Source organism: Pleurodeles waltl, chromosome 3_1 (assembly GCF_031143425.1).
Source record: "Pleurodeles waltl isolate 20211129_DDA chromosome 3_1, aPleWal1.hap1.20221129, whole genome shotgun sequence".
NCBI lineage: Eukaryota > Metazoa > Chordata > Amphibia > Caudata > Salamandridae > Pleurodeles > Pleurodeles waltl.
Window position 1 is genome coordinate 1,793,814,690 of NC_090440.1, and position 72,089 is coordinate 1,793,886,778.

Consider the following 72,089-nt stretch of genomic DNA (forward strand, 5'->3'; position numbering starts at 1 on the left):
CATGGGTGATTCTGACACCTCATACCGCCATCCTGTTCCTGGCGGTTCGCCCACCAGGAACAGGATGGCGGTATGGGGTGTCGTGGGGCCCCTGGGGGCCCCTGCAGTGCCCATGCCAATGGCATGGGCACTGCAGGGGCCCCCGTAAGAGGGCCCCACTTTGTATTTCAGTGTCTGCCTTGCAGACACTGAAATACGCGACGGGTGCCACTGCACCCGTCGCACCTTCCCACTCCGCCGGCTCAATTCTGAGCCGGCGTCCACGTGGGAAGGATGATTTGCACTGGGCTGGCGGGCGGCCTTTTGGCGGTCGCCCGCCAGCCCAGTGCAAATCCCAAAATACCGTCAGCGGTCTTTCGACCGCGGAGCTGTATTTTGGAGGGGGGAACTCTGGCGGGCGGCCTCCGCCGCCCGCCAGGGTGAGAATCACCCCCATAGTTTCCCATTAAATATTTTAATTAGTGAATTAGTAGTATTGACAGTTGTCAGAGTTATTTCTACTAAAGGGTGAGTTTAAGACTTGGCAAAGCATGTATTGAGACCAACTTGACAGGGCAGTAAGAGTTATTAAAGCAGTATTTGTCTGCATACATGACAAGATTATGGCCCTCATTAGAACCCTGGCGGTCAGTGATAAAGCGGCGGTAATACCATCAACAGGCCGGGGGTAAAAAAAATGGAATTATGACCACATCGGAAACTGCCCACACAGACAGCCACTTTAACACACCGACCGCCACGGCGGTAGCAACAAGCACCGCAGCGGTAACCGCCAACAGCCAGACGGAAGACAATATTCCGCCCACAGTAATATGACACACCTCTATGCCACCTTTTCTGGGGCGGTACCAACGACATCAAAAGTACAGCGGAAACAGTACACAGAAGGCAAAGGACTCACCTCTGGAGACTCAAGGAAGAACCACGACGCCATGGAGCCAGAGTTGCACATCTTCCCCATACTGCTATACCTCTTCATGCATTACAAACATGAACACCGGCAAAGCCGACTGCTGTGAGTACTACCGCCTAACACACAAGGGAGGGGGGAGGAAAAAAGAGAGTGACACACACACACAACACGCAACACCCCCAGCCCCAACACCATACACACAACCAGATGCAGTAACATTACATATTCCCCCTGTACCCCTCAGGAATAATGCAAGGACAAAAGGAATTGATTAAAGTGAGTGTAATAAGATAACTAAGTAGAAATATGTGCTTCAAAATCAAAACAGTATATACATGTATACAAATGGAGGGACACTGCCCAGTCCCCAATGTCCATGGGCCACAGGGCCACATCACATAGGCCAAGGGCCCACCTCACTCCTGCAACAACATGGAGAGAACACTGCAGGGGCATCAGGTTGAAAATACACAGGTACCTCAAGGGGATGGGGAACGGGGGGGCACCTCAGCCGGAAGATGGCACAACACCACTGGTCCTGAAGGGGGCTACATGTCCTGTGCTTGATCCTAGGGAGTGCAAGGCCACAGTCTCCCTAGTGGGTGGTTTGTCAACTGGTTCTGGAAGGGGCCTTGTCCCCAGTGTGCTTCATCCTGGCAAGGAGGGGGTGAATGGATGGCTTCTTCCACTGGTTCTGGAGGGGGCCTTGTGTCCAGTGTGCTTCATCTCGGCAAGAAGGGGGTGAGTGGATGACTTCTTCCACTGGTTCTGGAGGGGGCCTTGTGCAAGTGTGCTTCATCCTAGAAAGGAGGGGGTAAGTGGATGGCTTCTTCCACTGGTTCTGGTGGGGGCCTTGTGCCCAGTGTGCTTCATCCTGGCAAGGGGGGGGGTGAGTGGATGGATTTTTCACTGGTTCTGGAGAGGGCCTTATGCCCAGTGTGCTTCATCCTGACAAGGAGGGGGTGAGTGGATGGCTTCTTCTACTGGTTCTGCAGGGGGCCTTGTGCCCAGTGGCCTTCATCCTGGCAAGGAGGGGTGAGTGGATGGCTTCTTCCACTGGTTCTGGAGGGGGCCTTGTGCCCTGTGATACAGCACTTGGGGAGTGCAAGGTCACAGTCTCTCACCTGGGTATCACACCTATAGGATTTTCAGGGTCCAGTATGCACTACAGCCCAGGGAGGCAGGACTACACACTGCCCGCCAGCAGACATGGCTGCTTAGTAGTGGCAGTGGCGGTGCTGGTGTCGGGGATGCCAGTGGTGGGTGTAGGCTCCATCCCTTTCCCTGCAGCCTTGGACGGCTGCCCACTGGGGCTGCTGCTGCTGGTGGTGGTGCTGGTTGCGGAGTAGGCAGTGGTGGGGGGAGGCTTCAGCCCTTCCACTGCAGCCCCGGATGGCTGCCCACTGGGGCTGCTGCTGCTGGTGGCGGTGCAGGCAGTGGTGGGGGAAGGCTCCAGCCCTTCCCCTGCAGCCTTGGACGGCTGCCCACTGGGGCTGCTGCTGCTGGTGGCGGTGCTGGTGGCGGGGCAGGCAGTGGTGGGGGGAGGCTTCAGCCCTTCCACTTCAGCTGCGGATGGCTGCCCACTGGGGCTGCTGCTGCTGGTGGCAGTGCTGGTGGCAGTGCAGGCAGTGGTGGGGAGAGGCTCCAGCCCTTCCCCTGCAGCCTCGGACAGCTGAACCGCCATGGATGGTGGTGGGGGCTCAGAATCAGTGCCAGCACCAGGCCTCCTGTCCTTCCTGCCTGCAGGTGCAGGCCCCTTGCCCTTCCCTTTCACAGCTGGTGGTGCCTCCTTGCCCTTCCCCTTGGCAGCTGGTCGTGCTTCCTTGCCCTTCCCCTTGGCAGCTGGTGGTGCTTCCTTGTCCTTCCCCTTGGAGGCTGGTAGTACCTCCTTGTCCTTCCACTTGGCAGCTGGTGGTGCTTCCTTGCCCTTCCCTTTGGCAGCTGGTGCAGGCACACCTTCAGTGCTAATGGACGGTTCCCTAGAGCCTCTCCCACCTGCAGTAGCTGCCGACACTACTGTGGCCGTGGACTGGGTGGCTGTGGTGCTCGCCTGGGTTCTGTCTACCCTGGGCCGACATGAAGGAGGGGGATGGGAGGGATAGTGAAGAGGTCAACAATGGAGAGGAAAAGCTTCTTAGGAACACTGGGGCATGAAGAGGGAGAAGGTTTGGGAGTGGAGGAAGAGGAAGTGGTTGTAGGAGGTGCCTGTCTGCTGTGCTTGGGTGCAGGTGCATGGGCTAGATGCTGTTGTGAGGTGGATGGCTGTTGGGTGTCTGAGTGCTTGCGTTTGTGTACTTTGGGAGGAGGGGGCACAGACACAGTGGGAGAGGACACAGGGAATGTGTGCATGGATGTGGGGGTGGTGACTGCCAGTGAGGGGTCTGTAGTGATGGTGATGGATGTAGTGGATGAGGATGTAGTGCATGCAGGTGTGAGTGGAGACGCTACTGGGAGGGTGGTGGATGACGTGGAGGAGGGGCACACAGTGGAGGCAGTGGATGTTGGTTTGTCTGCATCTGGATGGTGTTTGTGTGAGTGCCTGTAGGATGATGTGTGATGCTTGTGTTTGCCTGAGCCACTCCTGTGTGTTGTCTTGGGTGCATGCTGATCTGAATGTGTGCTTGGGATAGGTTGCAATTGAGGGGAATGGGACAGGGTAAAGCAAGTTGGAGGGGGGAGGCTAGAAACAGGGACAATAGCTGCCATCAGGAAGGAGGCCAGAGTCAGGATTGATCTCTGTTGGGCCGTCATGCCAGAGTAAATGCCCTCCAGGAAAGCATTTGTTTTTTGCAAATGGCCTGCCAGCCCTTGATGGCATTCACTATGTTTGACTGCCCAACAGAGATGGATCGCAGGAGGTCAATAGCCTCCTCACTCAGGGCAGCCTGAGGTGCCTGGGGTGAAGGAGATGCCCACCCTCCTCTGTGAGTGGGGATGGGAAACACGCTGAGGGGCTGCTGGGAGGGTAGTGCTGGTACAGGGGGTGGTGGCTGTACCTGTAGTTGGAGTGGTCACAGAGGTGTCTGAACCACCAGGGAGCTTCCATCGGAGGAGGTATCACTGTCAGAACTGTCCCCTTCAGTCTCTGCCGTGGTGCTCCCTTCGCCCTCCGTCCCACTGGTGCCCTCACCTTCGGTGGATTCAGCCTCCTGGGCCTTGTGGGATGCAGCTCTGTAGGAGGCTGGACTGGCTTATAGTGGGTACCTTGTGGTATTAACACCTTTTGCCAGGTCCAGTTATCCCTTATTAGTAGATTAGAGGTGTTCTAGCAGCTTTGGCTGATAGAGGTAGCTATAGCAGAGCAGCTTAGGCTGAACTAGGAGACATGCAAAGATTCTACTATACCACTTATATCATATAGCACTGTATCATAAGAAACACAATACTCAGAGTTACTAAAAATAAAGGTACTTTATTTTAGTGACGATACGCCAAAAGTATCTCAGAGGATATACTCCCTTGGGAGTTAAGTAAAATATACAAAATATACACACAAACCAAAATTAGGTAAGTAAACAGTTAGAAAAGAATAGGCCTATGGGCAACACAAACCATATACTTCAAAAGTGGAATGCGAACCACGAATGGACCCCAGGCCTAGTGTAGTGTGTAGAGGGTCGCTGGGAGTGTAAGAAAACACTAAGGGTGCCCAAGATACCCCACCCCAAGACCCTGAAAAGTAGGAGTAAAGTTACCCTACTACCCCAGAAAGACAGTAAAGTAGAGATAGGGGATTCTGCAAGGACAACAACTGACTGCAAAGCACTGAAGACGGATTCTTGGACCTGAGGGCCTGTAAAGGAAGGGGACCAAGTCCAAGAGTCACGCAAGTGTCCGGGGGGCAGGAGCCCACTAAACCCCAGATGAAGGTACAAAAAGGCTGCCTCTGGGTGGAACAAGCTGAAGATTCTGCATCAACGGAAGGTGCCAGGAACTTCTCCTTTGGTCAGAAGATGTCCCATGGAGTGCTGGAGGATGCAGAGTTGTTTTCATTATGAAAGACCGCAAACAAGCCTTGCTAGCTGCAAGAGTCGTGGTTGAGGATTTTGGGTGCTGCCAGGGCCCAGGAATGACCAGGAGGTCGCCCCTTGGAGGAGGAGACAGAGGGGGCATTCAGCAACAAGGAGAGCCCACACAGAAGCAGGCAGCACCCAAAGAAGTACCTCAACAAGCATTCAGATGATCTGAGCATGACGGTCAACTCAGCACAACAAAAGAGGGTCCCACGAAGTCGGAGTCCAACTCAGTGAGTTGGGCAATGCAGGACAGAGTGCTGCGGACCTAAGCTAGGCTGTGCACAAAAGAAGTCTTGCAGAATTGCACAGAAGCCCGAGCAGCTGCAGTTCATTCAGTGCACAGGATTACTGTCTGGCGTGGGGAGGCAAGGACTTACCTCCACCAAATTTGGACAGAATGGCCACTGGACTATTGGGGACACTTGGACCCAGCTCCTGTGTTCCAGGGACCATGCTCGTCAGGATGAGAGGGGACCCAGAGGACCGGTGATGCAGACGTTTGGTGCCTGCGTTGGCAGGGAGAAGATTCCGTCAACCCACAGGATATTTCTTCTTGGCTTCCAGTGCAAGGTGAAGGCAGACAGCCCTCAGAGCATGCGCTGCCAGGAAACAGTTGAGAAAGCCGGCAGGATGAGGTACTACAATGTTGCTGGTAGTCTTCTTGCTACTTTGTTGCAGTTTTGCAGGTATCCTAGAGCAGTCAGCGGTCGATCCTTGGCAGAAGTTGAAGAGGGAAGTACAGAGGAACTCTGGTGAGCTCTTGCATTCGTTATCTGGTGAGATACCCACAGGAGAGATTGTAAATTGCCCTCAGAGGAGGGTTGGCTACAGGGAAAGGTAAGCACCTATCAGGAGGGGTCTCTGACGTCACCTGCTGGCACTAGCCACTCAGAGCTGTCCATTGTGCCCTCACACCTCTGCATCCAAGATGGCAGAGGTCTTGGACACACTGGAGGAGCTCTGGGCACCTGCCCTGGGAGGTACTGGTCAGGGGAGTGGTCACGCCCCTTTCCTTTGTCCAGTTTCGTGCCAGAGCAGGGCTGGGGGGATCCCTGAACCGGTGTAGACTGGCTTATGCAAAGAGGGCACCATCTGTGCCCTTCAAAGCATTTCCAGAGGCCAGGAGAGGCTACTCCTCCCAGGCCCTTCACACCTATTTCCAAAGGGAGAGGGTGTAACAGCCTCTTTCAGAATTCTTTGTTCTGCCTTCCTGTGACCAGGCTGCCCAGGCCCCAGGGGGGCAGAAACCTGTCTGAGGGTTGCAGCAGCGGTAGCTGCAGAGAAAACCCCAGAACGTTAGTTTGGCAGTACTCGGGCTCTATGCTGGAGACCCAGGGATGCATGGAATTGTCCCCCCAATACAAGAATGGTATTGGGGTGACAATTCCATGATCCTAGACATGTTACATGGCCATGTTCGGAGTTACCATGGTGACGCTACATATAGGTATTGACCTATATGTAGTGCACGCATGTAATGGTGTCCCCACACTCACAAAGTCCGGGGAAATTGCCCTGAACAATGTGGGGGCACCTTGGCTAGTGCCAAGGTGCTCTCACACTAAGTAACTTTGCACCTAACCTTCACTAAGGGAGGGTTAGACAGATAGGTGACTTAGAAGTTCCTTAAATGCAGTGTAAAATGGCTGTGAAATAACGTGGACGTTATTTCACTTAGGCTGCAGTGGCAGTCCTGTGTAAGAATTGTCTGAGCTCCCTATGGGTGGCAAAAGAAATGCTGTAGCCCATAGGGATCTCCTGGAACCCAATACCCTGGGTACCTAGGTACCATATACTAAGGAATTATAAGGGTGTTCCAGTGTGCCAATCAGAATTGGTAAAATTAGTCACTACCTGGAGTGACAATTTTAAAAGCTAAACGCGTGCAGTGGATGACATATCGCAGCAACTAGGTTTGAACACTTCATCATGCAAACCATTCGATCTTCTCATTAAGTCTACATTCACACCAACTTTACCAGCGGGTAATTCAATAGATCTTTTCTTCACAGCAATTCTGCAAGACTCAGATAAAGAATATGGTACATATATAAAGAAGCAACACTATTTATCTAGAAATATCAACTCTCAACATAAAAAGGCTATTGATAAACTCAAAAAGGTTCAAACAATTGTTATTAAGGAAGCTGATAAGGGAGGAAATATTGTTATCCATAACAAAGCTGATTATCTTTATGAAATACAGAGACAAATTGATAATGAAACACACTACAAAAAACTTCAAATGAATCCCACACGTGGGATTCAAAGGAAACTCAAAGACTTACTTGATGTTTGGCATTCTAAACATATACTTTCAACTGAAGAACTGAATTTTCTCTTCATACAAAACCCAACTATTCCGACCTTATACATCTTGCCCAAGATACATAAGGGAGACAATCCCCCCAAAGGTAGACCGATCATTTCTGGAATTAATTCTGTTTGTTATAATTTGGGTAAACTAATAGACTCTGAGCTACAACCTTTTATGCAAAATGTACCATCATTTATAAGAAATACTAAGAATGTTTTACAAAAATTGCAAAATATAGATTGGCAATCCGACAATATCTTGGCAACAATAGATGTAGTTAGCCTTTATACCTCCATCAAACATCAAGATGGCTTAGAAGCAGTACAAAGTTGTCTCTCCACTAGACCGGCTAACCACACTGAGCAGAACAAAATGATAATTGATTTACTTCTGTTTTGTCTTCAGAATAATTTATTTCATTTTGATGGTCACTACTACCTACAACTCCAAGGGACAACGATGGGAGCTAAATTTGCTCCACCATATGCCTGCATCTTTATGGGAGCCGTATAGAGATTTTGGCTCTGGAATGAGAAGTTTGAAACCTTTTCTCAGCACATAAGGGGTCATTACAACCCTGGCGGACGGTGTTAAAGCAGCAGTAAGACCGCCAACAGGCTGGCGGTCTTATTTTTGGAATTATGACCATGGCGGTTACCGCCATGGTCATCCGCGGCTTCTCCATTACGCCCGCCAGGGCGGAGACGACCACTGGGCTGGAGACCTGAGTCTCCAGCCCGGCGGCGTGACAATACCGCCGCCGGTATTTTGACCCGGCTTACCACCGTGGATTTCCAGCGGTAGAAACCCCCATGAAATCCATGGCGGTAAGCACTGTTAGGGGTCTCCTCCACCCCCACCATCACTCCGACTCCCTCCCCTACACCCCTAACCACCGCTGCCACCCCCCAAAGGTGGCAGGACCCCCCTCCCCACCCCGACCCCCGACATTACCTTACACACACACCCGACACGCACGCAGGCACCACCAACACACATACACGCACACACCCCGACACACATGCCAACATCCACACACACAGTCAGACATGCACACCCACATTCAAACATACACGCGCACATCCACACAGACATACCTACAGACATACACGCACTCATTCCCAAAACACACAACACCCCCGCAAGCATACACACACTCAAACACCCCCTCTACATACACCCACGCACACCCCCATGCACCCACACAACACACAACACCCCCCAACCCCCCTCCCCTGACGGAAAATCAACTTACCTGTTCCATCGATCCTCCGGGAGGGGACGGGAGCCATGGGGGCAGCTCCGCCGACACCACACCGCCAACAGAACACCGCCGCGCAGAATCACAGGACGTGATTCGCTGGGCGGTGTTCTGTTGGCGTGGCGGTGGAGGTGGAGCAACCTCCACTTCCCCGCCGCCTGTCACTGTGGCTGTTGGCGGCTCTCCGTCGGAAAAACAACGTAGAGCTCCCAACAGTCATAATACGCCGAGCGGAAAACCGCCACCAATGGCGGTCTTCAGCACAGCGGTCCCTCTGCGGTCTTGTGAAAAGACCGCCGAGGTTGTAATGAACCCCATAATCTTTTGGGGCCGCTACATTGATGATATCCTGCTAATATGGCAAGGGCAAGAATTGGTACTTCAACAATTTTTGGAATCGTTAACACCAAACAAATGGAATATAGATATAACCTATCGATATTCTAGAACAACGATTGAATTTTTGGATATAATCTTATACATCAAGAAAGATCAACTACAGACTCGTCTCCACAGGAAAAAAACAACGGCCAATTCTATCTTACATGCTTCCAGCTGTCATCCACCAACTATCATACGTAATATCCCGGCAGGAGAATTTAGAAGGGCAAGACTAAATTGTAGTGAACTTACAGACTATGATGTGTGTCTACAGAAATGATGCAACGCCTCTCCACCAGAGGGTACGACATTCGCAATCTAAATAAGACCAAGAAACACTATGCCAAATTAGACCATAATATGATGCTCTACAAGCCTAAGACTGATCATAAGAACCCTGTGATCCGGTTTATCATGAACTATATTAATGGCCATCATTTGATTCGAAAAATACTTCACAAACATTGGTTTCTCAATCAACACCTCTCACCATATCCCCAAATGGGCTTCAGAAGGGCCTCTAACCTCAAAGATAAAATCTGCTCCTCATTCTATCTGGACTTACCTCCAACACAAAATGTAATACCAAAACCCACGGGTTTTTATTGCTGCACGAAATGTTCCATCTGTAAATTTGGTCTTTCAAAATCCAAAACTGTTCTGTTTGATGATCAAACTTTCAAGATTAGAGACTTCATCAATTGTGAAAGTAATAACACTGTCTATATCATTATTTGTCCCTGTAAAAAAGCATATATTGGGAGCACGATCAGAGCACTAAAGATCAGGATTCAGGAACATTTACGTAATATACAGAAAAATGACACTAAACAACTGTTGGTGGAACACTATTTGAAACATCATCCAAATGACCGTACTTTTTAATTTAGTGGTCTTAAACAGTTGAAACCCCATTGCAGAGGGTGTAATTTACAACTCCAATTACTTCAGTACGAAAGTCGCATCTTAATCCGTTATGACACCATACGGAGAGGCCTCAACAAGGATCCAGAATGGCATTATTGGCTATAACCATTATCAAAGTATTTAGATATTTCTTCTGTACAAAGAAACATAACTGTTTTGACCTGAACCTTTCCATTGTGTTATTACAGAATCATTCTTCATTTCATCTATTTGTCTACTCTTCTCTACCTTTTCCTTTTTTCCTTTTTTTCCTTCTTTATCATCTTTCCATTTTTCCTTCTCCCTAACAGTATATGATACTAGATTTCTTGTCTTATTTTCTTCCTTTTCTCTCCTCTTTCACATTTTATTACGAGCATGGCTACTTGTATTTGTATTTTTATTTTTATTAATCCTATTGTGTCACAGGATTACTGTAAGTGCACGAGAAATTGCTGATTTATGATTTATTATTTAAATATGTTCGATCAGTTTGCATAGGCATACTATTATGTAGAAATACGGACTTGGACCCCATTTAAAAATGGCTGCCGTTTTTTCCTTTCCTTTCTTTCTCTACTGTCATCGATTTAAACATCAAAAACAGACTACACTAGCCCAGGCAGGTACCCAATGTAAACGCGCATGCGTGGGTGCAACACTGTTTTAAGATGGTGCCTAAATAAGACGCACTTGCGCGGGTGCATCACTGTTTCAAGATGGTGCCTAAATAAGATGCGCTCTCAGCAATTTTGTACAACTCAACATGTAAATTCGCTCCCCCTGGAATTCGGGAAAGCTTTCCTGACTCAGACTGGAAATACTTTTCATTTGGTAATAGATTTGCTCGTAATCTAATTAATGAACATTTCATTGGTAAGCGTCACTTGTAATTTTAAGGACCAGGACGCCTATACAGTTGGAGTTTTCATGCTTGCAATCTTTTTGTAACTAAATATGTAATTAACTTATAAAATTGAGTACTGAGATATTCACCATTTCTATGCTGAATTGGGTAAAAGGATACACTGTAATTCAATAACCACTTATTATACATCTCTCTACATTATGGGGGTCATTACAACATTGGCGGTAAAAGCCGCATACCACCGTGCAGAAGACCGCCAACACACCGCCGCGGAATTCCGCCACAGCTATTATGACCCACATCTCGAAATCCAACAAAATTCAGACACCCACACAAGTCCGCCATACCAAAGGTCAGTGATAAACTGCAGGACCACTACCCAACGTCACCAGACAGGAGGGTCCAGACATCTCCACCCCACCCACAGAAGAGACCCACAGTGATGACAGCAGCTCTGTCCAACTGGATCTAGATGACCAGCCCGGACCATCGTGGGCCTCGGGACAGTCGGTTCCCCTCACACAGGCACAGGCCACCACAGATCGAACCCTCTCTGGTAACACCAGCACAGCACCCACCCAGCGGGCCCATACCTCCGACCCCAGGACACGTCAACCAGCTGTGTGTCCACCACTACAGGGAACCCAGGATAACCCACCACCCCAACAACAACAGGGACCTGGGGGCAGTGGCAGTGGGCACACGGTCCAGGGGACGGAGGCCCAGGAACACAGGGGAACTGGGAGGGCTGCTGTGCGACAGGGGGCGGACAGGCCAAGGGAACCCACTCTCCACGAGGCCCTCTCCTCCATCGTGGGAGCATACCACCACTCCCAGAAGACGATGGCAACGTTCCTGGCCAAGTTTCAGGAGACCCAGCGCATGCAGGAGGAACAGTATTTGGGGTTCAGGGAGGAACTCAGAACCTTCAGCTCCACCCTGGGCAACATCATAGGGTTGCTGAAGGAAATACTCAACACCAGGAGGGACACTGTGGCACTACAAGGGGCCCTGACACTAGCATGGATGATGAAATGCCCACCACCTCCGCCGGCGCTAGTGGACAGGAGGCACCGCCACAGGACCACCACACCAGCACCCCACCCCCTGCAGATGGAGAACCACTGCGCAAGCGGTCCCTGAGATCCAGGAACAAGACAGAGCACGATGCCAAGACCCCCGCCAAGAAATGAGACCACCCCGATTGTCAACCTACTGTCCCACTTTGTCACCCTGTCCATATTGGAACTGCCCCAGCTCCACTTCCTATGCACATATGGGCAATGCACCTATGAGACAAATAGACTGGACTCTGCCATGGACACTCCTCCGCCATCAACCCTCACCATTTAACTGCCCCCTCCAATATTTTGTTTGTAAATAAACACACCTAAAGCACCAAAAGATCTGGAGTCTGTCTGTGATTTTGAAATAGTGTATTTGCAATGACAGTGACAAAATTTCCAGAAATTAGTAATGTCAACATACCTATGTCACACAGCTCTAGTCCATGAGGAATCTAAGCAGATGACACACGTTGGGACCCACACCTGTGAAACCATAAGGGAAAGTGACAACTCATTGACCATACACTGGGTGAAATCGACAGACAGGATAGAGGTAGAAGTGTAAAAGTACTTGTAGTAGGCAGGGATGTATTCTCACCTGTGTTTCACTGGAAATATTGCTGGATGACTGAGTTCCTGTTGTCGATGTCCTCTTCTTCTGCTTCCTCCTCATCACTGTCCACAGGCTCCACAGCTGTCACAACACCGCCATCTGGACCATCCTCCTGCAGAAAAGGCACCTGTCGTCGCAAAGCCAAGTTATGAAGCATACAGCAGGCCACGATGATCTGGCACACCTTCTTTAGTGAGTAGAATAGGGATCCACCTGTCATATGGAGGCACCTAAACCTGGCCTTCAGGAGGCCGAAGGTGCATTCGATCACCCTCCTAGTCCGCCCATGGGCCTCATTGTAGCGTTCCTCTGCCCTGGTCCTGGGATTCCTCACTGGGGTCAGTAGCCATGACAGGTTGTGGTAACCAGAGTCACCTAATAACCACACCCGGTGCTTCTGTAGTTGACCCATCATATAAGGGATGCTGCTATTCCGCATGATGTAGGCGTCATGCACTGAGCCAGGGAACATGGCATTCACATGGGAGATGTACTGGTCGGCCAAACATACCATCTTACATTTATCGAATGATAACTCTTCCGGTTCCTGTACACCTGTTCACTCCTGTGGGGGGATACCAAAGCCACATGGGTACCATCAATGGCACCTATGATGTTGGGGATATGTCCAAGGGCATAGAAGTCACCTTTCTCTGTAGGCAAGTCCTCCACCTGAGGGAACACGATTTAGCTGCACATGTGTTTCAGCAGGGCAGAAAACACTCTGGACAATATGTTGGAAAACATAGGCTGGGACATCCCTGATGCCATGGCCACAGTTCTTTGAAAAGACCCACTTGCAAGGAAATGGAGCACTGATAGCACCTGCACTTGAGGGGGGATTCCTGTGGGATGGCGGATTGCTGACATCAAGTCTGGGTCCAACTGGGTACACAGTTCCTGGATTGTGGCACGGTCAAACCTGTAGGTGATGATCACATTTCTTTCCTCCATTGTCGACAGGTCCACCAGCGGTCGGTACACCGGAGGATTCCGCCATCTCCTCACATGTCCCAGCGGACGGTGCCTATAAAGGACAACAGCGAGCACAGAGTCAAACAACTCAGAGGTATGTACCCACAGTCTACACAGAACACGATTCATACAGAAAATCTGGCCTGTATGTGTGTTGAGAGTAGGCCTAAGCATGAGTTACGCAGTTGGTAATTAGGCCATGTGGGCCCATGAAATGGCGGCTGCCTGACCTCTAAAGCGGGACAATGGGATGTGAGGTAACTGGGCTGGCGTTGTACACCGTCGCGGTAGGCGGTCGAAGACCGCGGCGCAATGCTTCATTGGTTAACATTGGACCCTATGGGTCCCAGGAGCCAATGACGATGTACGCCGGCGGTGATGGTACGCACCTCCGTGGACGTGACAGCTGCGGTCGTGACCGCCATTTTCTATCTGTTGAATCACTTGATACCTGATCTTCGACAGGAGAGGACCGACACTGCAAGTGCTGCTGTGACCTCGGTCTGGAAGAGACAATGGCTCGTGCGTCTGGGGAAAGGGCCCCTGCCTTCACATTGGAGGAGCTGGAGAAGCTAGTCGACGGGGTCCTCCCCCAGTACACACTACTCTACAATCCTCCAGACCAACAGGTACGTACACAGGGAGCATGTTGTATGGGCTATGCCTGTGTGGAGAGGGCTGGTTGTAAGAAGGAAGGGGGCAGAGTCCTGTGTGCACGAAAGACGGTGGGTGCATGTGCCACATGGCAAGGGTAGGGATGGGGGCGACTCACTTTGACGGTGCAGTTGGTAATGACTTCTCTTCTTCCCCTGTCCATTTCATGTAGGTCAGCGCCCACCAGAAGAAGGATATTTGGCGTGCCATCGCCAAGGACGTCCGGACCCTGGGGGTCCACCACAGATGGAGCACCCACTGCCGGAAGAGATGGGAGGACATTTGCCGCTGGAGCAAGAAGACGGCGGAGGCTCAGCTGGGGATGGCCTCCCAATGTGGAAGGGGTGCCTGTCGAACCATGACCCCCCTGATGTTCCGGATCCTGGCGGTGGCCCACCCTGAGTTGGATGAGCACTTTAGGGCATCACAGCAGACACAAGGGGGTGAGTACACTCTCATTTAGCTGACTTTGCGCGCAGTGGAGGTGTCTGGGTGGGGATGGAGGGCTGTGGGTTTCCCTAGGCCAGGGCGAGTTCCGTAGGCTAGGCCCCTACGTAAGGCATGGCCCTGTGGCCCCCCACCTCTGTAGAGTGTCAAGTACAGCTATTCATGCCCCTGTGTCATCTATGTGTGCGAATGTCATCCATAGCCTTGTAGGACATTTCCCAGGAATTGCACTGTAGAGCCCAGCAGCGCGACGTAGTGCAGGGGGCTGCTGTGTCTCTCTTGTCCGCCAACGGTAGTGGTAAGCTATGCACTCAACCTGTCTTTCTTCTGTTCCCCCCCCTTTTTTTTGCAGTCTCCCTGTTCTTGTGTGCATTAGCATCATCAGGCGGAGGAGCAGTGGCACTGGAGCACGAGGGAGCTGCATCCCACATGGGCATGGAGGCCCACACTACGGACTCGGAATACACCAGTGGGACGGAGGGCGAGGGGAGCACCACGGCTGTCACAGGATCTGCAACCAGCGACACGGACTCGTCCTCCGATGGGAGCTCCCTTGTGGTGGCGGCAACATCTGTGCCCCCCACTTCAACAGATACAGCCGCCAGCACCGCCCTCCCAGCAGCCCCTCAGCCTTCACCCCGTGCCCGCTTGCCCAGGAGGGTGGGCATTTCCTTCGCCCCAGGCACCTCAGGCCCTGCCCCTGTCACCTCTGCTGCCCTCAGTGAGGAGGCCATTGACCTCCTCAGGTCCCTCACTGTTGGGCAGTCTACCATTTTGAATGCCATCCAGGGTGTAGAAAGGGAGTTGCAACACACAAATGCATTCCTGGAGGGCATTCATTCTGGTCAGGCTGCCCTTCATCGAACCGTTCAAACTCTGGCCTCAGCACTGATGGCAGCCATTGTCCCTGTGTCTAGCCTCCCCCATCCAACTTCCTCCACCCAGACCCAATCCCCTGTACCTCTGCCTATCCCAAGCACACCATCAGACCAGCCTGCACACACCTCACCACACAAGGGAAGCTCAGGCAAACATAAGCACCACACATACGACAGACACTCACGCAAGCATCACACACATACAGACACACCAACATCCACCGCCTCCACTGTGTCCCCCTCCTCGTCGTCTCCCTCCTCCCTCCCAGTCTCGTCTACACTCACACCTGCATGCACTACCACTACAGCCATTACGTCCCGCACCAGCACACCCACCACCACACCCCACTCACGTGCACTCAGCACCCCCACTACCATTCACATGTCCCCTGTGTCCTCTCCCAGTGTGTCTGTGATTCCCCCTCCGAAGAACACAAACGCAGCAACACACCCACCCAACAGCCATCCACCTCACGACAGCCTCTAGCGCATGCACCTGCCCCCAAATCCACAAAACTTACACCTCCTACAACCACCACCTCTTCCTCCACTCCCAAACCCCCTCCAGCTACCCGTCCCAGTGTCTCCAAACAACTTTTCATGTCCACCCTTAACCTATTTACCACCTCCCCCCCCCCGGCCAACTCATAGGTCCCGTACTAGCACCTCAGCCACAAAATCACCGGGACCAGTGGTGCCTGTTGTGACAGGTATGTGGAGTGCACCGGCCACCAGGCCAGCCAGTGTATCACGGAGCCACAGCACAGCCAGCCCCCCTCCCACCCCCCCTGTGAAGCACCAGAAGTTGGCCAGTGCCCGGCAGGAGAGGGGGAAGACTCCAGCCACCCAAGCCACTCACGGGGGTCCCGGGAGGAGTGTGGACTCAGCTGTGACTCCTCCCAAGGTGGGGAAGGGGCAGAAGAAAGCTACAAAGTCTGGGAGGAGCAGCACGGCGGAGAAGCCCCCCATCATCCCCGCTGGCCAGGATGCCACCGCCAGCCCCATCATTGCTGCCCAGGAGGACCCCGCCAGCCACAGCCCAGCTGCCCAGGAGGGCCCCGCCAGCCACAGCCCAGCTGCCCAGGAGGACCCCGCCAGCCACAGCCCAGCTGCCCAGGAGGGCCCCGCCAGCCACAGCCCAGCTGCCCAGGAGGGCCCGCCAGCCACAGCCCAGCTGTCCAGGAGGATCCTGCCAGCCACAGCCCAGCTGCCCAGGAGGACCTTGCCAGCCACAGCCCAGCTGCCCAGGAGGGCCCCGCCAGCCACAGCCCAGCTGTCCAGGAGGACCCCGCCAGCCACAGCCCAGCTGGGCAATGAAGGACCGACAGCCCCAGCCCAGCTGCGCAATGAATGACCGCCAAGTCAAGCACCGCTGAACAGGGCAAGCACCGCTGAACAGGGCAAGCACCACTGAACAGGGCAAGCACCGCTGAACAGGGCAAGGACCGCCAACTCAAGCACCGCTGAACAGGGCAAGCACCGCTGAACAGGGCAAGTATCGCTGAACAGGGCAAGGACCGCCAACTCAAGCACCGCTAGCCCATGAGCGGCAGGGTCAGTGACGCAACAGGGACCCTCACGGGGTGAGTGATGGACACTCTGGGCACCAGTCCCCCTCCAGAACCAGTGGAGATATGCATCCACTCCGTCTGTCCTGCACAGGATGAAGCACTCTGGGCACAAAGCCCCCTCCAGAACCAGTGGAGACATGCATCCACTCTGTCTGTCCTGCACAGGATGAAGCACTCTGGGCACCAGTCCCCCTCCAGAACCAGTGGAGACTGTTATCCACTTGAGAGACTGTGGCTTTGCACTCCCCAGGATGGCACAGTGGGCAAACCACCCACTGGAGAGACTTGAGAGACTGTGGCTTTGCACTCCCCAGGATGGTACAGTGGGCAAACCACCCACTGGAGAGACTTGAGAGACTGTGGCTTTGCACTACCCAGGATGGTACAGTGGGCAAACCACCCACTGGAGAGACTTGAGAGACTGTGGCTTTGCACTCCCCAAGATAAAGCAGTGGGCAAACCACCCACTGGAGAGACTTGAGAGACTATGGCTTTGCACTCCCCAGGATACATCAATGGGCATGGAGCCCCCTTGTGGCTCTGGCGTCGTGCACTCATCCGGCTGAGGTGCCCCCCCTTCCCTTCCCCCTGAGGTGCCTGTTGTATTTCTATCTGATGCCCCTGCAGTGTTCCCTCCGTCATGTTCGGGTATCTTGTGTGGGCCTCAGCCATGCATTCTGGGCGCAGTGGTCAACGGACTATGAATGGTGTATTACCTGGACCACTATTTGTGGTGTATATTTTGTTAAAAGTGTATATATGTATATTTTTGCTTACTCTATTTTGATATTATACAATGGTTACACTCATTTCCTTTTGTCTTTGCATTCTTCCGGGGGGGTTGGGGGATGTTACTGTAATGTTTGGATATGCATTGGTGTGTGTGTTGTAGTGGGTGAAGGTGGGGGTGAGGGTATTGCGTGTGTGTGTCCTTGTTTTTTGCCTCCCCCCTCCCCTATGTCGTAGGTGCAGTACTCACCGTGGTCTTCGCCGCCGGCGTTGGTGCTCCTGGTACAGGAGCAGGAAGACTATTGCAGGAAGAATATGGAGTTCCGGCTCCATGGTGCCCTCCTTCCTCGTGGAGTGTGTAGAGGTGAGCGTTTTCCCTTCGAAATGCCTGTTTCTGCCGTGTTTTTATCCACGGTGAATCCGCCCCGGAAAAGGTGGCGGATTGGCCTGTCATAATAGTGTGGGCGGTACATTGTCTCCCGCCTGCCTGTTGGCGGTGACCACCAAGCTGTTTGTCTGTACCACTGTGGCGGTCGTAGTGTTAAAGTCGCTGTCTTTGTTGGCGGCTTCCGCCACGGTCGGAATTCCAAATTGTTTACCGCCGGCCTGTTGGCGGTCTTACCGCCGCTTTAACACCGTCCACCAGGGTTGTAATGACCACCTACATGTCTCTCTATATATCTATATGTCTTTGGCAAAAATGACTAGGACTATCTTGACTTATAGCTTTCTCATCAACCCTTTTAACATATTTCTGCCACTCTCTGCGATGCTTGTCAGGAATTCGCAAAAAAAACTATCTTTATCTCTAAACTAGGGGAATATTTCTTTTAACTTCCCTAATTAGTCAAATGTTCTCTATTCAAATTTAGACCAATGATTAATGATGAAGTGATGAATGACCATGAACACTATATTGGTATGATTAATCTTTGTCTTCCTCTTGGTGGTCTTTAAGAAATGCTCACCAACTTTCTGTTTTGTCTATAACTCACCACATACACTCATTATGGAATTTTCCAGCACCTGCATCTTGCTAATAATTAATTGAACTGTATTTCTCTCACGGGTGTTCTTATTGAAATAATCGCTTTAACAGAGGGACCAAATAGTTATAACCATTATGGACTGGTATGATTTCACAATATCTTTCTTTACTCTTTCGTATTCTTCAGAAATTATCTCCTCTTCTCTTTTTGGATCTTGGGGTAATGAGACCCTTTGCAATCTCTAAATCCCTTTCCCTAAATCTTTTTTCTTTCTTTTCCCTGGATTAAAGTCCACTGGAAATTCTGGAATGGTCACAGACTTGCATGACTTTTTTGCATGCTCAGACGTTAACTATCTGAAATAAATTAGAGTTTATAGGTCTGTTAGTGACCTTACTGTACCTCTTTTGAATTTGTTTTCAGCCTTGAAAAAGCCCCAGGTGAAACTACCATAGGGGACTAAACACGTGTCGGCTGTTGCAATCTACCCTATGTTCTTTGGAATTTATTGTATCTGCCTTATCACATTTCTCGTCATTCAACGTACTTTTTTGTTCTTTGCCTTCAATTTGAAGTTCTAATTAAAGACGACTCTGATTCAATTGATGTATGTGGGTTCTCATCTTTCTACTTGTGTTGGACAATTTTAAAAGCAGAGAGAGCATAAACACTGAGGTTCTGGTTAGCAGAGCCTCAGTGATACAGTTAGGCACCACACAGGGAACACATATAGGCCACAAACTTATGAGCACTGGGGTCCTGGCTAGCAGGATCCCAGTGACACATAACAAACATACTGACAACATAGGGTTTTCACTATGAGCACTGGTCCCTGGCTAGCAGGATCCCAGTGAGACAATAAAAACACCCTGACATATACTCACAAACAAGCCAAAAGTGGGGGTAATAAGGCTAGAAAAAAGTTACCTTCCTACAAGCTCCCTCCGTCGCCGGTGCCTCTGCTCCTCCATCAGATGATGCAAATACACATAAGGACAGGGTGACAAAACAGAAAGGGGGGATAGACAAAGGATACACTAGGTCAATGGCAGCAACACCACCACCGTTGGCATACACAATACACACACACACAGGGAACAGACCTATGCACTAGGCAAAGCACTACCAGTCACAATGCTAGTCACCAGGCCATGGACAGGAATACCCTGCCCAACATGGGACCTACCCTGCAATGTCCGGCCTGGCTTAGGGGAACATCCCCCACCCAGAGACCACCCTTACCAGGTGCAAGTAGTATATTTGGAAACTGTACTCACCCTCTTGTGGCTGATGTGATGCCCTCAAGCGCCCATCTAGCTCCGGATTGGCCACTGCCAGTATGCGGGCCATCAGGGGGGTCAGGGTTCGACGGGCACCCCTTCCTCATTGGGAAGCAATCCACAGATGGGCCTCCACCGTCTTCCTTGCCCAGCATCTCAGGTCCTCCCACCATTTGCGACAGTGGGTGTTCTATCTGCCATAGACCAACAGGGTCCGCACATCCTTGGTGATGGCATGCCATATACCCATTTCTGATGGGCGCTGATCTGCAGGAAAAGAAACAAAGAAAAAGGTATCAGTCATACAATCCGGCCTGTTACACTCATGGCCCTCCATAGCCCTCCCATCGCCTAATGCACAGACAGTGCTCTCCATAGATGGCGCACACTGTCCAGAACCCTTCCACCAAACGCCCCACACGAGGCCCTCACACACAGCACTCCATGCATTCATGCCCCTTGCATTGTGCTCACAGTATACTCACCTGTTGGTCTGGAGGCCCATACAGCATTCGGTACTTGGATAGGACCCCATCCATCAGTCTCTCCAACTCCGCAGTGGTGAAGGCAGGGGCCCTTTCTCCAGTGACACGAGCCACTGTTGGTTCCAGACACAGGTCACAGCAGCACTTGCATTGTAGGTCCTCTTCTGTTGAAGTCAGGTAGCAAGTGAGTGAACAGATAGAAAATGGTGGTCACGTCCATGGCAGTGCATACCGTCACCGCTGGCGTACATCATCATTGGCCACTGTAACCCATAGGACCCAATGACAACTGATGAGGAGTTGCACGGCAGTATTCAACTGCCTCCCGCAAAGGTGCACAATGTCAGAGGCATTACTGCATTTCCACATGTCCATCCACACAGGACAGGCGGACATCATTTCGGAGGGGCAGGCCATGGCACCTAACTGCGTCACAGTACACCTAGGTACCATTTGGGCCTATCCAACAATATACTGTTACAGTCACAACATATAATGCAGTGTAGTTTTTGGAAATGTGGAATTCTGACCTGTTGTTCACCGTTTTGCCCCCTAGATTACAACCACTGCGAATGAATAGGTGATGGAGACATCTCCCCGTGTACAGACCCCTGGTGGACTTGGCAACAATGGAGGACAGGCACATCATCCTCACCTATGGACTGGACAGGGCCACAATCACAGAGCTGTGTGCCCAATCAGAGCCAGACCTGATCTCTGCTATCCGTCACCCCACTGGGATCCCCTCTCTTGTGCAAGTCCTATCTGTGCTCCATTTATTGGCAACTGGCTCCTTCCAAGTGACAGCGGGCTTGGCAGCAGGAATGTCTCAGCCTATGTTCTCAATAGTGCTGACCACAGTGTTGGCTGCCCTGATTAAATACATGCACAGCTACATTGTTTTCCCCCAGGTGGAGAATTTGGCCACAGTGAAAGCTGACTTCTATGTAATGGGACGTATCCCCGACATTATTGGGGCAATTGATGGTATACATATTGCATTTGTCCCCCCCCCGAGAAATGAACAGGTGTTCAGAAATCAAAAGAGCTTTCACTCGATGAATGTGCAGATAGTGTGCCTGGCGGACCAGTATCTCTCTCTATCTGGGTCTGTGCATGATGCTTATATCCTAAGGAATAGCAGCATCCCATATATGATGGCTCAACTCCAGAGGCAACAGGTGTGGCTAATAGGTGGGCCCATGGTTCCCACCCAGTTGGTGTTGGTGTATGGGTATGGTGTTGGCCATAAGGGTTAGTGTTTGGCTAACAGGTATCCCTCAATATTTGTAGGTGACTCTGGTTACCCCAACCTCTCATGGCTACTGACCCCTGTGAGGAATCCCAGGACAAGGGTATAGGAACGTTACAATGAGGCACATGGGCGAACAAGAAGAATCATATAAAGGACATTCAGCCTCCTGAAGGCCAGGTTTCGTTGCCTCCATCTAACTGGTGGATCACTGTACTACTCACCCAAGAAAGTCTGCCAGATAATTTTGGAATGCTGCATGTTGCATAACCTTACCTTGAGACGCCAAGTTCCTTTTCTGAAGGAGGATGAGGCTGGAGATGGGCATGTGGCAGCAGTGGACCCTGTGGACAGTGAAGATGAGGAGGCAGAGGATGAGGACAACAGAGCAGCTATTATATGACAGTACTTCCAGTGACACACAGGTAAGACTCTGTAACTTCACTTTGCATTGACAGTTTTGTATTTGACATTGTACATGGCAGGCAGATTCTCCCAATTCTATGGACACTTACTGTACCCTTTGGCATCTCTAATTTTCAGATATCTGTGCCCCACTCTGGCACCTTGTGTGTTGACTGCAGCCAACTACAGGTCATTCCTATGTATATGTCACTGTACAGTTGTATTGCAGTGTTTAAACCTTATTAAACAAATACATAGTTAAATCATTTGACATACTCCATACTTGTATTTTTTCAAAGGGTGTTTATTTAAATGCTAATAGGTATAGGGGTATGTGCAATGGGCTGGGGTGATGGTGGAGGAAAGTCCAGGATAGAGTCTTGGCAGGGGTCTTGGCAATAGTCTCTGGCTTCTGTCTGGATCGCAAGGAACGTTTGCATGGTGCTTCTCCTTCAGGGGTAGGGGCCTGTTGTTCCTGTGCGGTGCCTCCTGTCCACTAGCGGCAGCAGAGATGGAGGGCTGTTCATCGTTTGGCTAATGTCAGGGGCCCGCTTGTGTGCCACTGCCTCCCTCATGGTGTTGGTCATGTCTGCCAGCACCCCTGCAATGGTGTCCAGGGTGGTGTTGATGTCCTTCAAGCCCTCCTTGATCCCCAGATACTGTCCCTCCTGCAGCTGCTGTGTCTCCTGCAACTTGTCCAGTATCCAGCCCATCGTCTCCTGGGAATGGTGGTATGCTCCCAGGATGATGGTGAGTGCTTCCTAGAGAGTTGGTTCCCTGGGCCTGTCCTCCCCCTGTCGCACAGCAGTCCTCTCAGCTTTCCTGTTGTCCTGTGCCTCTGTCCCCTGCACCGTGTGCCCACTGCCACTGCCCCAGGTCCCTGATCATCCTGTGTTTGTGGGGTTGCCTGGGGTCCTTGTAGTGGTGGACACACTGCTGATTGACGTGTCCTGGGGACAGAGGTATGGGCCTGCTGGGTGGATGCTATACTGGTATTTCCTGAGGGGGAAGGCTCTGTGGTGGTATGGGACTGTGCCTGGGTAACCGACTGTCCAGAGATCCCTGATGGACCAGGCTGGTCATCCAGATCCAGGTGTCCAGAGCAGCTGTCATCACAGTGGGCCTCTTCTGTGGGGGGACTGGATGTTTCTGGCACCTCCTCTCTGGTGACGTTTGGTGGGGTACCTGTGGGGATGTAAATGTAGAGTTATTGTTTCTGCGTGTGACATCTTGTGCATGGGTGTGTTGCCCTGTATGGCTGTGATTGCCCTGTCAGCTTTGCCTTGTGCGAGCAGTGATTTTGTGGGCTATGTGATTCTCTTTAATGTGCATGCTCTAGGGATGGGTGTCCATGAAGGGCTGTGAGTGATGTCCATACATTGGTGGTGCATGCAGGGCTTGGTATTGGGATGGGTGGGTTGTGATGGTAGGGTGTATGTGATGTGGTAGGGTGATGGGGTTAGGGTAGGGTCGGGTATTTGATGGTATGCAGGTGGGGGGTGAAAGTAGTAAAGAGTTGACTTACCAGAGTCCAGTCCTCCTGCTACTCGTGCCAGGCCCTCAGGTTGCAGTATTGCAAAAACTTGTTCCTCTCATGTTGTTAGTTGTGGGGGAGGAGGTGGGGGTCCACCGCCAGTCCTCTGTACAGCTATCTGGTGTCTTGCTGAAACAGAATGTACCTTCCCTCATATGTCGTTCCACCTCTTCCTAATGTTATCCCTTGGTCTGGGGTGCTGGGCCACGGGGTTGACCCTGTCCACGGTTCTCCGCCATAGCTCCATCTTACCAGCAATGGATGTCTGCTGTACCTGTGATCTGAATAGTTGTGGCTCTACCCGGATGATTTCCTCCCTCATGACCCTTAGCTCCTCCTCAGAGAGCCTGGGGTGTCTTTGTGGTGCCATGGGTGTAGTGTGTGTGTGGTGTGTGTGAGGGTGTGTGGGGTGATATGTTGGGGTGTGTGCTGTAAGGTGCATGGATGGTGTATGGGTGATGGTGTTCCGTGGTTCTGAATCTGTGGGTGCTCTTGGTGTCTCTCTCTCTCTGTTGTCAATTTTTGTGAGTCCTAAAGAGTTGTGGGTAGTGTGTGTGTGTTTTATAGTGGTGTGGGGGTGTGGGTGTGGTGTGTGTATGTATGTCAGGTGAGTGTAGTTTGAATTGTCCAATGTAGTGTTGTTTTGTATGTGTGTGTGTATTTTGAGCATGGCAGTATGTACCGCCAATGGTTTACCGCCATCGAATGTCCGCCGCTGTGATTTGTGGGTCATAATGCTGTGGGTGTAGTTCTGTTGGTGTAACAGTGTGGGTTTTGCTACCGCCAGTTAATCACTGACCTTTGGGCTGGCGGACTTGTGTGTGTCGCTGTATAGTGACGGATTGCTATGTGTGGGTCATAATATGGGTAGCGGTAAACCGCTGCATCGGTGTTATGTTGGTGGCAGTCGGCATGGCAGTAAGCGGAACTTACCGCCAATGTTATAATGAGGGCCTATGTCACTACTTGCTTATATTTCAACTTAATGTAGGAGTCCACTTATACAAGTGCCATGAGATGTTTTGGTATATGTGCTTGTATGTGACTCTCTGTTTTAGTACCTCTGCGGCTTTCTAAGTGGGTATGTAAGCAGCTAAACGAATACCCCACTGCCTGTGTTAAAGAGTAGAGGGGTATGTGGCTGTGTCTCCAAATGCATTTGATACTGCTGCATGCAGAAGTACTTTCTGAGTATGAGAGTGAATGTAGACGTATTTGTGTCACTGGGTGAGACAGAGGATCTATGCTTTGGAAACATGTATGCCTGTTCCTTTATGAGTGGTATATTCTATATAATGCTTGTTTTAGGGGTCTGCAAGTGAATGAGTAAGATTCTAAAACTGAAAAGATCATCTCTCAATTACTTAAGCACAAAGCACCATGCGTGATGGCATACCTACAGCATATTTTAGAGGTGACTTATTTCTTCTAAAATGTGGGTTTTAGACTGTGACAAAGGCCCTTTAGAGACCAATGTGAATGAGCAATTAGAGTGCACACACAGACTCTGCAGTAGTAGGCCTCACCCATGAGGAAAGCAGGCTTTATCTGCATATACAACAAGATTATGTCACAACTTCCCCATATTTCTCATTGACTGTAGAAAAGCACCTTCTGAAGTGCTATAAGATGTTACAGCAAATATGCCGATATGTGACTCTGTTTGAGTACCTGTATAGCTTTCTAAATGGGTATGTAAGTAGCCGAACAAATACCTTAGTCCCTGTGTTAGGGAATAGATGTGTATGTGGATGTGTCTTGAGTTGCCTTTGATACTGCTGCAAACATATGTAGTTTCTGAGTATGTGCCTGCATGTATAAGTCCTTCTGTAGCTGTTCCACTGGGTTTAATAGAGGCTCTATGCTTTTGTGAATATGTATGTCACTTGCTTTATGGATAGTATACTGTATGTAGTAGTTGGTGTAGGGGCCTGTGAGTGCACAACTTACTTATTCTTTCATGGGCACTACACTCTATGTAACACATGGCATAGGAGCTTGCAAGTGCAAAAGTAACTTTTTCATCTAAAAAATAAATTGCTCTTCTTTTAAACACAAAGAACCATAGTTTACAACAAACCATCAGCATACTTCTGAAGTGAATAAAGGTCACTAAAACATGGGTTTCACAGAGAACAAACACCTTGTACATGCCATGAGAAGCTGCCAATATGACACCATAGACAGTCTCTGCACTACTAGGGCTTACTCATATTTAAACTCTGCATATTTAGGTACGGTTAGCAGTCTTGTACCACACATGTAACTCAGTGTTAGTTTAAAGAACAAATCTTACCATATAAGCACATGCAAACCTGCCAATACCTAGCCCAAAAAGCATCTAATAAATTGGTCTCCACTTTCACAAGTTCATGCTTCATATACACCTACAGTCATGTTTTTCCCTTTCAATTTTGAGTCTTGTAATCCTCTTCTAAAATGGAATAAATAGCACTACAATTCCCAGGCTTCAAAGAAAAGCAATCTTTCTGAACATCACATCATCTACAGTCTTGTAAAACTTTCACATCTACTAATACATTGTTCAGTATAAGTTTAACCCTTAGTGTACAGTTTCTATTAATTAGACCATGAAGTAAAGCAGCATATGTACAATATGCAGTTCCAAGACAAGCAATTTGTAAACCAACCTTTAATCCACCTAGTTTGCACCTCAGAGAAATTGCATCTTAGTAACCTTTTAATATATATATAAAAGCACTCATACTCCCACTCATAGATTATCTCAAGTACTTCCAATAATTTCCTATGCATTTTGTACTCCTTTAACAATCTCACATGTACATATACATTTGTAATTGATTTTGTGTTATAAGAATTAAATGTAATTTACTTATCTGAAGATAGAGTTCGTTGGTGAAATCATTTTTTTGCTCGTATTAAACAGATTCAATAGTCTTAGTAATTGTCAAAATTAAGCATAAGAATGACACACAACTCTTGTGCAAAGCAACCATGAATGGCAACTGATACTGTAGATGTCATCAAATAAAAACATACCTTTCATATTTTAGTTTTGTAAATCCAGTTCTGAATGCTTGGTAAGAGTTAACCCACTTATGCACTTCTCTAAAGAAGCCCAATACGGTGGACTTTTTGTATATATTTGTGTCTTAATCGTGATTGTCGCGGCAAATAAAAAAAAAAAAACGGGTGTCCAAAAAACATATGTAGCTTGATATTTTCATGACTTTAGCACTACAGTACATTTATTTTGCAATCCCGCAATAGGAAGTTAAACCCTTGTTAAACCAAACTTGTAAAAAATTGCAAAAGCTTTTTCCAAAACCGCCAGTCATTTCTTACAGCAGAGCTCCCAATTTCTGATTGCTTATTGTGAGAGCTGGACTTATGCAAGCTGTGACAAATGCAGGAATTCATTGCTTTGATTCTAAAAGGTGCATCACATGGGAATACCTTTTACAAACATCATCAGTAACTAGCTTTGTTACAAGAAGGACCTATGGAATAAGACAGCATCTTACATCACGCTCAACATGCATTATTTATGTGATTCATTGTCAACGCCAAAGCTGTAAAAAAACAAATGTAGGCCAAAGAGTGAATGACCTCTGTACACGATTCAGGAAACACAAATCAGCAATAATTAACAAGAAACTTGACCAGCCTGTAGCCAGTCATTTTAACGTTGTGGACCATTTACTATTAGATTTGAATATTTTCCCTGTGGAACATGCCTTAAAGGAAGAACTACTGTAAATCTGAGAAAACTTCTGGATGTACCTTTTAAAATCACCGCATCCAGATAGACTGAACATCACTGACAATACCACTTGATTTCTGCATATCTGAAGAGTTCTCAGGACTGCATTGATTCCACATACCAATTGGAATCTTCATTCATTATGCTTTTTGAAAACCCAGCAGTGTCCGCTGGAAAGCCACTGAGCAAACCATCTTGTACTACTTGAGGAAGGCAGAAGCCGGAACGTTGTAGTGGAAATATATTTTTTTTCTTTGCTGAGACCATCTGTTTGAGTAACTTCTTTCTTGGATATTACATTTTCTTGTGATCCATTGTATTCATTGGGATTAAGATTTTTGCCGTGGCATATATGACATTTTCTACATCACACTATGGACATCACTTTATAAATAACTCTCTAAACACATCTATGACTCTCTGAGTATGTCTGTGACTGAGTATATGAGTGAGAGTGTGTCTATAAGTGAGAGTGTCACTATATGATTGGGAGTGTGAATGGGGGCTTGAGCCTGAGTGGGTCTGTGAGTGGGTGTGGGGGGGTCTGGTAGGCCTGTGTATGGGTGCATGTGTCTTTAGGTGGATCTGTGAGCTGGTGTATCACTGTCTCATTGGCTCTGTGAGTGGGTGTATCAATGTTTGAGTTGTCTCTGAGTGGTTGCATGAGGGTCTCAGTGGGTCTATGAGTGGGTGGGGAGTGTCTGATTGGGTCTTTGAGCGGGTGTGTGATGGTCTGAGTGGGTCTGTGAGTGAGTGCATCAGTGTTTGAGTGGGTGCATGAGGTCTGAGTGAGTCTGTTAGTGGGTGAGTGAAGGTCTGAGTGGTTCTGTGAGTGGGGGCATGAGGGTCTGAGTCAGTCTGTGAGTGTGTGCATGAGGGTCTGAGTGAGTCTATGAGTGGGTGTGTGAGGGTCTGAGTGGGTCTGTTAGTGGATGTATGAGGCTCTGAGTGAGTCTGAGTGTAGATGCATGAGTGTCTGAGTGGGTCTGTGAGTGGGTGTGTCAGTGTCTCAGTGGCTATGTGAGTGTGTGCATCATTGATTGAGTAGGTCTGTGAGAGGGTGTGTGAAAGACTGAGTGCGTTTGTGAGTGGTTGTGTGAGTGACTGAGTGGGTCTGTGAGTGGGCGCATGAGAGTCTGAGTAGGTGCATGAGTGCCTGAGTGGGTCTGTAAGTGGGTGCATGAGTGTCTGAGTGCTTCAATGAATTAATGATTTAGTGTGTGAATGAATCTGTAATTTTCACTGTAATTTTTTTCACCGATATTCCCAAATGCGTCATGACATTACACAGGGAGCAGTGCTAAGCATCATGAAGTATTCATGAATATTGTGCAGTGTGAGAAATTATTTTTGAGGACATAATTTCACCCTCAAAGACCCCTATATCAGAGCCCTAGGGTCAGAGTACCTCCACCCTGATCCCTTATGCCACTTTTCATTTTATTGAAATAGTATTAGCATTTTATTATTCAGCCCCAGGGACTGTGTCTCGTTACTTAAAATGGAAGCCTTAACTTTCTGGTCAGGTCACGGGCAGCCAATCACAGCATTCATGTTGTCACGCGCATTTGCGAATATGCTGTAAAAGCCACAAAAACTTTGCAACTGATCTGTGGTCCGAGATATACAAATTTATTTCCCCTTCAATATCTCAAAAACTACCGAACAGATTTACAGTAAATACTGCCAAATTTACTGCCGATTTACTGACAAACTTGGTGTAATTCCATTCAGCGGTTCGGGCTGTTGCTGTATTCAAAAACACCTATGCGAAAGCCCGCCCCCAACAGCATCACCAAGGACCCCACTCTGCAGACTGTGAACCTCTAGACCCCTATCTCCTCAGAAGGCACCCAGAAACTCATGAACTCCATCCATTCAGGGGCACCCTCAGACCTGTGCCCACATCACATCTTTAACCTGGCCAGGACCATAATCGCACCAGAGCTCTGCCGGACTATCCATTGAACCCACCACCTTCCCATCCAACTGGAAACAATATGCTGTTCCAAATCAGAATCAAACAGAAATCAATCTGCTCTTGAAGAAAGCCTCTGCCAACCCAAGGGAGTTGAAAAACTACAGACCGATCTCACTGCTCCCCTTTTGAGCCAAGGTAACAGAAAAGGCCATCGACATGCAACTGATGGAGTTTCTTGAATCAAACCACAATCTGGACCCCTCACAGTCTGGATTCAGGAGCAACCACAGCACCGAGATAGTCCTCCTCACAGGCACAGATTACGTCTGTGCTATACTGGACCACAGAGACACGGCCGCCCTCATCCTCCTCAACCTCTCTGCCGCCCACTCAACTCAGGTCTCACACCCCACCCTCTTCCCCAGACTCCACGATGCTGGCATCCGCAGCAAAGCACTGGAATGGATTTGATCCTTCCTGCCCGGAAGTACCTAGAGTGTCAGACTCCCTCCGTACACTGTAGTGCCCAAAGAAACATGCTGCGGATTATCCCAGGGATCCTCACTAAGCCCGACCCTCTTTAACATCTACATGGCTCCTCTCGCTAAGATCATAAGACAGCATGGACTAAATATCATCTCATACGCCGACTTGACCGATGACCCATTAACAGAAAAGAGAAATTTCCACAACAGTATGAGAGCAGTTGCTGCCTGGATGGAAGCCAGTTGCCTCAGGCTGAACTTGGACAAGACAGAGATCCTCATACTTGGCTCCATCCCCTCCACCGGGGATGACTCCTGGTGTCGAGCTGTCCTAGGAAATGCCCCCACGGGCCACGCACGCAACCAAGGCATCATCCTGGACTCAACGCTCTCCAAAACCCGTCATGTCAATGCCGCCTCTTCTGTCTGCTTCAACATCTTGCGGCCATGTTTCCAAAGAAAAAGTGTTTTTTTACTTGCCAATATTTTTGGCACCGTATGACGAATCTTCATAAATTTGGTTTTTAAAAAGAGTTCTGTGATTCTTTTTGTGCATGGAAAGTTTCAGGGTGATCCGTCAAGCGGGCGAGAAAAAGGGGATAAAAAAAGTTGTGTTTCCCATGTTAATTCCCATATGACCTTTGAACACGTACACAGCCTGACCTGCTGGATGGAATTACACCAAATTTGACAGAAAGCTAGCTTTCGGTACACAGATTGTGCTTCCAACTGTTTTGGACTAAATGTGTTCAGTAGTTTTTGAGATATTGATGGGGAAATACATTTGTATGTCTGTAGCCACAAATATTTCACAACTAATTCGCAAACATTTGTGAATTTTTGCGAATACATGTGGCCACAATTTTATTTCAAGGCACACAGTCCCCACAAATGAAATTCCAAATTAAAAGTGGCATAAGGGTTCAGGTTGAAGGTAACCTGAGCTCAGGGGATGACAAAGGTGTGTTGTAGGGGCAAATTATGGGTTTGATATAATTTTGCGTTTCCATGCATGATATTTGCAAACATTCACAACTGTTGGCAAATTATTTGCAAAATATTCACAAATATGTAAAACATTATAAGGAAAACCACAGACTAATTCATACATTAATTTGTTCACTCATACATGCACTCAGAGACTCTGGTGTCTACTCGCACACTCACTCAGACACTCATGCACCACTCAGACTCACTCATAGACTCACACACCCACTTTAAGACCCACTCAAACACTCATGCACCCACTAATATTCAGTGACAGAGAAAGGCCCTGTGTCCAACCCTCGCTGTGCACAGCCAAAGGCCATGCGTGGCACGGTATTGGGTAATTAGAAGGACTTGACTGCAAGGCCTGGCTGTAGGCCCCGGAATAACGTATAGTAATTAAAATTACTTTACATTGAAAACATAGAAATTCATTGAACAAAACAAAGGTTACACGGGCGTTATAGTTAGGTTCTGAACGTACTCGTACAAAACCTTAGAAATTCAGCAGTTATAGTTAGAGTTCTTTCAAGTAACTATAACTCATGTCCTAAGGTAACTATAACTCGCATACTTTGCCATTTGCAGATGCACTCAGACTGTGATGCACCGATACACAGATCCAGTCACACTCTGATGCACTCATTCACAGATCCACTCAGGCCCTGATGCACCATTCGGAGATCAACTAACACCCTCATATACCGATTCACAGATTCAGTCTGACTCTCATGCACCCATTCACAGACCACTCACCCCATTACAACAATTTGCTGATCCACTCACACTCTAACACACTAATTTGCAGATCCAGTCACACCCTGATGCAGCCATTCGTAGATCAAACCACACCCTGATGTACCCATTTGCAGAACCAATCATATCCTGATGCACCCATTTGCATACCTAGTGACAACCTCAGAGAGGCAAATTTGCAGATCCACCCAAAACAATGCACTCATTCACAGACCCACTCATCCCCTGATGCAGCTATTCGCAGATCCAGTCACAAGGTGATACACCCATGCATAGATCTACTCATACCCTCATGTACCCTTTGACAGATCCACTAACCCCCTGACGCACCTATTTGCAGATCGTCTCAGACCCTGATGCACCCATTCACACACTCACTCAGACCCTGATGCACCTATTTGCATACCCAATGACAACCTCACGCACCCATGGTCAGATCTAGTCACACATTGATGCACCCATTTACAGATTCACTCACCCTCTGATGTACCAATTTGCAGATTCATTCACACCCTGATGTACCGATTACCAGATCCAGTCTCACTCTGCTGCAACCATTCACAGACCCGCTCACCCCGTGATGCACCCATTCGAAGATCCTCTCATACTCTAACACACCCATTCACAGATCCAGTCACACCCATGATCCACCCATTCAGAGATCTAATCACACTGTGATAAACCCATTCGCAAATCCATCACAGCCTGATGCAGCCATCCATATACCCAGTGGCAACCTCACATTTGCAGATTCACACAGACCATGACGCACTCAGTCACAGACCACTCACCCCCTGGTGCACCCATTTGCAGACTCAATCACACTGTGACGCACCCATTTCCATATCCAGTCACAACCTCATGCACCCATTTAGAGATCCATTAATATCCTGATGCACCTATTCAGAGACCCACTCACACTCTGATCTACCCATTCACAGAAACAGTCACACCCTGATGCACTTATTCACAGATCCAGTCATACCCTGACACACCCATTCGCAGATCCACTGTCACCCTGATGCACTTATTTGCACATCCACTCACCCCGATGCATCCATTCACACAGCCAATCACACTCTGGTGCACCCATTTGCATATTCAGTTATAACCTCATACACCCATTTGCAGACCCACTCACACTCTGATGCACTAATTTGCAGATCCATTGACACCCTAACTCACCCATTTGGAGACCCAATGACACCCTGATGCAACCATTCACAGACTCATAATGAAAATTGCTTATATATATATATATATATATATATATATGTAGCTATGAATTTTCAGTGGCTTGGTGTGTATTGAAAGCCTGCTTTAGTTGTGCACTTTCGTGGCATAGTTGTGAATATCGCAACGTCATTGCTGTTATGGTGAAACAAATAAAAAAAGTTACAAAAAATAAACACCTATTTTGGGCTATAGTGTGGCCCTCACAAAAGCATTTGTGTTAATATGAGAGTGTTATATGTAAGACTGGATGCAGAGTTAAAGATTTGAAAGAAAAAATCTGTGAAGTGTACACTGTCACTTATATATCTACTATTCATTTGAAAGCAAAGGTTGTTGCTGTATATACTGCCAATGTTATGGTCCTTGAGAAATGCAGAAACAGTATAATTAACATGTTTCCTGGCTTTATAAATCTGTGGGAAGAATTGGCTAGACAACTCCCATTTCTGCCTTTGGCATATGTTGGAGTATACTGAGACAGTGTGAGGGAAAAGTCTCATCAATTGTGCAAAGGTATCTTTCAGGAGGATATCCACTCCTACTCCAGTCAATACCACCACAATGCACAATCATAAGGTCAGGGGGTTGGCCATCCCTAATGCTTTTAACCAAAGCAAGCAATTGGTGTCACTTCAGCCCTCTCTGGCCAATCCAATTATTGTCCACATTAGGCAAACCCAGTTCCCTGTTAAATGCACTCTTTATAGCAGCTTCCCTATCCCAAAAGACATAGCTGTACCCAACAATCCACACTCCAACTATTTTGAAGTGAGGCAGGAGTAACAGTGAGAAGAAGGCTAGATCTGAATGAGGCAATGTTAGGAATGGGATTAAGTTAAAACGGAGGTGTGCTTCTGCTTTACAAAAACAATTATTCATTGGGTATTGGGAATATGCAGGTGAGTAAAATTAGGTGACATCTTGAATATATAAGTAACTAGTTCTTTGGTTGGGTGTGGTAAAATAAAATTTGTACTGCATATTTAGATGTGGTGTTTTATCTGTACTCTAAACCACACCTGATGCAGCCCAGTTTTTAACCAGTATGCCCTTTCTAGAATGTGCCCTGAACTTGTGACCAGCAGGTTGAAGTGGGTTGCTATGCAGACTGTGCTCAGAGTATATTGGGGAAGGGTCTTAGAGGGACAGTACTGTCTTTGTAAACGTTTAAAGGATTTCTAGTCAGAACTGTGTGACATAAGATTACTTTCTAAGAGAGATATTGCTAATGATGTATAGCATATTGTTGAACTGGTAAAACTATGAAGGTAAATGTGTTTTTGGACGCCTGTTTTTTTTTTTTTACAAATTCTTTGCAGGAATAACGATTAACCTGCAATAACAAAAAAAAAGACTAACATACTGGGTGCCTCAGAAAATTGCATGAAAGGGTTAATGATGTATGTTAGTTTGTTGGTTGAAACAGAGTAGCAGATATATAGTATTAGATTGAAAAAAGGTGAGATTATGTATTAGGAGTAGCCTCTATAGTTTTATATATTTATTAATAGGTAAGCAACATGCACTTTGTGTGACGTAAAGACTAGATTTGTTACAGGTTTGTTTACCATATATTGCCAATTAACTGTCTATACTAAACATTATATTTTGTTGCATGCTCCAATTCCTAGAAAGACTAGTGCACACTTGGGGCCTCATTACAACCCTGGGGGTTGGTGTTAAAGTGACAGTAATACTGCCAACAGGCTGGCGGTAATTACCACCAAATTATGACCATGGCGGAAAGATCTCCAATAGACAGCCAATGTACCACACCGACATCCAAGGCAGAAACAACAGTCACCACGGCAGTAGCCGCCTACAGCCAGACGGAAGTCAATGTTCCGCCCACCATATTAAGACACAGCAAACCATCACCTTTTCCGGGGCTGTGCCAACAACATCAAAAGCCTGGCGGAAACAGAGCTCAGAATGGAAAGGACTCACCATTGGAGACACAGGGAACAACCACGCCACCCTGAAGCCAGAGCTGCATGGCTTCCCCATGATCTGCTAACGTGCTGCTCCACCATGAACATCAACTCCGGCGAAGACGAGGACGGTGAGTACAGACACCTAGCACACAAGGGAGGGAAGGAGGGAGTAAAACGACAGTGACACACACATGCACCCCCCAACACCGTACACACAATCAGCTTCATCACAAAAACATTTTTACCCCGTAACTCGGATGAATAATGCAAGGACAAAACAATTTTGAAAAAGTGAATGTAATGAGAGCAACACATTAAGAAAAATAAATTAGGCAAGATGATAGATATATACATAAGTACACGGAAATGGACACAGCCCAGTCCACAATGTTCGCAGGCCAAATGGCCAAAGGCCAAAGTCCAAGGCCACACATGTCACCTGCATCAACATAGAGAGAACACTGGAGGGGCATCAGTTGGTAAATAGGCAGACACCTCAGAGGGGTAGGGGGCACCTCAGCTGGGAGATGGAACAAGACCACTGGTTCTGGAGGGGGCAACAAGCCCTGTGCTTGATCCTGGGGAGTGCAAGGCCACAGTCTCTTGAGTGGGTGACTTGCCCACTTGCTCTGGAGGGGGCAACATGCCCTGTGCTTGATCCTGCGGAGTGCAAGGCCACAGTCTCTTGAGTGGGTGACTTGCCCACTTGCTCTGGAGGGGACAACAGGCCCTGTGCTTGATCCTGGGTAGTGCAAGGCCACAGACTCTTGTGTGGGTGATTTGTACACTTGTTCTGGAGGGGGCAACATGTCCTGTGCTCTTGATCCTGGGGAGTCCTGGCTATGTGGGTATCTTACCCACTGGTTCTGGAGAGGGCCTGTTGCCCTGTTCTCTTGATCCTGGGGAGTCTTGGTTATGTGGGTGTCTTACCCACTGGTTCTGGAGGGGGCCTTGTGCCCTGTGCTCTTGATCCTGGGGAGTGCAAGGTCACAGTCTCTCAGGTGGGTGTCATCCCCACTGGATTTGCAGAGGGGAAGCAGCACAGCAGTCCATGGAGGTAGTATTACATACCGTCCCCTGGAGGTTGTGGCTGTTCAGTGTTGGTGCTGCTGGGGGGAGGCTCCCTCCCATCTCCTGAAACCTCGGATGGCTGCTCAGTGGAGTTGGTGGTGCTGCTGGGGGGGAGGCTCCTGCCCATCCCCTGCAACCTCCGACGGCTGCTCAGTGGAGGTTGTGGTGCTGCTGGGGGGGAGGCTCCTGCCCATCCCCTGCAACCTTGGATGGCTGCTCAGTAGAGGTGGTGGTGCTGTTGGGGGGAAGGCTCCTGCCCATTCCCTGCATTCTTGGACGGCTGCTCAGTGGATGTGGTGGTGTTGCTGGGGGGGAGGCTCATGCTTATCCCCTGCAACCTTCGACAGCTGCACAGCCATGGTTGATGGTGGGGGCTTCATCACAGTTCCTGCCTAAGGCCCCTTGCTTTCCCTGCCTGCTGGTGCAGGCTCCTTGCTCTTTCTGGCAGCTGTGGCAGGTTCCTTTACCTTCTTAGTAGCTGCTGGGGCAGGCTCCTTGCTCTTTCTGGCAGAAGGGGCCGGCTCCTTTACCTTCTTAGCAGCTGATGGTGCAGGCTCCTTGCTCTTCCTGGCAGCTGGGGCAGGCTCCTTTCCCTTCTTGCCTGCTGGGGAAGGCTCCTTGCTCTTTCTGGCAGCTGGGGCAGGCCCCTTTCCCTTGAGGCTGTCTGGTGCATGCTCCTTCACCTTCAGGACATGTGGCCTGGATCCTTTTCCACCATGAGTGGGTGTGGTGATGACTCGGCCCATGTACTGGGTGGCTGAGGTGCTTGGCTAGATTCTTCCCACCCTGGCCATCAGTGCAGGATGGGAAGGAGGGGTAAGGAAGAGGGACATTGGGGCGGGAAGAGGGAGAAGAAATGGGAGTAGAGGAAGAGGGACTGGTTGTTGGAGGTATCTGTCTGCTAATTTTGGGTGCAGGTGCATGGACTGGATGCTGTTGTGAGGTGGGTGGCTGTTAGGTTTCTGAGTGCTTGCGTTTGTGTACCTTAGGAGGGGGGGCAGACACAGTCAGAGAGGACACAGGGGACGTGTGCATGGCTGTTGTAGAGGTGTCTGCCAGTGAGGTGTGTGTTCTGCTTGGTGTGGTGATGATGCTGGTAGTGGATGATGATGTAGTGCATGCAGGTGTGAGTGTAGACAGAACTGGGAAGGAGATGGAGGAGGGGGAGGAAGGAGAGACAGTGGAAATAGTGGATTTTGGAGTGTCTGCATCTGGATGGTGTTTGTGTGAGTGCCTGTGGGATGAAGTGTGGTGCTCATGTTTGCCTGTACCACTCTTGTGTGTTGTCTTGTGTGCATGCTCATCTGGCTGTGTGCTTGGGATAGGTTGGGGTTGAGGAGAATGGGACTGGGAAGAGGAAGTTGGAGGGGGCAGGGTAGAAACAGGGACAATGGCTGCCATCAGAGAGGAGGCCAGAGCCTGAATCAATCTCTGTTGGGTCGACAATCCAGTGTAAATGTCCTCCAGGAATGCATTAGTCTGTTGCATCTGGGCTGCCAGCCCCTGGATGGCATTCACAATTGTTCACTGCCCTATAGAGATGGATCTCAGGAGGTCAATAGCCTCCTCACTCAGGGCAGCAGGGCTAACTGGGGCAGGGCCTGAGGTGCCTGTGGCGAAGGAGATACCCACCCTCCTGGGTGAGCGAGCACAGGCAACTCAGTGAGGGGCTGCTGGGAGGGTGGTGCTGGTATGGGGGTGATGGGGTGACGGATGTACCTGTAGCCTGGGGTGGTCACAGAGGCCACCACCAGGGAGCTTCCATCGGAGGAGGTATCTGTGTCAGAACTGTCCCCTCCAGTCTCTGCTGTGGTGCTCCCCTTGGCCTCTGTCCCACTGGTGCCCTCACCATCGGTGAACTCTGCCTCCTGGGATCTGTGGGATGTAGCTCCCTCCATCACCGGTGCCTCTGCTCCTCCACGAGATGATGCTAATACACATAAGGACAAGGTGACAAAACAAAAAGGGGGGAAGAGACAAAAGATACACTTGGTCAGTGGCTGCACCAACACCACCCTTGGCGTACACAGCACCCTCACACACAGGGAACAGCCCTACGCAATATGCCATAGCACTACCAGAGAAATAGTTAGCAGCCAAGCTATGGGGAGGGGCACACACCGCCAAATGCAGCATATCTGGGACCCACCCAGCCCTGACCAGTTGTGAATGCCTACGAGCTAGGTAGCAATATTATCCCTACCGACCTATGCTGCAATGTCAGGCCTGGCTTAGGGACACCCACTGACGCACATCCCCCACCCGGAGACAACCCTACCATGCGTAAGTTGTAATGATGGGCACTGTACTCACCCCCTTGCGGCTGCTGTGAAGCCTTCAAGCGCCCATCCAGCTCCAGATAGGCCACGGCCAGTATGCGGGCCATCGGGGGGTGTCAGGGTTCGACAGGCACCCCTTCCTCGTTGGGAGGCCATCCCCTGCTGGGCCTCCGCGGTCTTCCATGCCCAGCATCTCAGCTCCTCCCACTGTTTCCGACAGTGGGTGCTCCACCTGTCGTAGACATCCAGGGTCCACACGTCCTTGGCGATGGCACCTTATACCCTTCTTTTGACGGGCGCTGACCTACAGAGGAAAGACACAAAGGAAAATAGAATTAGTCAAACAGTCCTGCCTGTTACACTAATGGCCCACCATTCACATCACATTTACACACACATGGCCCAGCACACAATCAATATGGCGCCTAGAGGACAATTACAGGGAGCCTTCACCTACACCACTCCATGCATTCATGCCACATGCATCGTGCCCACACTGTCTCCTCTGTTGGTCTGGAGGCCCATACAGCAGTCCGTACAGGTCACAGCAGCACATGCAGTATAGGTCCTCTCCTGTTGAAGATCAGGTCGCAAGTGAGGGATGAGATAGAAAATGGCGGTCACATCCGCGGTGGTAAATACCGTCACCACTGACGTAGATCACCATTGGCCACTGTAACCCATAGGGCTCAATATTAACCAATGAGGAGTTGCACAGCGGTTCCCGACCGCCTCCCGCAATGGTGCACAACGTAAGCGGAATTACCTCACTTCCACCTGTCCCTCCACACAGGACAGGCAGACGCCATTTCAGGTGGGGTGGGCAGGTCCTGGATAATTGCTGCATCACTGGTGAAATTAGGATATACTGTACAAATCACACTTTCCCATTACAAGTTAACAGCATGCAAAGTTCTGATGTAGCCCCAATGTTCAGTTTGTGACCGGCTCCTCAGTCTTTTGTCCCATAGATTGCTACCGATGCAGATGAATAGGAGATGGAGACATACCCCCATCTACAGACCCCTGGTGGACTTGGCAACAATGGAGGACAGGCACATTATCCTCACCTATAGACTTAACAGGGCCACAATCACAGATCTATGTGCCCAATTGGAGCCTGACCTGATATCTGCTATCCGTCACTCCGCTGGGATCCCCCCTCTTGTGAAAATTCTATCAGTGCTCCATTTCCTGGTAACTGGTTCTTTCCAAGTGACAGTGGGCTTGGCAGCAGGAATGTCACAGCCAATGTTCTCAATAGTGCTAACAAGAGTGTTGTCTGCCCTGATTAAACACATTGGGCCTCATTCCGAGGCCGGCGGGCGGCGGTCGCTGCCCGCCTGGCGGGAACCGCCATATGGCCGCTCTGCGGTCGAAAGACCGCGGAGGCCATTCTGGCTTTCCCGCTGGGCTGGCGGGCGACCGCCAGAAGGCCGCCCGCCAGCCCAGCGGGAAACCCCTTCCCACGAGGAAGCCGGCTCCGAATGGAGCTGGCGGAGTGGGAAGGTGCGACGGGTGCAGTTGCACCCGTCGCGAATTTCAGTGTCTGCTAAGCAGACACTGAAATTCATTGTGGGGCCCTCTTACGGGGGCCCCTGCAGTGCCCATGCCATTGGCATGGGCACTGCAGGGGCCCCCAGGGGCCCCACGACACCCCATACCGCCATCCTGTTCCTGGCGGGCGAACCGCCAGGAACAGGATGGCGGTATGGGGTGTCGGAATCCCCATGGCGGCGCAGCAAGCTGCGCCGCCATGGAGGATTCCTGAGGGCAGCGGAAAACCGGCAGGAGACCGCCGGTTTTCCTGTTCTGACCGCGGCCAAACCGCTGTGGTCAGAATGCCCTGCGGGGCACCGCCAGCCTGTTGGCGGTGCTCCCGCCGACCCCGGCCCCGGCGGTCCTTGACCGCCGGGGTCGGAATGACCCCCATTGTGTTTCCCCAGGTTGAAGATTTGGCCACAGTGAAGGCCGAGTTCTATGCAATGGGACATATCCCCAACATAATTGGGGCGATTGATGGAACATATATTGCATTTGTCCCCCCCTTCAGAATGGACAGGAGTTCAGAAATCGGAAGACTTTACACTCTATGAACGTACAGATGGTGTGCTTTGCAGACCAGTACATCTCCCACTTCAGTGCTAATTATCTAGGGTCAGTGCATGATGCCTTTTTCCTGAGGAATTGCAGCATCCCAAATGTGATGGGCCAACTACAGAGGCACAGTGTGTGGCTAATAGGTGAGCTATGATTCCCACCCAGTCTATGTTGGGGTATGGATATGGTGTGGACCATATGTGATAGTGTGGGCTAAATGTTGTCCCTCAAAATTTGCAGGAGACTCTGGTTACCCCAACCTATCATGGCTGCTGACCCTTGTGAGGAATGCCAGGACAACGGCAGAAGAACATTATAATGAGGCACATGGGTGAACCATAAGGTTAATAGAAAGGAATTTAGGCCTCCTGAAGGCCAGGTTTGGGTGCCTCCATCTAACAGGTGGATCCCTGTGCTACTCACCCAAGAAGGTCTGCCAGATAGTAGTGGCATGCTACATGTTGCAAACCTTGCCCTGAGACACCATGTGCCTTTTCTGCAGGAGGAGGAGGAGGCTGGAGATGCCCGTGTGGCACCAGTGGACCCTGTATACAGTGAGGATGAGGAGACAGAGATTGAGGATGAGGACAACAGAACATCAGTCATCAGGCAATGCTTCCAATGACACACTGGTAAGACAGTGCTACTTTACATTTCAATGACATTTCTTTGAATTTCTGTGGCACTAGCATTCAGTTTTTTCCCACTTCTATGCCCACTAACTGTACCCTTTGGCAACTCATTTTGCAGATGTTGGTGACCTCACATATGCTCCTGGTGTGATCACTGCAGCCATCTACAGGTCATTAATCGATGCTCATTTTTTGTACAGTTGAATTGCAATGTTTGTACCTGTTTAAATGAATTCATGCTTGAACAATTTGGCATACTCCAAAATTTCTTTTTTTCTCCAACGGTGTTTATTGAAGTGCTAAAATATTGAGGGGCAATTGCAATGGGCTGGGGTGATGATGGAGGAAAGTCCAGGGTATTGTTCCAGTTTGTTTGTAGCACAGGTGCATTGTCCAAGGGGACATGGGAAGGGGAGCAATGGCAGTTCAAGGTGGACAGGGTGCCAGAGTGGGACACAAGGGGGACAACCGACTCTCCAGGAGGCACTTGCAGACATCCTGGGAGCATATTAACATTCCCAGGACACGATGGGCCAAATCCTGGACAATGTGGAGGAGAACAGATGGCTGCTGGAGGGACAGTATCAGGGGATCAGGGAGGACTTGCAGGCTGTAAATAACACCCTGGTCTCCATTGCAGGGGTGCTGGCAGACATGGCCAACTTTATGTGGGAGGCAGTCTCACACCAGCGGGCCCCTGCCACTAGTCAGATATCTGAACAGCCTTCCATCTCCGCTGCTGCTAGTGGCTAGGGGCCCCCGCCCCAGGACCAACAGGCCACCAGCACCCCATCCCCTGCAGAAGGATAACCAGCCCACAAACGTTCTGTGCGCTTCAGACAGAAGCCAGAGACACTTGCTAAGACCCTCGCCAGGAAATGAGACTTTCTTGATTGTCACCCTGTCCACCTTGAACTGCCAATGCTCCCCTTCCTGTGTCCCCTTGGACAATGCAACTGTGCTACAAATAGACCGGAACTATACCCTGGACTTCCCTCTATCATCAACCCATCCCATTGCACTTTCCCCTCCAAATTTTAGCACTTCAATAAACACCCTTGAAAAAAAAGAATTTTGGAGTATGTCAAATTTTTTAAGTATGTATTCATTTCAACAGGTACAGACATTGCAATTCAACTGTATAGAAAATGAGCATAGGTGTATGACCTGTAGCTGGCTGCAGTGATCACACCAGGAGTGTATGTGAGGTCACCAACATCTGTAAAATGAATTGCCAATGGGTACAGTAAGAGGGCATAGAATTAGGAAATAACAGCATGCCAGTGCCAAAGATTTTTTTTTTTAAATTAATTGAAATGTGAATTAACACTGTCTTACATGTGTGTCATTGGAAGTACTGTCTGATGACTGATGTTCTGTTGTCCTCATCCTCATCCTCTGCCTCCTCATCCTCACTGTCCATAGGGTTCACTGCTGCCACACGGGCATCTCCAGCCTCCTTCTCGTGCAGAAAAGGCACATGGCGTCTCAGGGCAAGGTTGTGCAACATGCAGTATGCCACTATAATCTGGCATACCTTCTTTGGTAAGTGGCACAGGGATCCACCTGTTAGATGGAGGCACTGGAACCTGCCCTTCAGGAGTCCAAAGGTCCTTTCTATTATCCTTCTGGTTCACCCATGTGCTTTATTATAACATTCTTCTGCCCTTGTCCTGGCATTCCTCACAGGGGTCAGCAGCCATGATAGGTTGGGGTAACCAGAGTCACCTGAAATATTGAGGGACAACATTTAGCCCACACTATCCTATATGGCCCACACCATACCCATACACCAACATATACTGGGTGTGGACCAGGGATCACCTTTGAGCCATAACCTGTGCCTCTGTAGGTGGGCTATCTCATTTGGGATGCTGCTATTCCTCAGGATAAAGGCATCATGCACCGACCCAGGATACTTAGCATTGATGTGGGAGACGTACTTGTCTGCCAAACACACTATCTGTACATTCATAGAGTGGAAACTCTTACGATTTCTGAACACCTGTTCATTTTGACGGGGGACAAATGCAATATGTGTTCCATTAATCGCCCCAGTTATGTGGGGATATGTCCCATTGCATAGAACTCAGACTTCACTGTGGCCAAATTTTCAACATGGGGGAAAACAATGTAGCTGCACATGTGTTTAATCAGGGCAGACAACACTCTGGTCAGTACTATTGAGAACATTGGCTGTGACATTCCTGCTGCCAAGCCCACAGTCACTTGGAAAGAATCAGTTACCAGAAAATGGAGCACTGATAGAACCTGCACAAGAGGGGGGATCCCAGTGGGGTAACGGATAACAGATATCAGGTCAGGCTCCAATTGGCCACACAGTTCTCTGATTGTGGCCCTGACAAGTCTAAAGGTGAGGATGATGTGCCTGTCCTCCAGTGTTGCCAAGTCCACCAGGGGTCTGTACATGGGGGGATGTCTCCATCTCCTATTCAACCACAGTGGTAGCAATCTACGGGGCAAAAGAGTGAGGAGCGGGTCACAAAATGAACAATGGGGCTACAACAGAACTTTGCATGCTGTTAACTTGCAATGGGTAAGTGTGACTAGTATGGTATGTCCAATTTTCAACAGTGACGCAGCAAATATCCAGGGCCTGCCCCCCACCCCTCTTGAAATGGCATCTGCCTGTCCTGTGTGGAGGGACAGGTGGAAGTGAGGTAATTCTGCTGACGTTGTGTGCAGTTGCGGGAGGCAGTCGGGAACCTCCATGCAACTCCTCATTGGGTAACATTGGGCCCTATGGTTTACAGTGGTCAATGACGATCTACGCCGACGGCGACGGTATGCATGGCCGTGGATGTGACCGCCACTTTCTATCTGATTCCTCACTTGCTACCTGATCATCCACAGGAGAGGACCTACACTGCATGTGCTGCTTTGACCTGTGTCTGGAACCTACCATGACCCATGTGACTGGGGAAAGGGCCCCAGCCTTCACTTTGGCGGAGTTGGAGAGACCAGTGGATGGGGTCCCACCCCGGAATGGACTGCTGGCTGGGCCTCCAGTCCAAAAGGTGAGTACACTGTGGACACGATCCATGTGACATGAATGCATAGGACTTTGGCCTGTGGCCATGTGGACTTCGAAGATTGTGGACTGGGCTGTGTCCCTTCTTGTGTACATATGTATATATCTCTTGTCTTGCCTCACTTCTGTATCTTGATGTGTTTCTCTCATTACATTCACTTTCTCAAAATCGTTTTGTCCTTGCATTATTCATCCAAGGTACGGGGTAAAAATGTTTTTATGATGCAGCTGATAGTGTGTATGGTGTTGGGGGGGTGTTGCATGTGTGTGTCACTCTCTTTTCCCTCCCTTCCTTCCTTGTGTTCTAGGCGGCTGTACTCACCGTCGTCGTCTTCGCCAGCGTTTATGTTCGTGGTGGAGCAGCATGGAGAAAATCCTGGGGAAGACATGCAGCTCGGGCTCCATGGCGGCGTGGTTCTTCCCTGTGTCTCCAATGGTTAGTCCTTTCACTTCTGTGTAGTGTTTCCACCAGGCTTTTGATGTTGTTGGTACCGCCCTGGAAAAGGTGGCGGTTTTCAGGGTCTTAATATGGTGGGCGATACATTGACTTCCACCTGGCTGTAGGTGGCTACCCCCGTGGTGACTGTTGTTTCCGCTCTGGCGGTCGCTGTGGTACATTGGCTGTCTATCGGAGATAACACCGCCATGGTCATAATCTGGTGGTAATTACCGCTGGCTTGTTGGCGGTATTACCACCACTTTAGCACCAACCGCCAGGGTTTTAATGAGAGTTTTTGGGGGTCATTACGATCCTGGCGGACGGCGGAGAAGCAGCGGTAAGACCGCCAACAGGCTGGCGGTAACAATTTTGCAATTATGACCATGGCGGTTACCGCCATGGTCATCCGCCACTTCTCCGTTCCGCCCGCTAGGGCGGAGACGACCGCTGGGCTGGAGACCTTCCCTGGCACTGATAGGGGTCTCCCCCACCCCGAGTCCTTCCCCTACACCCCCCACCACCCCTGCCACCCCTCAAAGGTGGCAGGACCCCCTCTCCACCCCTACCACCAACATCACCTCACTCATACACATCCGACACGCACGCAGGCACCACCAACACACATGCCAACAGCCACACACACAGTCATGCACGCACTCCCACAATCAGACATACACGCACACATCCATACAGACATAGGGGGTTATTCTAACTTTGGAGGAGGTGTTAATCCGTCCCAAAAGTGACGGAAAAGTGACGGATTTACCACCAACCGTATTACGAGTCCATTATATCCTATGGAACTCGTAATACGGCTGGTGGTATGTCCGTCACTTTACCGTCACTTTTGGGACGGATTAACACTCCTCCAAAGTTAGAATAACCCCCATACCTACAGACATACACGCACTCATTTCCAAACACACAACACCCCGCAAGCATACACGCACTCACACACCCCATCTACATACACACACCCCCATGCACCCACACAACACACAACACCCCTCGACCCCCCTCCCCTAACGGACGATCAACTTACCTGGTCCGTTGATCCTCCGGGAGGGGACGGGATCCATGGGGGCTGCTCTGCCGCCACCACACCGTCAACAGAACACCGCCACGTCGAATCACAGGACGTGATTCGGTGGGCGGTGTTCTGTTGAAGGAGGTGGAGCAACCTCCACTTCCCCGCCGCCCGCCAGTATGGCTGTTGGTGGCTCTCCGTCTGAAAAAGGACGGAGGGCTGCCAGCAGTCATAATCCGCAGAGCGGAAAACCGCCACCACTGGCAGTCTTCAGCACGGCAGTCTCTTTGCGGTCTTGGCAAAAGACCGCTGAAGTCAAAATGACCCCCTTTGTCTCTCATTTTCACTGCTGAGTGAAATTGGTCTGAGAAAACGCTTTGTGAACTCTCAAACTTAAATTTAAGTGGAAATATGTAATCTCTGTCATATGTTATAGGTGTGCAATTAAGCATGGTGGATTGTGCTTCAGTGATTTAGAAACATACTTTCAGTTTTACAAGGTTAGTTCAGCACATTCACAGCACTAACCCATGCATTACATACACAATATCTTAATAACCCAGGATCTGACATTCATGTTTCCAAAGCATGTATGCTGTAACCCAGGCAGTAAAACACAAACATAGACCATTGTGCATTTAGTGAGATATTCAGAAACTATTTAGATATGCAGTAATATCAAAGACAATTGCAGACAAGCTCACATAGTCATCTATTCTGTAACAGGGGTACTGACATACATGATGAGCACCTATGTAGAGATTTATAGAGTAATACTAGTCATAAGACAGGTAAACACATACTGGCAGATGACCTAAAATATCTGAAAGCTCTAGTAAGCCTTCATACCTTTATTTACTTTTAAATATAGCCAACTACCAATGTGATTTATTCAGATATTCAAAGCAATACTGCTTCAATGGTAAATAAGGCCTATTAGTCTAGACGTTGCATGTGTCCTGTCACTAGTCACTAAAATCGGCCTGTAAAACCTTTTTCTGAACTCTGAAGCTTACATTTAAGTAGAAATATGTCACCTCTGTGATATGTTGTATGGATTTCATTAAGCATGGTGCATTGTGATATAGTGATTGACAAACATAGTTTTCATCTTGAAAAGTTTACTTAAGTGCTTTTAGAGGTCTAGGGTAACCACTAGGTAGAGTATGGCAATCAACAAGAAACTAATATTAATGTTTCCAAAGCATACATGGTGTGTCCCGGCCAGTGAAAGTCAAATAAATACACTTCTACATTCACTGACATACTCAGAAAGTATTTACACATATAGCAATATCAAAGGGAATTAGAGGCACACTCACATACCCTGTATTCTCTAACAGAGGTACTTATCTATCATGCATCATGAATGAGGTCTCCTACTGTACAGTTTCTCTGTGCTCTCTCACTACTGAATGAAATTAGCCTGTAAAACAACTTTCTAACCTATGAATGTGTCATTTAAATAGAAGTATGTGTGCTTTCTGCTATATTTTAGATATCCTATTAAGCATGGTATATTGAGGATCTCTGTAATGTAGTACTGTATTACTGAAGTTGCTTTTTAAATCTTAGAGGCAGATTTAGGAAAAGTGGTCCTGCATTTGATGCAATGCCACTTTTCTTGCGCACTGTAGCACCCCCCTAACGCCATCATGTGTATGCCATATCTATGATTCGGTGCACCATATTGCCAGTTAGAAAACTAGCTTAAAAAATGTGGATGTTAGTCCTGCAAAGTACATAAAGACCCATTTTAATAAATGGTGTGCCTCATCTTAAAGCTTACACAGAGCATACATTAACAAAAAAAATGATGTTAATGTGGCGCTAGAGCTTCGTAAATCTGGACCTTAGTTCTCAGGAAAAACAGATAGAAGTGTAAAGTTGATTATTAATAGAATAATATTAGTCTAGATATATAATTCAAATACATGTTTTCTTTATTTTCAGGTATTAATCTCTTCTTAAGGGGACACAGTTACCATGCCATTAAAAACTCAGAGAAGAAAGGAACATAAACAATAATACTACCTCCTCACAACCGAGAAACAAAAGAGGCAACATAGTAAACAGTACAGAAAGAAAAATAAGCTACTGCTAAGAGAACAAAGACATTTATTAAAATAGTATGTAATCAACTTGAGAGACAGCAAAATGAAGTGGAATGTAATGAACTCTGATGTCAAATAAGAAAGGATTAAAAGTACATAATGTTGGAGGTAAAACTGCACTGTACTAGAAATTTAAATTAGAAGACAACATCAGTTCAAGTAAATAAGAGTCAGAATGTTTCATAGTAGAGTAATCAACAATCTAGTACATGCAGTTGATGAATCTGGATGCTCTTATGCGATAAAAGATGGATAAAAGATGGTTCTCCTATTTAGAAAGAGGTAGTGGCACCTAGAAATGTAGAACAAGCCATAGCCTGTGAGGTTCATGGAAGGAGTAGACAGGGTCCAGTGAATAGGTGGAACTGTAGTAGTATTTGTACTGTTCAACAGGAATCAATTGATATACTCAGAAATGTCTTATGAAACTCTCCATGCAAAAGCCTTAAACAGAAAATTTTACTTTTGCAAAGTCTAGATCCGTGCAAAGTAAGAAAATATACAAATGTACAGGGACACTCACAAGTATTCTCATTGATGAAAGTGTGCCAAAGCATCTTTCATCATTTTAGAAGTGGAGAAGTGTGGCACAATGGTTAGAGCGGCAGACCCTGATGCAGAGATCTGGCCCGGGACCAGGGTTGAATTCCAACCTGGGTGGGTCTTGGGCTCAGTTCCCTTGGACCAGATAATTCTCGCCTCAGTGCCTAATCTAATTAATGGGTCCCACTCTGTAACTCTGGACAATAGCTTGCTTAATCTCCACAATAGCCCTCCCAGCGCTTGGATGCCTGGCTTCACCCTGGGACTGTCCAGGAGTGGGCACCTCACAGGGAAAAGCCAGGAGGGGTTCCACAGCGGTATGTGTACAGTTCCTTGAGACCCTAATGGGTAAGCAGTGTGCTATACAAGTGCGAAGTTTACAGTTTAGAATGTTATCTGTATAGCACTTACAAATGCGTACGCTAGTTAGGATGCTTTACCATGTGAAGACTCTTACAGCATGTTTTTGGGAAATGAATAGAGTTCTTTTGTATGGAACAGTGACAGAGTTAGAAAAGATTGGTGATGATGTCCAGTTTGGTTAATTTGGGCCTCAAGAGGAGAGAAAGTTAACAACAGTCTTTTCAGAGAAACCAGGCTGTGTTTGCATGTGCTGTAGACGCACTGAGTACAAAACTCAAACTTGCTATGTTATTGTGCCTTCAATAACTGAAGAAGACAACAGTGTAAATGGCAGATTTAGCAGGTTATTTATTTGTAGCAGAGCGGTTCAATTGTTGAAATTGATAAGTTATATGTAGGTACTGTTATAAAAAGTCTAAGGAGAATAAAATGCTAGCTAGAGCAGTGTATAACAACTTAGAACTTATTTATATTCCACATGAACTGTAAGACTTAAATGCTTATGAGTCTATACAATGTGTATACAATGTGTACATCCATTAGAAGCAATAGTCTGTACGGAGCCAAAGATAGGAAAGTTACCTTCAACTGAGCTCCAGAAGGGTCTAAAAGGTAGAGTTGTTATTTGCCATTATATTTTAAGGAGAATGTTGAAACTATAGGTGTGGAAAGAGATTTTGAAGTGGGACTTGTGATTCTAGTTAATGGCGTGCCTACTAAGAGTAAAAAGATATGACAAGAGTTAGTAGATGCTACTAAAGTAAAGAAAGCAACATCATATCTAGCACAAAATAACATTTACTAAAAAAAAAAAAAATTTATACGCAATAGTTCACATATAGATGATGGAACAAAAATGTCCAGAAGCCAAATTGAGAAGATTGATCAAACAAGAACAGAAGAAATTTATGAACAGTACAGTATTCATCCTTTATACATTCTAAAGAGAATAAAAGAGATGCTATTGAGCTATTCCAAATGAAAAAAAGTAAACTTGCTCCATTAAGTGTGTGGAACAAAAGATTAGAAGCTTGTTGTTTTCCCAAATCTCTTTCCTACTGGAATTGGCAGTAGGTATGATGACTGAACTGTACAAATACCAGTTGCTGAGTATAGATGTATCAGACTTTATTCAGAGGAACCTAGATTTCATCAGAGTATTCCTTATATATTTCACATACTATTTGAGAGTGACCTTCAGCCTTATCCTTCAGAGTAAACCACATTCTAAAAACAGGAGTAAACCTCTATAATCTAACAGAAAGGAAATTTGTTGATAAAGTTCAAGAAAAAAAAGACCATCTCGAATGCATCTTAATCAACTTGATGGCATGTGAACATGTTACAAATGAATTTTGATATCGACATCATGGTGAATTGAAATGCATGTTAAGGAATCTAGGCCCACCTACTTGGTTTGTGACACTGAGTTGTGCTGAATATGCAATGGATGACCTTCTTGAATTTTTACATGATACAAACTCAAACATAAAAGATATCCATGTAAAAACAGCAGGAGATCTCTGTTCATTGGACCTTGCAAACATTTGCAGATATTTCAGCGATTTCAGACAATGATGGCTTTCATCTATAACAAAACTAATCCACCTCTTTGTGAAGCCATTCATTTCTTCTGGCTCAAGGAGTACCATACTGGAGGTACTCCACACATTTAGATGTTTCTATGGGTAAAAGATGCCCCAAAGTTCGGAACAGACCATGATGGCTCTGTCTTGTCTTTCATAAAGCAGTATGTGACGTGCCATTCTGAAAGAAAATGCTGACAGGGGATTGAGAAAGCAAGTGGCAAGATTTTTAAAAACACAGGTGTGGCAATTACCATCATCGGACATACAAATCAAAGGCCATTTCTTATACAGAATGTTGCTTTGGATTTCCATGCCCGGTTATATCAGAAGGAAGAGTGAACAGCTTTTTGTCTGTAGAAAGAAACACCTTGACATAGAAATCACCAAAAATAGCTACAACATCAGAAGAACAGAAGCTTAAAATATATAAATAACTACAACTGTTATTCTAAAGGTGTGGAATGCATAGACATACAATTTGTTGCTGGTAATTCTATTGTTTGAGCTCGCTGTGTCACTTGTGACATAACAAAGTCAGAAAAGACAGAAATGAAAGAGATGTAGGAAGAGATTTCAATGAAGAAAAGTCTCCGAAAAATGCTGTGCAGGTTTAGCTTGAAAATGCTTTCACATAGGGAAATCAGATCTTATGAATACGCAGATAGGTTAAGTTCTGTAAGTTTGTTCTCTAAATCAAGAGGAATTGTATGGGTAAGCCTGGGCCTTACAAGCAGTCACAATAGAGTATTGAAGTCTTTTCCAGAAATTAAGTATCTTGCAGAAGCTGATCCTGAGAGTAGAAACATTCTGAAGACTAACATGCTGGATACATACTACCCAAAAAGAAGTTCCCATCTTGAAAATATTTGTCTCTATGAAGTATTACAGCATTATACAGAGAGAAATAATGTCAAATGAAGGAACATTTGCAGTTACTGGATGTGATGGTTGTATGGTTAGACACAACAAAAGGCATGCCATTAATCATAGAAAGCTGAGTTGCCATACTCCGCCACCGGCCAAACTAATAATGAGGTCCTATGCTGTTATGAAGATCCATTCAATGCAGTGAAAGATACTATTCAGTGTTCTGTCTTTCCAACATGTTCTAAAATGTTAAAAGAACAATAAGAAACTATTGCATCCGAAATAGCCAGGGACAGTTCACAGAGAAGCCACAGTTCTGCACCAGCAAGTCAACATCCTCTTGGAGAACCGGTAATTCAAAATGAGGCAGCTATAGTAATGAATGAAGTGGAGAATGCAATGCAGCAAGTAAGAGAGGAAACTGTGGATTTAGAATATTTAGTGGAACAACTAAACAATGATCAGAGAGGAATTTTCAATGAAGTAAAAGAAAATAGAACATGGATTTCTTCATAACAAAAAACTTTGTGACTGTACTACATATAAATCAATATTACTGTATATCAGTGGACAGGCTGGTACTGGGAAAAGTTTCCTAAATAAAGTTCTCACCAGTTACCTACAAAAGACTGCTGATACTAATTGGTCATGTGTTGTAACAGCACCAACAAGATCAGCTGCTCATAATATTAAAGGAATTACTCTGCATTGACTTTTAATGCTACCTGTTGAACTTGACAATAAACTTGATTATCAGAAGTTATTTGGTGACAGTTGCCATGAATTATCCAGAGTATTACAAAAGATGACTGATCTAATCATTAAAGAAATAAGCATGGTTTCAAACATAATGCTTGCTTTCATATATTTAAGGATACAGCACGTTTTAAGAACAAATTATGATGTACTATTTGGAGGACTTTTGTGACCTACTCCAACTTACCTTTGTAAAAGGACAACCGATTTTCAAGACTGTTCTCCATAACGAAGCAAGAAATTCACAAGGCAGTATTGATAAAGTAAACATTTGGTTAAACTATGACTACAAAGAATTAGTAAAAAATATGTGCCAAGCATCTGAGAGAGAATACAGAGAAATACTGAAAGATATTAGAGTAGGAGTTGTTACACAGCAGGGTAAGTGTGTTTTGCAAATTCGTCTAATCAGAATTCTCTTCTCATCCACCATAACAGCAGCAAAACTAATGTTCAATTTCATCAAATAAGAGAAATCTATAGTTTGTTTATTACCAACATTCAAGGGTACTCAAATTTCATGAAAAGTTATTTCAACTGGAGAAACAAAACATTTTGGAAATTACAGCTATTGATAAAATGAAACATCAAGGAGTCACAATATTACTGTCAGATAAACTACAAGCAAAACTAGATTATTTGGAAAAATCAGTATCAAAGACAGCAAGACTAGAAAAGCGTTTGCATATCTGTAAAGACTTTCAAGTTATTTTATGATGCAATTTATATGTTGAGGAAGGCTTAGTGAATGGCGCAATGGGTAATGTTGTTGATTTCATTAATTTTCCAAATAGAGATGAGGCAGAATACTTGACTATAAAATGTGATCAGTTAAGAAGATTGGATCGTGTGTTATATGTTTTTTTTTGCTTGTAAAAGGCTTATACATTAGAAGACAACAGTTTCCTCTGTCTTTAGAGTATGCATAGCGATCCATAAATCGCAAAGTCTGAATGTAATCTATATGCAGCTTTGGTTAACATTGGAAGCTTCATTTTCAAAGAAGGAATGTCATGTGGTGCATTGGCTTGGATTAGAAGTTTGTCTGCCAAGATTTTAATTGACTTTGATCAAAGTAAGGTTAGTGCTGATGTAAACTGTGTACAAGAGTATAATCGGTTAAGAAATCTTAACGCTCCTCATTTAGGGCAGTATGAGAAACGTATACTGTGTCCAAAGTGGAAGATTGCAAAACAGTCTACACACCCTCAAGAAAAGAAAGAACAAAAAGGCAAGACAGAGCCCTCTAAGAAGAGAAAACTGGAAAACGATAGTGAAATTGTTGGATAACAGTTTAAAAACAATTCAGGTGTCAACGCTATGCCAATGTCATTGTCAACATCCTATTGTATTTACCCCATGTAGTAAACCAAATTGAACAAAAGTCAGGTAAGAGAATGTGTTCTGTTCTATATAGTTTTCTATAATGTCTAATGAATGACAGAACTGTAAGACATTCTGCTTCAGGGATCCGATATCTTTTAAATATATGTACTAGAGCTATAATATTTACTCTGAACACTCAGCAAGATGCACAAGAATGTATTATGGTGACGCTTGGAAGTTTTAGAACAAGAAGAAATACATATTGATAACTTCTTTGGACTCAGTAACAAATGGATCCATGACTGTGAAGAATCCTCTTATACATGTACCTCTGACATCATATCTGATCGATTTCTTTACTTAACGTTACCAGATTGTAAAACTGTGTCTTTCGACAAACTGTATAGAAAGGCTTACAAAAATGTGACGTGCCCAAACTACAGCTCACACCTTGACCCTACATTATATCTATGAAGGACAGGAAAATAAGTTATTGTAATGCTGCAATGATGCAGAGCAGATGGTTCTAAATTGAAAGCTGAAATGATAAAAGTTCAAAGCAGTGCAAATATAATTTTCAGGAAGAACTTTTACTACTTTGGCTATCATCTTTCATGAAGGAGTTAATATAACCTCTGGACACTACATTGTGTATTTGAAAAGCAAAAGCGAATGGACAGAATGCAATGACATGAACCTCAATTACAAACAAAAACTTCCCTTCAAATTATGAAATTCATATCTTCTGTTTCTCCAACCAAAGTTCTAATGAAAAATAATGATTAAATAAGTGGACACAGTGTTTGCTGTACGTACTTTACCTATTTTCGAGATATTATACGGCCTATTTTGGATAATGTCTTTCAAAAAGTTGTTCACATTTTAGAGAGACCTTTAAATATTGCAGAAAGAAGTCAATATATGAAGTCAATGCAACACTGACAAATTAAAGTCTGAAACTGGAAGGTTATTGCATTTACAGCAGCCTTAACATCAAGTAATACAATTAATTCTAAACTAAAGGGAAAGTCTCTTTTGTTTCTCCAACTAAACTTTCACATGCTAACTAACAAAAAATAGTCCTGTGTTTGTTTCTGTGAACATGGATTATGAGTACTGTAGACATCATATGGCCTAACAGGGATCATGTTTTCAATTGGATCTGTAAAATTCAACAGTACTTCCTATTATTTTCAGATATTGAACCAGACAGAATAACTAAAGACACATTTTTACAAAAGCTTGTTTAGATAACTGTAGTAACTAGAGCAAATGGGAGTAATTAATGAAATGTAGGGAAGCATAGTATCAATTATTTGTAGTGATGTACTGTGCAGCTTTGTTTTTTTTTCCACAATCCATTGATTGTTTTCCCCCATGTTCAAAGAAGATGCTTTATACAAATTATTGTTTAAGATAAAGGAGTATTTAAGCTGAGAACAGAAAAACAATCAACATTATATATCTCCTACAGTGCAATGTATTCTTACAGTGTAAGTGATGACTATTTTAATATTTTTCTGTTTTAACATTCAATACTAATACATCTTCTTTTTCTTTCCAAAACCAGATGCAACTAAACATTTTATGAACAGAGTTCACCCAACATAGACATATGACTAAAAGATCTGAATGGAGGGTGTTTATAAATTTACAGTACTTTTGCTATGCTTTCCCATTAGTTTTCTCTCTCTGTATCATATTTCAATATTTTGTTTGGTATTCAAAACTTTCAAGTAGTCATACACTCACTCACTCATGTATAAGCGTACTAATGTTCATATACATACTAAATATCCAATTCATTTCTCATACACTTACTCTCTCATCCATAAATGGACTCATGCAAACAACCAAGTATCGTTCATAAATTCAATCAGTCACCCATACACCACTAATATACTCACTCAACCACTCACTCACCTATAGATATACTCATACACATGATCAGTCACCCATGCACCATTTGGACCCTCTCCCACTCACACATACACCTTCTATACATTCATTCACTAACCCATACTGCAGTCATGCACTCTATGTCTCATTCATAGACCTCTCATACACTCACTCTCTCACCCATGCAGCACTGATGAACTCAGTCACTCACCCATATACACACTCATCCATGCAGTTAATCTCCCAAAAATGTCTCATGCACTCACTTCGTCACTCAAACATACACTCAGACTATCATCCAAACACAACTCATTCATTTGCTAACTCACCCATTGATAAACTGATGCACTCAGTCAACCTCCCATACTCCACTCATGCACTCCCTGAATTACCCATACACACCATCATGCACATAATCACTCACCCATGTACCTCTCATGCATGCATTCACTCACCAATATGTGCACTCATTACCTCAGTAAGCCTCCCATACACCACTAATACACTCACTCACCCACCCAGTCACACACGCACTCACTGACTCACCCATACACCACTAATGCACTCAATCAATCACCCAGAACTAGTTATATTCAATTCAACAATGGCAAGTTGTTGGATTTATTATAAAAATAACTATGAGCGATACCAAACTTTATATATTTAGCTGCTTTTGAGACTTTATTAATTCATAATAAAGTCCCCCATGTTAGCCTATTGAGCTCATTCACTACAGTGAGGAAAACATTTATTTGGCTATTTTTCCCTCACTAGGGTTTATTGAACATCTTTTATAAGGTCCCTGTTTATAGGAACACTGCACCCAGCCCTAAGGACACTTATGGCACAACTTATGGATGACTTATATTAAAAAATAAGGTAGTTTAAGATTTTGGAAGTAGTTTTAATTCCAAAGTCGAATTTGAAGGTAATTTTAATTTAAAAGCAGCCTGCAAGCCAGGCCTGCCTTTAAAATGACATTGGGTACCTTAGCAGTGCACAACTCCCTATGCTGGGGTCCCTAAACCTACATGCCCTACCCTATTCTAGGCACTTATAGGTACGTAGACATAGCAAATTATATAATTATCCTAATTTGCTTATCCACTTTACACAGAGTACTGGCCCTTCAATTGGTTAGCAGTCCTCAGCACACAGCCAAGAGTCAGTAACCACCAGTATCTATCCAAAATATTGGGGTGACCAGGCAAAAGGTGAGTCACCAATGCAACATTTATACCCTCACCCACTCACCCATACATCATCCATACATTTATTTACTCACATATAAAGCACTCATACACTGACTGACTCACCCATACACCTCTTGTGCACACAATCAGTCACCTATTCACCACTCATGCATTCACTAAGTCACTCATGGATACACTCAGTCAACCTCCCATACCCAAGACATGCATTCCCTGGCTTATCCATACACACCCTCATGCACACAATCACTCATCCATGTACCTCACATGCATGAATTCACTCACTCATAAATGCACTCATCCACTCAGTTAACCTCTCATACACCACAAGCACACTCACTCATTCACCCACCCAATCAAACATGAACTCACTGACTCACCCATACACCACTAACACACTGAATCACCCATTCACCACTCATGCGCTCACTTACTCACCCATAGATGTACTCATCCACTCAGTCAATCTCCCAAAAACCACTGATGCACTCACTTACTTACCCATACAAGCACACATACAATTAGATAATGACCCCTACTCCACTCATGCATTCATGCACTCGCCCATAAAAACACTCATGCAGTCACTCAATCACCCATGCACCATATATGCACTCACTCATTCACTCATACATGCAGTCAATCAACCACCCAAGGGCCATTCATGCACTCATTCACTCATCCATACATGCAGTTCTTCATAGTGAGTTATCCCTGCACCATTCATCCCCACACCCTCTCACCCATACACCATCCATACATTCATTCACTGATACATACAGCACTGATACACTGACTCACTCAACCATACACCTCTTATGCACACAATCACCACCCACACAAACACTCATGCACTCAGTCACCCTCCCATACTCAACTCATACACTCACTGAGTTTTCCATACATGTACTGATATACTTTAATTGGTCACTCACCCATACACAATCTCATGCACTCTCTCATTTCCCCTTACATAGACTCATTCACCTGTGCATAGACCATAGTCATACTCCTAGCAATCTGCTTATGCAATCATTCATTACTCACTCGTAAATATAAACACATGCATACATTAACTCTTTTTTAACCATGAAAAGCGTTTCTAAGAAGAACCTTTTTACATATTTTGTTTTTTTCCCAACACTTTTGTATTTTTTGGGGATTTTTTGTTTCAACAAACTGGCCTGTAGAACTCAAAAAACACATCTCATCAAAGATAAACAACGCCAAAAACAATGGTGAGAACTATGAATAAAATTTAAAAAACAACTGTGATTCCTTACAGCTTCTAATGTCAGATCAAAGGGTCGTGATGATGTCGCTCCCCTTGAAGAAAGACGTCCCCACGAACATGCAAAATACACTTAGAAACTATATTACAATAAATAGAGTTACAAAAGGTAATTTCAAACACTATGGTGGTCATTACAACCCTGGCAGTCGGTGTTAAAGCGGCGGTAAAACCGCAAACAGGCCGTCGTAAAAAAAAATTGAATCATGACCGTGGCGGAAACCGCCAACATAGACAGCCACTTTAACACTCCGACCACCACGGCGGTACAAACAAACACCGCGGCGGTAACCGCCAACAGACAGGCGAAAGACAATGTACCACCCACAATATCATGAGAGGCCAATCCGCCACCTTTTCCGGGGCAGATTCACTGCAAACAAAAACATGGCAGAAACAGGACTTGGAAGGGAAAACGCTCACCTCTACACACCCCACGAGGAACTAGGACACCATGGAACCGGAACTCCAGATACTCCAGATGCTCCACCAGGAGCACGAACGCCGGCGGCGAAGACCACGGTGAGTACTGCACCTATGGCACGGGGAGGGGGAGGGAAAAGAGAGTGGCACACACACGCAACACGCAAAACCTCCACCCCCACCCTCACCCACTACAACACACACTAATACATCATGATACATTACAGTTACAACCCCCAACACCCCCGGAAGAATGCAAAGACAAAAGGAAATGATTTGAACTTTTGTAATCTATTAAAATCCAGTATTCAAAAATATATATACTCTATAAACAAATATATACTCCAAGAATACAAGTCCAGGTACTGCACCTACATAGTCCGTGGACCACTGGGCCCAAAATGCATGGGCGAGGCCCACACTCAATACCCGATCCAAACGGAGAGAACACTGCAGGGGCATCAGATCGAAATAAAACAGGCACCTCAGGGGGAAGGGGAGGGGGGGCACCTCAGCCGGATGAGTGCACGACGCCAGCTCCACGAGGGGGCTCCATGCCCATTGATGTATCCTGGGGAGTGCAAAGCCACAGTCTCTCAAGTCTCTCAAGTGGGTGGTTTGCCCACTGCTGTAACCTGGGGAGTACAAAGCCACAGTCTCTCAAGTCTCTCAAGTGGGTGGTTTGCCCACTGCTTTATCCTGGGAAGTGCAAAGCCACAGTCTCTCAAGTCTCTCAAGTGGGTGGTTTGCCCACTGCTTCATCCTGGGGAGTGCAAAGCCACAGTCTCTCAAGTCTCTCAAGTGGGTGGTTTGCCCACTGCCTTATCCTGGGGAGAACAAAGCCACAGTCTCTCAAGTGGATAACAGTCTCCACTGGTTCTGGAGGGGAATTTGTGCCCAGAGTGCTTCATCCTGCCAATGACTGAGGTAGTATGGTTCTGGAGGGGGCTTTGTGCCCAGAGTGCTTCATCCTGCCTAGGACAGAGGTAGTGGATGCCTTTCTCCACTGGTTCTGGAGGGGGCCTTGTGCCCAGAGTGCTTCATCTTGCCAAGGACAGAGGTAGTGGATGCCTTTCTCCACTGGTTCTGGAGGTGGCTTTGTGACCAGAGTGCTTCATCCTGCCAAGGACAGAGGTAGTGGATGCCTTTCTCCACTGGTTCTGGAGGGGACTTTGTGCCCAGAGTGCTTCATCCTGTCAAGGACTGAGGTAGTGGATGTGATACTCCACTGACGGTGGGCCAACATGGAAGCTGTCCAGGCCCCTGGAACTGACCACCAGCCATGTACGACTGACCACTGGGGATGGCAGCCATGTCTGCGGTGGTGCCACTGGCCCTCCTAGTTCACCCTTGGCCTACGGAAGGCCAGGGACAGGTGGTTCCCTATACTACTTACCAAAGAAGGTGTGCCAGATCATCGTGGCCTGCTGTATGCTGCACAACTTGGCTTTGCGACAACAGGTGCCTTTTCTGCAGGAGGAGGGTCCTGAAGGAGGTGTTGTGGCAGCTGTGGAGCCTGTGGACAGTGAAGAAGAGGAGGCAGAAGAAGAGGACATAGACAACAGAAACACCGTGATCCATCAATACTTCAAGTGAGAAACAGGTACGAAGACATCACTGCCTCCTACATCTGATACACTTGTTCTACCTCTCATCTATCTGTCACTTTCACCCAGTGTATGGACCCTGATTTGTCACTTTCCCTTTCAATTTCACAGATGTGGGTCCCACTGTGTGACCTCTGCTATATTTCCTCATGGACTAGAGCTGTGTGACATAGGTATGTTGACAATACAATGGACATTGCTATTTCCCTCAGTTATTGCAAATACACATTGGTGAAAGCATAGACTGACTCCAGATTGTTTTGTGATTTAAGGGTGTTTATTTAAGTGCTAAATAGTGGAGTGTGTTGTAAAATGGTCAGGGGTGATGGTGGAGGAATGTCCATGACAGAGTCCAGTCTATTAGTCTCACAGGTGCATTGTCGAAAGGGGCATCGGAAGTGGAGCTGGGGCAGTTTAAGGATGGACAGGGTGACAAAGTGGGACAGAAGGATGACAATCAGGGTGGTCTCATTTTTTGGCGGGGGTCTTGGCATTGCTCTCTGTCTTTGTTCTGGATCTTAGGGACCGTTTGCAGGGTGGTTCTCCATCTGCAGGGGGTGGGGTGCTGGTGTTGTGGCCCTGTGGCGGTGCCTCCTGTCCACTAGCGCCGGTGGAGGGCAGTTCATCGTCCAGGCTAGTGTCAGGGGCCCCTTTTTGTGCCACAGTGTCCCTCCTAGTGTTCACGAGTTCCTTCAGCACCGCTACAATGGTGCCCAGGGTGGTATTGAAGGATTTGAGTTCCTCCCTGAGCCCCAAATACTGTTACTCCTGCAGCTGCTGGGTCTCCTGAAACTTGGCCAGTACCGTTGCCATCATCTCCTGGGAATCAATCAATCAATCAATCAATCAGGGATTTGTAAAGCGCACTACTCACCCGGTAGGTCTCAAGGCGCTGGGGGGGAAGCTACTGGTCGAAAAGCCAAGTCTTAAGGTGTTTCCTGAAAGATAGAAGGTCATCGGTCGGGTGGAGGTAGAGTGGTAGGGAGTTCCAGGTCTTTGCGGCAAGGTTGGAGAATGATCTTCCTCCAGTGGTCGTGCGGCGGATGCGAGGAAAGTAGGCAAGGGCGTGGTTGGTGGAGCGATGGTTGCGGGTGGGGGTGTGGAAGGTGAGTCTGTCGTTGAGGTAGGTCGGACCCATGTTGTGGAGGGCCTTGTGTGCGTGGATGAGGATTTTGAAGGTGATCCTCTTCGATACTGGTAGCCAGTGTAGGTCTCTGAGATGGGGTGAGATGTGGTCGCAGCGTGGAATGTCCAAAATGAGGCGTGCAGATGCGTTCTTTGCAGTTTTGTTTGGAGTTTGTTTGTTATTCCTGCATATAAGGCGTTTCCATAATCCAATCGGCTACTGACCAAGGCGTAGGTGACGGTTTTCCGGGTTTCGATGGGATTTAATTTGAAGATTCTGCAAAGCAGGCGGAGGGTGTTGTAGCAGGAAGAGGAGATGGCATTGACCTGCTGAGTCATGCTGAGTGTGGAAAACAAGATGAAGCCCAGGTTGCGTGCGTGGGTGGTGGGTGAGGGTGCGGATCCAAGGGAGGTGGGCCACCAGGAGTCGTTCCAGGCTGAGGGGTTGGTGCCGAAGATGAGTAATTCTGTCTTGTCTGTGTTTAGTCTGAGGTGGCTTGATTCCATCCAGCTGGCTATGGCATGGAGTCCGTTGTGGAGGTTGTCCTTTGCAGTGGTGGGATCTTTCCTGAGGGAGATGATGAGCTGAGTGTTGTCGGCGTAGGAGACTATGTTGATGTGGTGTGTTCGTGCTATGTTGCCGAGGGGGGCCATGTATACATTGAAAAGTGTGGGGCTGAGTGAAGATCCTTGAGGGACGCCACAGGTGATATTGGAGGCTTCTGATAGGAACGGTGGGAGGCTAACTCTTTGGGTCCTGTCCGTGAGAAATGACGAGAACCACTCCAGGGCTTTCTTGCTGATTCCATCGTTGTGGAGGCGTGTGCGGAGAGTGTGATGGCATACCGTGTTGAAAGCTGCGGAGAGGTCCAGGAGAATGAGTGCTGCTGTTTCTCCTTTGTCTAGCATGGTCCTGATGTCGTCTGTTGCAGCAATGAGTGGGGTCTCGGTGGTGTGGTTTTTGCGGAATCCGGATTGGGAGGTGTTGAGTGCCTTGTTGTCTTCCAGGAACCGGGATAGTTGATTGTTCACAATTTTTTCGATGACCTTGGCTGGGTAGGGGTGGAGGGAGATCAGTCGGTAGCTCTTGGGGTCATCAGGGTCTGCCTTAGGTTTCTTTAGCAGGGCGTTGATTTCTGCGTGCTTCCATCTCTCTGGGAAGGTGGCTGATTCAAAGGAACTGTTGATGGTGTGGCAGAGATGGGGGGGCGATGATGGTGTTGCCTTTGTTGAACTTGTGGTGTGGACAGGGGTTCGATGGAGATCTGGAGTGGATGGTGGCAATGGTGTTCGCGGTGTCTTCTGTGTTGACCGGGGTCCAGGTGTGGAGGAGGTGGGTGTTTCTTGGAGCGTAGGGTTCGATGGTGTTCGTAGTTAGCTGGTAGGATTTGGAGTTGAAGCTGTTGTGGATTTCTTCTTTCTTTTGACGGAAGTGGGATGCGAGTGAGTTGCAGAGCTCCTGTGATGGCGGGGGTTCATTGGAGCATGCCTTCGGGGTGGTTAGATCTTGAATGATGCTGAAGAGTTCTCTGGTGTTGTGAGAGTTGGTGTCGATGTGGTTTTTGAAGTGGGTCCTTTTGGCGGTGCATATCAATTGGTGATGTCTGCATAGGGCCTCTTTGAAGGTGAAGCGATTGGAGGCGGAATGATGGTAGGCTCCCATGATGTTGGAGAGGGCCTCGTGGAGAGTCGGTTCCCTGGGCCTGTCCTCCCCCTGTCGCACAACAGCCCTTCCAGTTCCCTTGTTTTCCTGGGCCTTTGTCCCTTGAACTGTGTGCCCACTACCACTGCCCCCAGGTCCCTGCTGTTCTAGGGGTGGTGGGTTAGCCTGGGTTCCCTGTAGTGGTGGACACACTGCTGCTTGACGTGTCCTGGGGACAGAGGTATGGGCCCGCTGGATGGGTGCTGTGCTGGTGTTTTCTGATGGGGGAGGCTCTGTGGTGGTCTGTACCAGTGTGAGGGGAACCAACTGTCTCGAGGTCCCAGATGGGCAGGGCTGGTCATCTAGATCCAGCTGGACAGAGCTGCTGTCATCACTGTGGGCCTCTTCTGTGGGTGGAGTGGACATGTCTGGAACCTCCTGTCCGGTGACGTTGGGTAGGGGTCCTGCAGGGGTGTAAAGTCATGATTATTGCATCTGTGTGTGCCATGGTGTGCAATGGGTGGGTGACCCTGTGCCCCATTGCTTCCATTTATGTGTAGGACCTTGTGTGCTAATTGTTTAGGGGTCTGTGTGGGTATGTGTAGTGGCCACACATTGGTGATGGGTGTCCATGCTTTGTTGTTGCATGCAGGGATTGGTGTTGGGATGTGTGCTTTGTGATAGTGGGACATCTGTGAGGAGTTGGAGTGATGGGGGTGAGGGTGGGGGTATGTGATAGCATGCAGGTAGGGTGGGGGATGTAATAGTTAAGATTTGACTTACTAGAGTCTATTCCTCCTGCTGCTCCTGCGAGGCCCTCAGGATGCAGTATAGCCAAGACCTGCTCCTCCCCATGTTGTTAGTTTTGGGGGAGGAGGTGGGGGTCCGCCGCCAGTCCTCTGAACCGCGATGTGGTGTCTTGAGACCACGGAACGCACCTTCCCCCGTAGGTCGTTCCACCTCATCCTGATTTCATCCCGTGTTCTTGGATGCTGTCCCACTGTGTTGACCTTGTCCACGATTCTACGCCATAGCTCCTTCTTCCTAGCTATGGTGGTGTGCTGCACCTGTGATCCGAATAGCTGGGGCTCTTCCCGGATGATTTCCTCCACCATGACCCTGAGCTCCTCCTCAGAAAACCTAGGTTGTCTTTGCGGTGCCATGGGGTGGTGTGGGTGATGTGTGAGGTGGTGTGTGTTGTGATGTGTGGAGTGATGTTTAGGGGTGTGTGGTGTTTTGTGCGTGGATGTGGATGTGTGATGGTGTTGTGTGCCTCTGTATGCTGGTGTTGTCTTTGCTGTGCTGTCTCTCTGGCCTTCATCAAAAGTTTTGCTAGTAAGGGTTTGTGGGTGATGTGGGTGTGTGTTTTATATTGTATTGGGTGTGTGGGAGTGGTGTGTGTATGTGTATCAGATGTGTGTATTTGGAATTGTCCAATGTGGTAGTGTTTTGTAGATGTTTGTGTATTTTGAGTTTGGCGGTGTGTGTACCGCCAATGGAATACCACGGTTGAAAGACCGCCTCGTGGATTCGTGTGTCGTGATAGTGTGGGCGTATTCCTGTTGGCGTGGCAGTGGAGGTTTTGTTATCGCCAGTTTATCACTGACCTTTGGTGTGGCGGACTTGTGTGGGTGTCTAGATTTTGGCGGATTCCGAGCTGTGGGTCATAATACCTGTGGCGGAATTCCGCGACCGCAGCGGTGTGTTGGCGGTCTTCTGCACGGCGGTAAGCGGCATTTACTGCCAATGTTGTAATGAGGGCCAAAGTCTCCCCATTCTAGCCTATGGAGGCCATTCACTACAATGAGGGAAAAACAAATTTGGCTGTTTTACCTCACCAGGGCTTGTAAAACTATGTTTATAAGGGCCAGATGTAGGTAGCAAAAAATTTGCGAGTCGTTGCAACTCGCAATTTCCGACTCACAAAATGGTATCCAAGAAGAAAAAGCGACTTCATTTTGCGACTCGCAAATGAAGTCACACCGCAGATTGCGAGTCCGCTGTTAGCGAGGTCGCTTTTTGCGACCACGCTAAAAACAAACACGCAAATTGCGAGTGGGTGTCGCAAATTGCGACTGTGCCGCAAATCAAATGCAGGTGCAGCAGAACACTCTGGAAAACACTTCCTGGCTCTTGATGATGACATCATTGCCAGGAAGTTTACTAATACACCTGGGAAGAGGGAGGACCACACCCATTTTAAACTGATGAACAGCCAACAGGAAGAACAGCAGCTACAATGGCAGAAACACCTAGGAAGAGAAAACTGAAATTTGCAGAAAAAGAACTGGAGGTGCTGATGGAGGAATGCTGCCAGCACCACAAACAACTATTTGGGAGAGCAGCCCTCAGTGTGCCAGAGCAGGAAAAAAGGCGGATTTGGAGTGAAATCCAGGACAAAGTCAACTCAATGGGTGTGAGCCACAGAAGTATTGAGGAACTAAAGAAGAGGTGGTATGACCTGCACTCCCGGACCAAGGAGAGGGTGGCAGAGCAGCTCCGGGAGATGAGGGGCACTGGAGGGGGACCATCAACCATACCACCACCCACACCCTTGGAGGAAAGAGTGGAGGAAACCCTGGAGCCAGAGGCAGTGTCCGGGATAGGAGAGCTGGACACGTCAGCGCCAGGACCATCAACCAGTGAGTACCATGAGACATGCATGTACACCCATATCTGCCATACCCCCACCCACCTAGTACACAGCAGCATGCACAACCAAAATAGCTCCATTTCAGAGTAGCAACCACCTGCATGGTGCATTATGGGCAATGTGGTCAAGTAGGCAGTTGATAGGCAACAGTTTATTAGGAAGCAGATAACAGATGGTAGATACAGACAGTGTGTTCCCTATGTCCCACAGGTCTCCCACACAACACCACCTCCAGCCACAGAGTCCAGGGGCCACAGGTCAGCCACCAGCCAGCACAGGACCCAGGACCAGCCACCACAGGGACCTGCACCACCCAAACACAGTCCCCTCCTGATGCACCAGTGGCCATACTGGAGAGTGAGCCAGCACCCGGTCCCAGCCACAGTGCCAGTGTACAGGACACGGAACCTCCACTGCGTCGCAGGCGACATCTCAGTGTCCCTCCAGTGCCACAGGGTGAAGTAGGGGACGCCTCCATGTCCGCCGCCGAGGCTGCACTCCTACATGGTCAGCGCCTGCAGACAAGGGAGATAAAAATTATTTCAGGGGCCATGCGGCGCATGGAACACAACCAGACCACAGGGCTGCAACAGGTCCACACTGAGCTACAACATCTCACCAGCACTGTTGGTGACCTTGCGCTCTCAATTAGAGAACTGGTGTCAGAACTTGTCACCGAGATAGAGGGTGCAAGGCGCCGTGACCGGCAGCTCATCCACCGCCTGGACCGTATGTCTGCCTCCAACGTCCAGCTGGCTGTTAACACCACTGGGCTGTCACGACGCACGGTCAGCCTCCAGGTGGACATGGGCCACTTTGCCAGCGATGTGGCATGTGGACTGAGACGTCTTAGCCACGCAGTCGATCTTATGGAGGCACGACAGGTGGCTAGGGGCGCGGCAGACACGCCGCAGGACAGTGAGGAGGGCTCAACCATTAGCAGTGTCTCAGCCACAGACACCAGGGTGTTGCGCAGTGGTAGCGCACATCAGGGCACTGCAGACGCACCAGGAACCAGCCATGCTGGGCGAGCACGGCGTAGGGTGTGAACTACGCACTGTCATAGACTGGAAGCACATGAGGTCAATGTGTCCTCATAGCAGGTGGACTTTTATGGCCCCTGATCTGTAGTTTGTGTAAATAGTTTATTGGTGCACATCATTAAAGTTCTTGTTTGCTCCACTTCACACCTGGACTCTTTGTGTGTGACATTCATGTGTGTGGTGACAGTTAGCACGTACCTTCCAAAGTATTGGTTTGCAATGTGGTCCTGTCTCTGTCTGCCTTGATTTGCAATGCTTCTATCCCCATGATGGTGATGTGGTAGCTCTTGCTCGTCATCCTCTGAATCTGGGTCTTCTGGGGTGAGAGGTTGCCCACGTCTGGTGGCAATGTTGTGCAGTATAGCGCATGCGCCAACGATCTTGAATGCTGTTATTGGGGCATACTGGAGGGCACCTCCACTTCTGTGGAGGCATCTAAATCTTGCCTTCAACAGTCCAAAGGTCCTCTCTATAATATTTCGGGTCCTCCTATATGCACTGTTGTATAGCCTCTCAGTCTCATTGCTGGGTGTTAAGTACGGGGTAAGTATCCATGGTCGTAGTGCTTATGCACTGTCACCTGTTTGGCACAAAATGTACAATGTTAGCTGGGCATAGATGGGTTCCACATTGACCTGTGTGTATGTCTGCAAGGTGTATTCAGCTATACCTAGGAGGTATCCGTCTCCAAACTCCCCACGTTCTAGGCGTTGGTATATCCCACTGTGCCTGAAAATGTAGGAGTCATGTGTACTCCCTGGAAATTTGGCAACCATGTCAATGATAACATAATGGGCGTCACATACCACCTGGATGTTCAGTGAGTGGGTACACTTCCGGTTGCGGAACAGATATTCCAGATTTGCAGGAGGGCATATTTGTATACGTGTCCCATCTACACACCCTATTACATGAGGGAAGTTGGCAATCCTGTAGAATTCCAACTTGGTGCTGTTGATTTCTGCCTCATTCCTGGGTAGGTATATGTATCTGGACATGTGTATGAGTATGGCATCTAGGAATGCTCTGAAGAACCGTGAGAGTGCACTTTGGGATACCCCACCTGCCACGGCAATGACCTCCTGATAGCTACCCGAGGCCAAGAGGTGCAGTGAGCATAGCACTTGCACATGTGTGGGGATGGCGCGGCCACGCACAGTCTGGCGTTGAAGCTGCGGATTGAGTAGATCTATTAAATCTAGTATTGCTGCACTGCTAAGTCTGTATTTATCACATATCTCCTCTTCAGTTTGTTGGAATAGTGTCTGTCTGGTTCTGTATATCTTCTCCTGTCTCTGGTTCCTCCTCCTCATCTGCTGTGCGGCGTGGGCTCTCCTCCTCCTTGCTATCACATATATCTCCGCCATCTTGAGTAACCCAGGTGCCTTCTGGGTCCCCTTTTATACTTTGGTTATGGTTACCACCTGCTCTGAGTTAGTGGTAAATTGGAAGTGCAAAATGGGCTTTTTACGACTAGTCGCAATTTGCGAGTGGCTATTGAATATTGTTTGCGACTCGCAAATAGCGACTTCCTATTTGCGGGTCGCAAAATGGGGTTGCTATTTTTGCGAGTCGGTAATGGCTCGCGACGCATTTTGCGATTCGGAAATGGGATTTTTGCATCCCATTTCCGATTTTGCGGGGTGGCAAATTGCAATTCGGGCCATTTGCGACTCGCAAAAGTTTGCTACATCTGGCCCAAAGTTCCCTGCTTATAGTTACATGGCACCCAGCCCTAGGGGCACATAGGGCACACCTTAGGGGTGACATATATGTAAAAATAAGGTAGTTTAAGACTTTGGAACTACTTTTAATTCCAAAGTCGAATTTGCATTTAACTTTAATTTAAAAGCAGCCCGCAAGGCAGGCCTGCCTTTAAAATGACATTGGGCACCTCAGCAGTGCACCTATGGGGGCACTACCTATGCTGAGGTCCCTAAACCTCCATGCCCTACCATATACTAGGGACTTATAGGTAGGTCCCTAAACCTCCATGCCCTACCATATACTAGGGACTTATAGGTAGGTTAACTTTGCCAATTATAATTAGCCTAATTTGCATATCCACTTTACACAGAGCACTGGCCCTGGGACTGGTAAGCAGTACCCAGGGCACAGCCAAGAGTCAGTAACCACCAGTACCTGTCCAAAAAGAGTGGGGGTGACCAGGGCAAAAAGGAGGACTTTCCTACACTGCCCCCCCAATGAATGGTGATGGGTTCTAACCTACACCCTGGTAGCCCTCATCAGTTAAGTGGAAAACCTGGAAAGGCCATCTGCATTGGCATGGGCAGTCAGTCCCAGGTCTGTGCTCCACTGTGAAGTCAATCCCCTGTAGGGAAATGGACCACCTTAACAGTTTTGGGTTCTCCCCACTCATTTGTATCAACCATCTCAGAGGTCTGTGGTCAGTTTGTACACGGAAGTGAGTGCCAAACAGGCATGGCCTCAGCTTCTTCAGGGACCAGACCACAGCAAAGGCCTCCTTCTCAATGGCACTCCATCTTTTCTCTCTGGGGAGTAGTCGCCTGCAGATGAAGGCAACTTTGTTGATCTTGGCCCTCTTCATTACCTTGTGCTAACACTGCCCCAGTCCCTTCATCTGAAGCATCTGTTTGCACTATGAACTCCTTGCTATAGTCAGGTGCCAGTAACACTGGTGCTGAACACATAGCCTGCTTTAGGGTGTCAAAAGCTTTCTGACACTCTGGAGTCCAAATGACCTTCTTGGGCTGTTTCTTGGAGGTAAGCTCAGTCAGAGGGGCCACTATGGTCCCATAATTCTGAAAAAACCTCCTGTAGTACCCAGTCAGGCCAAAAAAGGCCCTGACCTGAGTCTGGGTTTTTGGAGCCTCCCAATCCAGGATAGTCTGGATCTTGGGTTGGAGAGATTGTACATGGCCCCCACCAACAAGGTAGCCCAGGTACACAACTGAGCTTTGCCCTACCTGGCACTTGCTGGCCTTGATTTTCAGGCCTGCTTGAAACAGGGCATGAAGCACTTCCTTCTGGTTGACCAGGTGATCCTCCTAGGTGGAACCAAATACAGATATATCATCCAGATAAGCTGCACTGAAAGATTCAAAGCCAGACAGGACTCTATTCACCAACCGTTGGAAGGTGGCAGGAGCATTTTTCAGGCCAAAGGGCATCACCTTGAACTGAAAGTGGCCCTCTGGTGTGGAAAATGCTGACCTCTCCCTAGCTCCTGGACTTAAGGCAATCTGCCAGTATTCTGAGGTCAGGTCAAATGTGCTCAGGAATTTGGCAGCCCCCAACCTATCAATGAGCTCATCAGCTCTAGGTATGGGGTGGGCATCAGTCCTAGTGACTGCATTTAGACCTCTGTAGTTCTCACAGAATCTCACTTCCTTCTTCCCACCTTGGGGATTAGGTTTGGGCACCAGTACCACTGGACTGGACCAAGGACTGTCAGAGGGATCAATTACATTGAGCTCCAACATCTTAGCCACTTCAGCTTTGATGTTGGCCTTCACCTGGTCAGACAGCCTGTACAGCTTGTTTTTTACAGGTAAGCTGTCACCAGTGTGAATGTCATGGACACACCAATTGGTGAGTCCAGGGGTCAGGGAGAACAGACTAGCAAACTACTCCAAAACTTGTCTGCAGTCTTTTTGTTGCTCGTCTGTCAACTTGGGAGAGAGTATTTCTCCCTCCACTGACCCCTCTTGTTCATTTGAGGACAGGAGGTCTGGCAGAGGTTCACTCTCCTCCTCCTTTCCTTCATCAGTGACCATCAGCATGGTCATGTCTGCCCTGTCCTGGTGGGGTTTCAACCTGTTGACATGCAGGATCCTATGAGGATTCCTGGGGGTGCCAAAGTCCACCAAGTAGGTGACCTCACCCTTTTTCTCCACAATTGGATAGGGCCCAGTCCATTTGGCCTGAAGTGCCCTAGGAGCCATGGGCTCCAAATCCCACACCACCTGTCCTGGGTGATACTAAGGCTTGGTAGCCTTCTCGTCATGCCAGAGCTTCATGAGCTCTTGGCTGGCCTCCAGGTTTCTGCTTGCCTTCTTCATGTACTCAGCCATGCGTGACCGCAGGCCCAGCACATAATCCAGCACATTCTCCTTGGACTCTTTGAGAGGCTTCTCCCAAGACTCTCTCACCAAGCACAATGGGCTTCTTACAGGGTGTCCAAATAGTAACTCAAAGGGGCTGAATCCAACCCCCATCTGTGCCACCTCTCTGTAGGCAAACAGCAGGCATGGGAGGAGAACATCCCATCTCATCCTGAGTTTGTCAGACAAACCCATGATCATGCCCTTCATGGTCTGTCGATGATAGGGGGTGGTGAACTTATAAGTAACACCACACTCATCCCACATGGCTTTCAGATACGCAGACATGAAATTTGTGCCCCTATCTGAGACCACCTCCTTTGGGAATCCTACTCTGGAGAATACACCAAGTAGGGCCCTAGCCACTGTGGGAGCAGTGACTGTCCGGAGGGGTATTGCCTCAGGGTACCTGGTGGCATGGTCCACAACCACCAAAATGTACCTGTTGTCTGAGGCAGTTGGTGGGTCTAGGGGACCAACAATGTCAATCCCCACCATCTGAAAGGGAGTCCCAACCACTGGCAGTGGTATCAAGGGAGCCTTTGGCGTGCCCCCTGCCTTGCCACTGGCTTGGCAGGTAACACAGGAGCTGCAAAACTCCCTGACTTTTTCTGACATTTGGGGCCAATAAAAATGGTTGACCAGCCTGTTCCAGGTCTTGGTCTGTTCCAAATGTCCAGCTAAGAGAATATCATGGCTAAAAGTGAGAAGGAATTTTCTATACTTCTGGGAGACCACTACTCTCCTGGTTGCCCCTGGTTTGGGGTCCTTTACCTCGGTGTAGAGAACTCCATCCTCCCAATAAACCTTGTGGGTCCCACTGGTATCCCCTTGTTCTTGCCTGACAGCAGTCTGCCTTAGGCCCTCAAGAGTGGGACACTCTCTTTGTCCCTGGCACAACTCTTCTCTGGTGGGCCCACCTGCCCCCTGCAGTTCTGCCAAGTCAGGCAGAGCTTGCAGGGGAAGTGGTCCTCCCTCAGAGGTCAGATCCCCCCTCAGGTTTGGATTCCTCCTGATCCTCTGTACTTGTGGGGGCTCGCACGCCAGACCCAGTGCCCTTTCTCTTCTTCTTGGAGGCTTGGGCCATTGTTCCAGGGTCCAAGTGTCCAGCACTTCCCTGTTGTGCTGCCTGTGACCTGGTCACAGCACACATCCACTCTGGGAGGTCCAGCATCTGTGCATGGACCCTTCTCTCCACCTCTGACCATTCAGATGCTTCAAGATCATTTCCCAGCAGACACTCTACTGGGAGGGCAGGAGCTACAGCTACCTTCTTAGGGCCAGTCACACCTCCCATTCCAGGCTCACCATGGCCATGGGATGGAGTTGGGTTCACTTGGTGGGAGACACCAGGTAAGACCTGTTCTGGAGAAACCAGCTTCTCTGTGACCATTGTCACACTGGCTCCTGTATCTCTCAGAGCTTCCACCTCAGTCCCATTGACTTTAGGCCTCTGCCTATACCTCTCCATGCTGGGAGGCAAGGTGCCCATAGTTGCAATGTCCACCCCACCCACGGATTCTAAGGTGACCTCTGTGTACCCTGATCCCAGACCTGGGCCAACTTCCACCCCCATTCCTACACTAGCAATCCCCTGGGATTGCCCACCAGTGGGGGGCTTCTTGGAGCAGATAGCATCTCCTCTTTTCTGTTCAGGTTGATGACACTCAAAGCACTTGCCGGCCTTAGCAAGCTCCTGAAACGTTCCTGCTTTAACAGGATCATAATGCTTCCCCTGATACCTTTTCCCCTTAGAAGTGGAATGGGTCGGAGCTCCCCCACCCTGAGAAGTTTTTGGGGACTCTTGTGAGGACTCCTTGGGCTTTTTATCATCTTTCCCTTGATTCTTCCCCTAAGAAGAACCATTTCCTCCCTTTTTCTGATCACCCCCTGGGGGTTTCTGGTTAACCCTAGTTCTTAACCAATCATCTGCTGCCTCCCCCAGCTCTCTGGGGTTGGTCAACTTAGAGTCAACTAGATACTGGCAGAGCGTCTCTTGGACACAAATGGTTAGAAGGTGCTCCCTCATAATCAAATTGTACAGCCCCTCAAAGGTACGTACCTTGTTGCCCTGTATCCAGCCCTCTAGTGCTTTAACTGAGATCTACATAGGGGGGAACCACCTCCTTGGGAAATCTGGGGCAAAACCCCCCACCCATGTACACCTCAGCTTCTCTGTCGCTGCCACCATCTCTTTTCTCTTCCCTTGCCCACTTTTTCTTTTCTAGGGCCAGCTTCTCTGCCTCCAAAGCTATAAATGCTAGCTGGGCCTCCAGCTCTCTTTCCCTGAGGGACAGGTACTCTCCTCCTGACGGGACCCCCTTCCCCCAACTAGCTTTGGGTATGC